The 72,089-nt window shown below is 45.4% G+C and overlaps 1 protein-coding gene and 10 pseudogenes across 1 annotated transcript; all 11 read right to left on the bottom strand.

Moving 5' to 3' along the window:
- Nucleotides 1–5,399: 5,399 nt before the first annotated feature.
- On the bottom strand, nt 5,400–6,543 carry LOC136524615 (probable glutathione S-transferase; annotated as a pseudogene).
- A 1,973-nt stretch (nt 6,544–8,516) lies between these two features.
- On the bottom strand, nt 8,517–9,332 carry LOC136519673 (probable glutathione S-transferase; annotated as a pseudogene).
- Nucleotides 9,333–11,627: 2,295 nt separating this feature from the next.
- Nucleotides 11,628–12,308, bottom strand: LOC136524614 (probable glutathione S-transferase pseudogene; annotated as a pseudogene).
- Nucleotides 12,309–25,760: 13,452 nt separating this feature from the next.
- LOC136524613 (probable glutathione S-transferase) lies at nt 25,761–26,511 on the bottom strand (annotated as a pseudogene).
- A 2,302-nt stretch (nt 26,512–28,813) lies between these two features.
- On the bottom strand, nt 28,814–29,568 carry LOC136524612 (probable glutathione S-transferase; annotated as a pseudogene).
- Nucleotides 29,569–32,176: 2,608 nt separating this feature from the next.
- On the bottom strand, nt 32,177–33,868 carry LOC136524611 (glutathione transferase GST 23-like). The gene is made up of 2 exons (XM_066517910.1): nt 33,808–33,868; nt 32,177–32,713 (listed from the first exon to the last, which is right to left on the bottom strand). The coding sequence occupies exons 1-2, from the start codon at nt 33,866–33,868 to the stop codon at nt 32,214–32,216; spliced, it is 561 nt and encodes a 186-aa protein (XP_066374007.1). The 3' UTR covers nt 32,177–32,213.
- A 1,205-nt stretch (nt 33,869–35,073) lies between these two features.
- Nucleotides 35,074–36,991, bottom strand: LOC136524610 (glutathione transferase GST 23-like; annotated as a pseudogene).
- A 1,205-nt stretch (nt 36,992–38,196) lies between these two features.
- On the bottom strand, nt 38,197–39,343 carry LOC136524609 (glutathione transferase GST 23-like; annotated as a pseudogene).
- A 1,978-nt stretch (nt 39,344–41,321) lies between these two features.
- LOC136522598 (probable glutathione S-transferase pseudogene) lies at nt 41,322–42,394 on the bottom strand (annotated as a pseudogene).
- Nucleotides 42,395–48,059: 5,665 nt separating this feature from the next.
- Nucleotides 48,060–48,607, bottom strand: LOC136524608 (probable glutathione S-transferase pseudogene; annotated as a pseudogene).
- A 7,801-nt stretch (nt 48,608–56,408) lies between these two features.
- On the bottom strand, nt 56,409–57,009 carry LOC136524607 (probable glutathione S-transferase pseudogene; annotated as a pseudogene).
- Nucleotides 57,010–72,089: the final 15,080 nt, after the last annotated feature.

The raw sequence follows: 72,089 nt of genomic DNA, 5'->3' as shown, positions 1-72,089 counted from the left end.
TGAACGGGCGACGAAATCGGGGAGGTTTCCCCCCGATCTAGCACAGTTAACCATGAGCCGATTTCGTTGGCCCACGCGCCCACATCTTCCTCATTAAATGCGAGAACTGTTACGTCCCATCCACCATGTCACGCTCGGCCACTATGGCAGCTGGCGTCGTTTTGCCTCCCCAGAAAACCGCCTCAAAAGGCGCGCCACCCGTTGCCGAGCTAACGGGGAAGATATTCCCCCTGGCCTATTCCTTTCATATGAAGGAACCAGGCTTCGAGCCTATTACGGTCCAGTGGTTCGAAGGCTGGGCCCCATGGGGTTTCAACAGCCGCCCTAGGATAACAAAGTCAGGGGCGACCGCGGGCGAGCCTATACGGGGCCAAGACCCAAGCAAGCGAAATACTTGGAATGCCCAAAGTCATGTCCGAGACCGGCAGGAAGGTCTCTGAATGGGATCCCACCGTAGGGAGGCACCGAGCCACCGAGGCCCAGCAAACGGCCTCGGCACCCACTAGAGAAATCCTCTAGTACTCTTGGAGTGTGTCTCTGGACCACTAGCCGTCCCCTAGCGAATGGGGTACGAGCCTCCACTCGGACTCACCCGATAACAGCTCACCGGAGGTGCCACCGCTCGTGCCCACTGAGGGTAGCGAGACACACTCCACCCCTCCTTCCGAGCGAAAAGGAAGCATGAGGGTCGTACAAAAAGTTAGGGGAACCCCTGACAGCCTTCTCGCTCTGTGCAGAGGCTAAGGGGCTCTTCCTGCAACCTTGCCAAGACCCAGCGACCCCGGCTCGCACTCGAAGGGCCTCGGCAAAACAAACCCTCCTTTTGAGCGAAAAGGAAGCGTGAGGGTCATACAAAAAGATAGGGGAGCTCCTGATGGCCCTCTCACCCTGTGCAGAGGCTAGGGGGCTCTTCCTGCAGATAAACCAAGACCCCATGACCCGGGCTTGCGCCCAAAGGGGCCTCGGCAAACAAACCCTCACGCGTGAGGGGTGTATAAAAAGCCAGGGGAACTCCCGATGGCCCTCTCACTCCGTGCAGAGGTTAGGGGCTCTTCCTGCAACCTTGCCGAGTCCAGCGGCTCCGGCTCGCACCAGAATGGGCTCAGCAAATAAAACCTCCATCCGAACGAAAAGGATGTGTGAGGGTCGGATGAAAAAGCCAGGGGACCCATGACCGCCCTCCTGCTCCTGGCGGAGGTTCGAGGGCTCCTCCTGCACCCAAGACAAAGACAAACGGTCTAAGTCCACGATGGAAGTTTCATTACAAATACGATAAAGGGCACCGAGCCTGTTACGGTCTAGGGGTTCGAAGGCTGGGCCTCTAGAGGTTTCGACAGCCGCCCCAGGGCAACAGAGTCAGGGACGACCTTGGGACGAGCCTGCGAATGGCCGAGGCCCAAGCGAACAATCGCTCAGGGCGTCCTAAGTCATGTCTGAGACCGGCAGGGAAGTCTCCGAATAGGATCCCACCATAGGGAGGCACCGAGCCACCGAGGCCCAGCGAACGGCCTCAGCACCCACTAGAGAAACCCTCCGGTACTCTTGGAGTGCGTCTCTGGACCACTAGCCGTCCCCTAGCGAATGGGGTATGGGCCTCCACTCGAACTCACCCGATAACAACTCACCGGAAGTGCCCACGCTCGTGCCCATCAAGGGTAGCATGGCACATTCCACCCCTTCTTTCGAGCAAAAAGGAAGCGTGAGGGTCATACCCAAAGTCAGGGGGACCCCTGACGGACCTCTCGCTCCGTGCGGAGGCTAGAGGGCTTTTCCTGCAGCCTCACCGAGACCCCCGCAACCTGAACTTGCGCTTATGGACTTGGCAAATGCGACAAAAACTACTCGCTCAAACACAAAAATGGAAAAAGCCCCTGGAGGAGTAACTCCACTCCTCTAGGGCCTCAGGGGCTACACCCGGCGAGTGCACTCGCGCGCACCCACCGGAACCTCAAGAAACAAAACCCAATTCCTATGGGAGCAGGTGTAAACCAAGCCTCAGCAAACCCTCAGGGAGAGTGCACGCACTCCCCCTGAGGCTCGAGGGCTACTGTCAGGTACCTTAGAATGGGGTACCCCGAGCAAACATCAAAGGGGTCACTTAAGTCCCATCAAAAAACAAAGCTAGAAGGTAAGTTGTGGGCCCCTCACCTACCACGCCTGAGCCCACTAGGCCCTCCGCCTCGCCTCGAGCCTAGCACAGGAGGTCTCGATGACCTGACGCAATCTCTGCCTCACACGAGGCTCTCCACGGAAGGCCTCGGCAAGGAGTCCGATCTCCATCTCACGTGAGGCTCCGCTCTTCATCTCGCGCAAGGCCTCATTCTCCGTATCGCGTGAGGCCAGCTTATCCATAGTCCGTTGCCCCCGCCTCTATCGGTCTCTCCGACAGCACGTCATGTCTCATTAATACTTCAACCACTCCCGCAATCTCAGCCGGACGAGGGCTCGACGCCATAGAATGGCCAACAGGACATGGGGTCGCATCAGTCCCATACCGGCTGAGACAGGGCACGGCGGGAATTACCGGTCACTGTATCCTGATGCTGTGCCCACGATCCGCGCCCACACTGCACTGTGCCCCACGATCCCCGCCTCAAAAACAACGCGACATGGATGGCCTGGCTCGGTTCATCACCGCCTCCAAGCTAGCACCCTGGATTAACCGCTCTCTCCGGGCCTCAGCACTGTGCACCAAAGTCTCGGCTACCTCAGGATTCATGTCTATCGAGACCCCCCACTGTGGTGCAGCCTCGGCACTGACCGAGCCTCGGCCTCACGCGCCGCCAACCCACAGCGATCCGTGTCCTGGCCGCCGCGCTTGCTCCGAGGTAGCCAAGGAGCTCCCATGACACACAGGTTCGGACGTGACCAGCATGTCGCTCCGGTGCTCCAAGGACGGACCACTCCGACGACCATGCCGCCACAGGAACCGGCCATAGGGCTCGAACACACCGCCCCTGTTGGCACGACGCTATATAGTCAGCACATGTACTGTCCTTGTACTCCCTTTAACTATAAAAGGAGAGGATTTGGGCCACTTAGAGGGGACGGGGGAGAACACCTGGTAACACACGCACGCACACATCCCAGCCGCCTGAGAGCAACGTCTCAAGCAGCCCACACGACACCTCGCTGAGACCTGGGATCAGCTCCCCCTCTCACCCAACTTGTAACCCCCTACTACAAGCACTTCGGTGCAAGGAATACAAGATCGATCTCTCAGACTGGACGTAGGGCATCGATTGCCTGAACCAGTATAAACCTTGTGTCTCTTTGCATCACCATCCAGGATTAGGGGCACGCAGTTCACATTTACTGGTTGGTTGAGGACCCCCCGGTCCGAAACACCGACAAGAGCGTCAAGTCTTACACCCTGCCCCTCGTCGCCTTTTCTTTCACACCACCCGTTGCTCCCTCTACTACTCATGGAAATTTCTTGAGCAATATGCAACACTGAGTACTGCCTCTGTCCAGGAAATAATGCAATTCTAGTATAGTATCGTGGTTTTATATCTTAAGTTCGATCAATTATAAATAAAAATGTATCAATATTTATGATATCAAATAAATATTATTAGATTAATTACAAAATATAATTTTTATAATAAATTATTTTGAAGCCGTAAATATAAATAGTATTTACTAGAAATGTAGTCAAATTTAAACTACTTTTGCTGGTACGCAATACGTAGTTGCATTCTTTTTTTAATATATGAAAATTTAAGACCTACACGACAAAGATGCGAATAGTGTTTTTGTTGCACATGGCAGGGTTAAATCTGATTTGACCACTCATAAATTTCCCAGAGAGAAGATAGAAATACGTGGTGGCTTGAAAAGAGAGAATGGGAAAGAACCAATGGCGTCTTGGTTCGGTGACTATAATTTTTCCCTTATCCAGAAACAATAGACAACCACAAAATAGATTTTGTCCCTGCTTGTTTTAGTTTTTTTTGAACTTTTAGATTCTAGCTTTGCAACCTTTCAAAAAACAAAAACTCCCGTGAGCCAAAAGCCTAAAAGTTTCCTTTGACAAGATGCTGGCTTTTGGTTTCGATGAGTTTTTTTTTTTGCTTTTTGATCTTGAAGGTTCCAAAGCTAACATCCAAAAGCTCCCACGAAGGTCCAAACAAACAGGCCCTTTGACCCATAATTTCTCTTAGGCCTTATTTGGATGCACTCGTATCCATCCCAATCCATGTGGATTGGATTGGATTGAGGTGAAAAATAGTTTAAGTTCCACCCCCAATCCACTTTAATTCTTGTGGATTAAGATGGATACGAGTACATCTAAACAAGCCTTTATAGTATATAGTCAATCTTATAGAATCAATACCACCTTAGAGCCACTTACACAAATCTATTGATGTATGTTTTATGCTGTAGACTTGCACATAATTAGTCATAATTTGATTAATTATTGGTCAAACTTTGTAAAATTTGAGTTTTTCTTTAGTCTAACATGCCTATCATTTCTTGACAGAGGGAGTACGCCGGATCAAAATTCATATGTGCTACTAGATAATACACCGCGCGTTGCTGCGGGAACTCTAAATGTTCCTTCAAAACTGGTTGTGGCTTTTCGATGGTTGTGCCATGGGTTGCTAAGGGGTTTTAAGTGAAACTGAAAACCTATCAATGTTATTGTGTGAAATCTAATAATAAAGTTGTATTTCATTTCTGGGCCAACATGATCTAGCAAGCCAATGCCAATGACGTATGTGTCCTGGATAAATTTCAAGAAGGTCAAAGAATTGAAGTCCACACTGGACCATGATATACGCCGAAAGCATCGATAGAGTTTTCAAATTGATTGACACCAGCTAGGTCCAATTATCTTGAAAGGATCGTCGCTTACACTGCTACCTCAAAGCAACAAATGTCAATAGGACGAACCTACGGAGTACAAAAGATTGAGAATATTTGACAATGACAAATTCACTTGAACTTATCAACACTACTTTTCAGCTAAAAGAACAGTACTTTTCGCTCACAACAAATCAGCATCTGCAGCAGCAGCCGAATTTCAGCGAGCCAAACAGGGCAAAATTTGAAAACATGTGCAGAGGTACTGAACATGCATGGTGCCAAATAATGTAAATAATTTGGAAAATTTTGCTGGAGGACATTGTTAAAATACATAATATGCTGATGGACACTGTAACGAACGATATTTACCCAGTACCATTACAAATTTGAGGTTTTTTTTGCCGTAACAAACCACAGCTAATATTTTTTTATTTCTTAGTTTCGTGGAGAAAGAGAGCAGGAGAAATATTTAAACTACCCTTGTCTTCGGTGTCCGTGGCAACTGCACTTCTGCATAATAACCGGTACTAAAAAATTAAAGCAAGTGTGCTTCTGTTTGGGAGAGATCTACAACTGCATTACGGCGATAACAATGATTATTAAACATACATTATTGACACGACAAGAGAACACATAATGACATGCATGATCGCACAGTGATGTGATGGAGCTGCTACGTACTACTCCTGCCTACTGCACTGCTGCGTTCACCATGGACCTGTACCTCCCTGGCTGGCAGCGAAGAAGGCGACGAGCTGGTCCCTGTCCGGCAGGGACCGCCTGACGACCTCGTGGGAGGTGTACTCCTCGGCCCACCGTCGCAGAGCCGGGTACTAGCCGTCCGCCACGAGGCGCACCCCGGCCACCTCCTCCAGCACGCCGAGCCAGTGCGCCAGCGTGCAGGCGGCGAGGTCGACGAAGCCGAGGTCGTCGCCGCCAAAGAACCTCGTCCGATGGCCTTGGAGCTTCGCGTCCAGCACCGCCAGGGTCGCCTTCGTCTCCGCGGCGAACCGCGCCCGCGCCTCGCCGTCGTCCGCCCACATCGACAGCCACAGTGGCTTCAATCACTTGGTGGCGATGAAGTCGGCCCAGAAGCGCGCGGTGGAGCGGGCGTAGGGGTTGGCCGGCAGGATCCTGACGTCGCCGTGGGAGGCGAAGGCCTCGTCGACGTACTCGACGATGAGGACGGGCTCGCAGACGGCGCGGCCGCCGTGGAGGAGGACCGGGACGGAGCGGTGCACGGGGCTGTGCGTGAGCAGGAGGTCGCTCTTGGCGGAGACGCACCCAACAGCATATCGGCTCCCCGGACGCCGATAGGAACATGTCGGCAATCCTATGGCCGACAAGTCCCTTCAGTCGGCCAGATCGGCCCAATATTCATATCGGCTCCCCGAAGGCCGATAGGCTCCCCCGGCTGACAGGCCCCACCCCGCCTGGTGCTCCAGGGACGCCGGCGCTCGGTGCTACAGGTACGTGTGTTTTTGTTAGTTTAATTTGATTTTGTTAGTTTAATTAGATTACTTAGGTTGTGTTTGGATGTAGACACTGAGGCTTAGGAATTGGTATTGGATAGCACCAAATCCCCGTGTTTGGATGGTTTAGAGTTTGGAACTGTCTCTACGCTTCGCAGTGCGCTCTGTAGGTATGCCAGTCCCGGTACAGAGCGTCAAGTCTTACATCCTGCCCCTCGTCGCCTTTTCTTTCACACCACCCGTTGCTCCCTCTACTACTCATGGAAATTTCTTGAGCAATATGCAACACTGAGTACCGCCTCTGTCCAGGAAATAATGCAATTCTAGTATAGTATCGTGGTTTTATATCTTAAGTTCGATCAATTATAAATAAAAATGTATCAATATTTATGATATCAAATAAATATTATTAGATTAATTACAAAATATAATTTTTATAATAAATTATTTTGAAGCCGTAAATATAAATAGTATTTACTAGAAATATAGTCAAATTTAAACTACTTTTGCTGGTACGCAATACGTAGTTGCATTCTTTTTTTTTAGATATATGAAAATTTAAGACCTACACGACAAAGATGCGAATAGTGTTTTTGTTGCACATGGCAGGGTTAAATCTGATTTGACCACTCATAAATTTCCCAGAGAAAAGATAGAAATACGTGGTGGCCTGAAAAGAGAGAAGGGGAAAGAACCGCAGACGTCTTGGTTCGGTGACTATAATTTTTTCCTTATCCAAAAATAATAGACGACCACAAAATAGATTTTGGCCCTGCTTGTTTTAGTTTTTTTTTTAACTTTTAGATTCTAGCTTTGCAACCTTTCAAAAAACAAAAACTCCCGTGAGCCAAAAGCCTAAAAGTTCCCTTTGACAAGATGCTGGCTTTTGGTTTCGATGAGTTTTTTTAGCTTTTTGATGTTGAAGGTCCCAAAGCTAACATCCAAAAGCTCCCACAAAGGCCCAAACAAACAGATCCTTTGACCCATAATTTCTCTTAGGCCTTATTTGGATGCACTCGTATCCATCCCAATCCATGTGGATTGGATTGGATTGAGGTGGAAAATAGTTTAAGTTTCACCCCCAATCCACTTTAATATTTGTGGATTAAGATGGATACGAGTACATCCAAACAAGCCTTTATAGTATATAGTCAATCTTATAAAATCAATACCACCTTAGAGCCACTTACACAAATCTATTGATGTATATTTTATGCTGTAGACTTGCACATAATTAGTCATAATTTGATTAATTATTGGTCAAACTTTGTAAAATTTGAGTTTTTCTTTAGTCTAACATGCCTATCATTTCTTGACAGAGGGAGTACGCCGGATCAAAATTCATATGTGCTACTAGATAATACACCGCGCGTTGCTGCGGGAACTCTAAATGTTCCTTCAAAACTGGTTGTGGCTTTTCGATGGTTGTGCCATGGGTTGCTAAGGGGTTTTAAGTGAAACTGAAAACCTATCAATGTAATTGTGTGAAATCTAATAATAAAGTTGTATTTCATTTCTGGGCCAACATGATCTAGCAAGCCAATGCCAATGACGTATGTGTCCTGGATAAATTTCAAGAAGGTCAAAGAATTGAAGTCCACACTGGACCATGATATACGCCGAAAGCATCGATAGAGTTTTCAAATTGATTGACACCAGCTAGGTCCAACTATCTTGAAAGGATCGTCGCTTACACTGCTACCTCAAAGCAACAAATGTCAATAGGACGAACCTACGGAGTACAAAAGATTGAGAATATTTGACAATGACAAATTCACTTGAACTTATCAACACTACTTTTCAGCTAAAAAAACAGTGCTTTTCGCTCACAACAAATCAGCATCTGCAGCAGCAGCCGAATTTCAGCGAGCCAAACAGGGCAAAATTTGAAAACATGTGCAGAGGTACTGAACATGCATGGTGCCAAATAATGTAAATAATTTGGAAAATTTTGCTGGAGGACATTGTTAAAATACATAATATGCTGATGGACACCGCAACGAACGATATTTGCCCAGTACCATTACAAATTTGAGGTTTTTTTTGCCGTAACAAACCACAGCTAATATTTTTTTATTTCTTAGTTCCGTGGAGAAAGAGAGCAGGAGAAATATTTAAACTACCCTTGTCCTCGGTGTCCGTGGCAACTGCACTTCTGCATAATAACCGGTACTAAAAAATTAAAGCAAGTGTGCTTCTGTTTGGGAGAGATCTACAACTGCATTACGGCGATAACAATGATTATTAAACATACATTATTGACACGACAAGAGAACACATAATGACATGCATGATCGCACAGTGATGTGATGGAGCTGCTACGTACTACTCCTGCCTACTGCACTGCTGCGTTCACCATGGACCTGTACCTCCCTGGCTGGCAGCGAAGAAGGCGACGAGCTGGTCCCTGTCCGGCAGGGACCGCCTGACGACCTCGTGGGAGGTGTACTCCTCGGCCCACCGTCGCAGAGCCGGGTACTAGCCGTCCGCCACGAGGCGCACCCCGGCCACCTCCTCCAGCACGCCGAGCCAGTGCGCCAGCGTGCAGGCGGCGAGGTCGACGAAGCCGAGGTCGTCGCCGCCAAAGAACCTCGTCCGATGGCCTTGGAGCTTCGCGTCCAGCACCGCCAGGGTCGCCTTCGTCTCCGCGGCGAACCGCGCCCGCGCCTCGCCGTCGTCCGCCCACATCGACAGCCACAGCGGCTTCAATCACTTGGTGGCGATGAAGTCGGCCCAGAAGCGCGCGGTGGAGCGGGCGTAGGGGTTGGCCGGCAGGATCCTGACGTCGCCGTGGGAGGCGAAGGCCTCGTCGACGTACTCGACGATGAGGACGGGCTCGCAGACGGCGCGGCCGCCGTGGAGGAGGACCGGGACGGAGCGGTGCACGGGGCTGTGCGTGAGCAGGAGGTCGCTCTTGGCGGAGACGCACCCAACAGCATATCGGCTCCCCGGAGGCCGATGGGTACATGTCGGCAATCCTATAGCCGACAGGTCCCCTTCAGTCGGCCAGATCGGCCCAATATTCATATCGGCTCCCCGAAGGCCGATAGGCTCCCCTGGCTGCCCCACCCCGCCTGGTGCTCCAGGGGCGCCGGCGCTCGGTGCTACAGGTACGTGTGTTTTTGTTAGTTTAATTTGATTTTGTTAGTTTAATTAGATTAATTAGGTTGTGTTTGGATGTAGACACTGAGGCTTAGAAATTGGTATTGGATAGCACCAAATCCCCGTGTTTTGATGGTTTAGAGTTTGGAACTGTCTCTACGCTTCGCAGTGCGCTCTGTAGGTGTGCCAGTCCCGGTACAGAGCGTCAAGTCTTACATCCGGCCTCTCGTCGCCTTTTCTTTCACACCACCCGTTGCTCCCTCTACTACTCATGGAAATTTCTTGAGCAATATGCAACACTGAGTACCGCCTCTGTCCAAGAAATAATGCAATTCTAGTATAGTATCGTGGTTTTATATCTTAAGTTCGATCAATTATAAATAAAAATGTATCAATATTTATGATATCAAATAAATATTATTAGATTAATTACAAAATATAATTTTTATAATAAATTATTTTGAAGCCGTAAATATAAATAGTATTTACTAGAAATATAGTCAAATTTAAACTACTTTTGCTGGTACGCAATACGTAGTTGCATTCTTTTTTTTAGATATATGAAAATTTAAGACCTACACGACAAAGATGCGAATAGTGTTTTGTTGCACATGGCAGGGTTAAATCTGATTTGACCACTCATAAATTTCCCAGAGAGAAGATAGAAATACGTGGTGGCTTGAAAAGAGAGAAGGGGAAAGAACCGCTCACGTCTTGGTTCGGTGACTATAATTTTTCCCTTATCCAAAAATAATAGACGACCACAAAATAGATTTTGGCCCTGCTTGTTTTAGTTTTTTTTTTAACTTTTAGATTCTAGCTTTGCAACCTTTCAAAAAACAAAAACTCCCGTGAGCCAAAAGCCTAAAAGTTCCCTTTGACAAGATGCTGGCTTTTGGTTTCGAGGAGTTTTTTTGGCTTTTTGATGTTGAAGGTCCCAAAGCTAACATCCAAAAGCTCCCACAAAGGCCCAAACAAACAGGTCCTTTGACCCATAATTTCTCTTAGGCCTTATTTGGATGCACTCGTATCCATCCCAATCCATGTGGATTGGAGTGGATTGAGATGGAAAATAGTTTAAGTTTCACCCACAATCCACTTTAATACTTGTGGATTAAGATGGATACGAGTACATCCAAACAAGCCTTTATAGTATATAGTCAATCTTATAGAATCAATACCACCTTAGAGCCACTTACACAAATCTATTGATGTATGTTTTATGCTGTAGACTTGCACATAATTAGTCATAATTTGATTAATTATTGGTCAAACTTTGTAAAATTTGAGTTTTTCTTTAGTCTAACATGCCTATCATTTCTTGACAGAGGGAGTACGCCGGATCAAAATTCATATGTGCTACTAGATAATACACCGCGCGTTGCTGCGGGAACTCTAAATGTTCCTTCAAAACTGGTTGTGGCTTTTCGATGGTTGTGCCATGGGTTGCTAAGGGGTTTTAAGTGAAACTGAAAACCTATCAATGTAATTGTGTGAAATCTAATAATAAAGTTGTATTTTATTTCTGGGCCAACATGATCTAGCAAGCCAATGCCAATGACGTATGTATCCTGGATAAATTTCAAGAAGGTCAAAGAATTGAAGTCCACACTAGACCATGATACACGCCGAAAGCATCGATAGAGTTTTCAAATTGATTGACACCAGCTAGGTCCAATTATCTTGAAAGGATCGTCGCTTACACTGCTACCTCAAAGCAACAAATGTCAATAGGACGAACCTACGGAGTACAAAAGATTGAGAATATTTGACAATGACAAATTCACTTGAACTTATCAACACTACTTTTCAGCTAAAAGAACAGTGATTTTCACTCACAACAAATCAGCATCTGCAGCAGCAGCCGAATTTCAGCGAGCCAAACAGGGCAAAATTTGAAAACATGTGCAGAGGTACTGAACATGCATGGTGCCAAATAATGTAAATAATTTGGAAAATTTTGCTGGAGGACATTGTTAAAATACATAATATGCTGATGGACACCGCAACGAACGATATTTGCCCAGTACCATTACAAATTTGAGGTTTTTTTTGCCGTAACAAACCACAGCTAATATTTTTTTATTTCTTAGTTTCGTGGAGAAAGAGAGCAGGAGAAATATTTAAACTACCCTTGTCTTCGGTGTCCGTGGCAACTGCACTTCTGCATAATAACCGGTACTAAAAAATTAAAGCAAGTGTGCTTCTGTTTGGGAGAGATCTACAACTGCATTACGGCGATAACAATGATTATTAAACATACATTATTGACACGACAAGAGAACACATAATGACATGCATGATCGCACAGTGATGTGATGGAGCTGCTACGTACTACTCCTGCCTACTGCACTGCTGCGTTCACCATGGACCTGTACCTCCCTGGCTGGCAGCGAAGAAGGCGACGAGCTGGTCCCTGTCCGGCAGGGACCGCCTGACGACCTCGTGGGAGGTGTACTCCTCGGCCCACCGTCGCAGAGCCGGGTACTAGCCGTCCGCCACGAGGCGCACCCCGGCCACCTCCTCCAGCACGCCGAGCCAGTGCGCCAGCGTGCAGGCGGCGAGGTCGACGAAGCCGAGGTCGTCGCCGCCAAAGAACCTCGTCCGATGGCCTTGGAGCTTCGCGTCCAGCACCGCCAGGGTCGCCTTCGTCTCCGCGGCGAACCGCGCCCGCGCCTCGCCGTCGTCCGCCCACATCGACAGCCACAGCGGCTTCAATCACTTGGTGGCGATGAAGTCGGCCCAGAAGCGCGCGGTGGAGCGGGCGTAGGGGTTGGCCGGCAGGATCCTGACGTCGCCGTGGGAGGCGAAGGCCTCGTCGACGTACTCGACGATGAGGACGGGCTCGCAGACGGCGCGGCCGCCGTGGAGGAGGACCGGGACGGAGCGGTGCACGGGGCTGTGCGTGAGCAGGAGGTCGCTCATGGGGGACACGCACCCAACAGCATATCGGCTCCCCGGAGGCCGATAGGTACATGTCGGCAATCCTATGGCCGACAGGTCCCCTTCAGTTGACCAGATTGGCCCAATATTCATATCGGCTCCCCGAAGGCCGATAGGCTCCCCTGGCTGACAGGCCCCACCCCGCCTGGTGCTCCAGGGACGCCGGCGCTCGGTGCTACAGGTACGTGTGTTTTTCTTAGTTTAATTTGATTTTGTTAGTTTAATTAGATTACTTAGGTTGTGTTTGGATGTAGACACTGAGGCTTAGAAATTGGTATTGGATAGCACCAAATTCCCGTGTTTGGATGGTTTAGAGTTTGGAACTGTCTCTACGCTTCGCAGTGCGCTCTGTAGGTGTGCCAGTCCCGGTACATAGCGTCAAGTCTTACACCCTGCCCCTCGTCGCCTTTTCTTTCACACCACCCGTTGCTCCCTCTACCACTCATGGAAATTTCTTGAGCAATATGCAACACTGAGTACCGCCTCTGTCCAGGAAATAATGCAATTCTAGTATAGTATCGTGGTTTTATATCTTAAGTTCGATCAATTATAAATAAAAATGTATCAATATTTATGATATCAAATAAATATTATTAGATTAATTACAAAATATAATTTTTATAATAAATTATTTTGAAGCCGTAAATATAAATAGTATTTACTAGAAATATAGTCAAATTTAAACTACTTTTGCTGGTACGCAATACGTAGTTGCATTCTTTTTTTTAGATATATGAAAATTTAAGACCTACACGACAAAGATGTGAATAGTGTTTTGTTGCACATGGCAGGGTTAAATCTGATTTGACCACTCATAAATTTCCCAGAGAGAAGATAGAAATACGTGGTGGCTTGAAAAGAGAGAAGGGGAAAGAACCGCTGACGTCTTGGTTTGGTGACTATAATTTTTCCCTTATCCAAAAATAATAGACGACCACAAAATAGATTTTGGCCCTGCTTGTTTTAGTTTTTTTTAACTTTTAGATTCTAGCTTTGCAACCTTTCAAAAAACAAAAACTCCCGTGAGCCAAAAGCCTAAAAGTTTCCTTTGACAAGATGCTGGCTTTTGGTTTCGAGGAGTTTTTTTTTGGCTTTTTGATGTTGAAGGTCCCAAAGCTAACATCCAAAAGCTCCCACAAAGGCCCAAACAAACAGGCCCTTTGACTCATAATTTCTCTTAGGCCTTATTTGAATGCACTCGTATCCATCCCAATCCATGTGGATTGGAGTGGATTGAGGTGGAAAATAGTTTAAGTTTCACCCACAATCCACTTTAATACTTGTGGATTAAGATGGATACGAGTACATCCAAACAAGCCTTTATAGTATATAGTCAATCTTATAGAATTAATACCACCTTAGAGCCACTTACACAAATCTATTGATGTATGTTTTATGCTCTAGACTTGCACATAATTACTCATAATTTGATTAATTATTGGGCAAACTTTGTAAAATTTGAGTTTTTCTTTAGTCTAACATGCCTATTATTTCTTGACAGAGGGAGTACGCCGGATCAAAATTCATATGTGCTACTAGATAATACACCGCGCGTTGCTGCGGGAACTCTAAATATTCCTTCAAAACTAGTTGTGGCATTTCGATGGTTGTGCCATGGGTTGCTAAGGGGTTTTAAGTGAAACTGAAAACCTATCAATGTAATTGTGTGAAATCTAATAATAAAGTTGCATTTCATTTTTGGGCCAACATGATCTTGCAAGCCAATGCCAATGACGTATGTATCCTGGATAAATTTCAAGAAGGTCAAAGAATTGAAGTCCACACTGGACCATGATACACGCCGAAAGCATCGATAGAGGTTGAAGGACCGGAAACGGCGACCAGAGGGGGGGTGAATGGGAGCCTCAAATTTCTTTCGAAATCTTCGACCACTGTCCCAATATCAATCCCCAAAAACCATACACGAAAGACTTGGTGACCACGACCCAAGAGAAAGGTGGATGCTCCCTCAGAACACAGCGGGTCACCACAGAGCAAACGGATCACAGATCGAGGCCCAAATGAGCAAACTCCCAAAATAAAACAGCACTGCTCCTGCAAATATCGGACACGTCCGGTATTATATCGGACACGTCCGGTATTTTCGGACACGTCCGGTATGATCTCGGACACGTCCGGGATTTTCAGCAGCAAACTAACCAAAAGAGAAAAATCCGAAACCCCATCAAACGGTGTCCAAAAATCATGAAATTTTAACCATAGCTCTTTAGACACCAAGGGAAGATCTCCACAAAATTTCAGCTCAAAACTCCAAAGTGAGAAATATCGGACACGTCCGGTATGATATCGGACACGTCCGGTATGAACGAGCAGTTTCTTGGGATAAATTAAATCAAGCCATAACTTGATCAAATCAACTCCAAATGACTTGAAACTTTGCACAAGAGTTCACAAGCGAGTAGAAAGGCAACCTCTAAAAGATCATAGCCCGAGACAAACTCTAACTCCGTGAATCGAAGGAATTGAAGAAAACCCCAAAAAATAGGTCAAGAACTAAAATTGCCCGGATCTGCGATCTCGTGAGGAATTAGTGGATTTCCTTCGGTGAAAAGCTTCTACTCATGTCACTGATCGATCCAAGGCAACAAGAACGAACCAAAACCATCCCAAATCGAAGAAACGAGAGGGGAAACAAGAAGGGACAAAAGGATCTCGTGAAGAACACTAAAATCACATCAAGAACATAACTAAATCATGAATCCCGGAGGGCATACGGTGGTTACGGCCACCGATTCCTTCAAAACCAAGTCATAATTTGAGTTGTGGACCTCTCTCATACATGGAAGCAAACTAGAGGAAGAAACCCTAAAGGAGAAAATGAAAATTGGAAAAGGTGAGGGAGATGGGGGCTCCCTCATCCTATTTAACAGGGCTATTACACATTCCTAGTTTTGCCCCTGGATACAAATGAGTTGAACCGCTAAGCCCAAAGGCGTTGTTGTCCAACCCGGTGTAATCTTGATCCGATGGCCACCGCGCCTTCTCATGGGTAGCTTCGCCTCGACGCGAACTCCCCGATGCCGCCACGTGCCGTCCGTCCCTCCTCGGAACCTCCGCCCGGGTTTTGAGGCCCAAACCCGTAAACCGTCCATCCGATGATTTTGAGGTCCAAACCATCAAACCGTCCGCGAGTAGCGTACTCCATACGCGTCCCCCGCCATCCGACGCGTGTCACCGCCGTCCTCGACCGGCCGGCCCACCAAGTCCTCCTGAGCCTCGCTCGACTCACGCGTCCGCCGTCTTGACCCGGTCAACACCATCACTCCATGTCTTCTTGCACTTGTCGATGTCCCAAGTGTCAGCCACCGTGGCTAGTCACTCGGCCTCTGGGTCCCTCGGTCCAAGCCTCACGTCCGTCCTTCACCGCTCCCGGTCTGTCGGCACGGCACGTCCTCCTTGACCTTCACCTCGCCGTCGACCACCGCATCCGAGCTCCACACCTGCACAGCACAAGCCAAAAGACATGTCGCACACATAGCTTTTGCCATGGTAGGGTTAGTCACCACTCAACCTACTTCGTGGATCACATTAACAATCACTCATCACAAAACGAACACACAAGGGTACTTGTCAACCTTGTGTTCGCAATCTCTCCCTTGATGAGTGCATTGTCAACACCAATACACGAACAGCTTGAGCAAAAGAAAAAGAAGAAGAAGAGAAAAGAAAGAACTCACCCAAATGACCAAAAGCCAAAGAAAAGCCAAAAACTGGGTCATTTGAAGGTAAGCAAAACTTGGTCCCCAAAGACATGGGCAACGGCTTGACGCAACCAAGTAAAACAAAACTAGCCCTCAAGAAGAGGCAACGGGCTCAACGCCACTAGCAAAGCTCGAAAAGCCGAAAAACTGCTAGACCCTCCAGAAGAGGCAAAGGCTCAACACATCTAGCAACACACCTCAAATGCAAAACTGCTAGACCCTCCAGAAGAGGCAAAGGCTCAACACATCTAGCAAAACACCTCAAATGCAACTCCCCCTGAACAAGTGCAATCTCTCTCAAATGAATGCATATCGCTCAACTTTAGGTGACATTGTGAGTGTGGAAACTTCTCCCCCTTGTTGACACATGCACTTATCAAGCTAGAGCCCAAAGATTGCATCTTCCCCTCAAATTATGCTATGAATGCAGAAATGCACAAATACAGAAGCTTCAAGATTATAGTAAGTAGATTAAAAAGAGGCTCTAGTTGATGCTGTCATGTATATATAGCAACACATACAAGTGCTAGCAAATGCTCAAAGTGACCAAATGAGACGAAATATGGCATTTAAGCAATTTTGATCAAGTTTGAGCAATTTTAAAAGAGGGTTCACCACCAAAGGAGCACATAGCAAAAATAGACAGGAGATCGACCTTGTGCTACACATGTATGCAAAGTGAACTACCCCAAACAAGGTTCACACATCATGTCATGAGACAAACTTGTGGTTTGATCAAATTTTAGACACCAATTGAAATTTATCAGAGTTATGCAGCTTATTACCAAAGTTTGTCAGACAAGTGTGTGCGGGAGGTTATCTGTGCCACCAAAACCTGACTTAGCGACCATGTCAAGCCTATGCCAAAAGCAATCAGAAGCTTAAGACAATGATCTCGGTATCCATTACAGAGCTCAAGTTCACCAATAAGTGCAATTTGGTGCTGTCTCGATACTCTGACATAGGATAGTACAGGCCCATCCCGATCTTTTCAATTCACTTAGTTCGATTTTCAAGTTTTAGCACAAATTCAAGTTTCTCAAGCAAGTGTGTAACTCAAAGTATGAGCCGTAGCAACTAAGCATATACATGAAGCAAGAAAAAGATCTCAACACATTCTACACATGCTAGTGCCACAAGTAGTGGTGAACACATTTTATGTTTCAACAAGTTTTAATCAAGTTCATAGTTTGGAAAATAAGCTTAGCTCATAACATGCATCAATTGATCAAGAGGAGCCTAAGCCAAAAGCACATCATGTATATCCATAACATCCCCAACAAGAGCATAGTGTCAATCTAGCTACTATAAGGATGAAGCTCAGGATGCAATATGATACATGATGATATGATATGCAAGTATGATATAAAAACAAAAACAAAGACTAATCTACAAAGAAAAGCAAAACTAGAATACAACAACCAAAGTTCCCCTCCTCTAAAAAGGGAAACAAACTCCAAGCTCCCCTCGCAAGCGAGCAAACTGGGCTTGGTCAAGTGGTTTGGTGAAGATATCTGCGAGCTGGTTTTGGGTATTAATGTGGTGCAGATCAATATCACCTTTCTCATAGTGGTCACGCAAGAAGTGAAAGCGAACTTCTATGTGCTTTGTCTTTGAGTGAAGGACTGGGTTTTTGGCTACACTTATGGCGCTGGTGCTGTCACAAAACAAAGGCACTCGCCTAAACTCTAACCCAAAGTCTCTCAGAGTAGCTATCATCCAAAGCAACTGGGAACAACAAGCAGCAGCAGCAACATACTCAGCTTCTGTGGTGGATTGGGCGACACTAGACTGCTTGCGAGAAGACCAAGACACAAGAGAAGATCCAAGAAACTGACAAGTCCCCGAAGTGGACTTCCTCTCAACACGACAACCAGCATAATCCGCATCAGAATACCCACAAAGAGAAAGAGAGGAGGAAGCTGAAAACCAAAGACCAAACTCGGGTGTGAAACGAAGGTACCTGAGGATCCGCTTGATGGCTTGACGATGAGACGTGCGCGGAGAAGACTGAAAACGCGCGCACAAGCAGACTGCGAATTGGATGTCCGGTCTCGTCGCCGTTAGGTACAGCAGGGACCCGATCATGCTTCGGTATTCCTTCTGGTCCACTGCTTCTCCCTCCTTGTCCTCATCCAGGGCTGTCGTGGTTGACATGGGCGTCGAAAGAGGCTTGGCCTCACCCATATCAAATTTCTTGAGCACGTCCTTGGTGTACTTGCCTTGGTGCACAAACGTCCCCTCACGAGTTTGCTTGATTTGTAGCCCAAGGAAGAAAGTTAATTCGCCCATCATGCTCATCTCAAATTCCCTGCTCATAGTATCTGAAAACTTGGCAACAAGAGCATGAGAAGAGCCACCAAAGATTATATCATCCACGTATATCTGAACCAAAAGGATGTCTGTGCCTTGCTTGAGGAGGAACAGAGTCTTATCTACGGAACCCATCCTAAAACCCTTATCAAGCAAGAAAGCTTTCAAACGCTCATACCAGGCTCTCGGGGCTTGTTTCAAACCATACAAGGCTTTGTGGAGTTTAAAAACATGGTTGGGGTACTTTGGATTTTCAAAGCCAGGGGGTTGCCTCACATAAACCTCTTCCTCTATGTACCCATTCAAGAAGGCACTCTTTACATCCATCTAATACAGCTTGAACCCTTTCGAAGCTGCAAATGCTAAAAGAATCCTAATGGCTTCTAGACGGGCAACAGGAGCAAAGGTTTCTTCATAGTCTATTCCCTCTTTTTGGCAAAAACCCTGAGCCACTAATCTCGCCTTGTTTCTCACCACTACCCCATCCTCACTCTGCTTGTTCTTGTAAACCCACTTTGTACCTATGGGGTGGCACTCTGGTGGAGGTGGAACTAAAACCCACACTTGGTTCCGCTCAAAGTCCTCTAACTCCTCGTGCATAGCATTAACCCAATCGGCATTAGATAGTGCGTGTCCAATATCTCGAGGCTCAAAAGAAGCTACGAAAGCAGAATGAGCGAAATGGGAAATATGATAAGACTTGGAACGTGTTACCCTTTCGTCGATGTCGCCAATCATGGTATGAGGAGGATGGCATCGCTGGATATGTCGAGGTGCACCTAAAGACGAAGTTGCCTCCCCCTCATCCACAGCTGGGGCCTCCTCAGTTGATTGAGGAAGCGGCTCGCACGGACCCCATGAAGTAGAGGTGGAGGGCTCGGGGCCGTGAGCCGAAGTGGTCGAAGCTGGCTCGATTGGGGTAGTCGGTTGAGATGGCTTGGGATCATCCCAATCGATGTCATCGTCATCCTCAACAAAAATGCTATCACCCATCTCTTCATCACCTGCACGTTCAAAGACCGAAATAGAAGAGGGCATAGTTTCGTCGAAGGTGACTTCACAAGTCTCCACGACACGGTTAGTCTCAAGATTAAGCACACGGTACGCATGTGAATGAGAAGCGTAACCGAGAAATATACCGTCCGAAGATCTAGATTCAAACTTGTCAAGATTACCTTGCTTAAGAATGAAGCACTTACAACCGAAGACTCGAAAATGACTCACCTTGGGTGGACGCCCAAACCGCAATTCGTAGGATGTCTTCTTTAAGAAAGCACGAAGAAAAATGCGGTTTGAAACATGGCAGGCGGTGTTGATGGCTTCGGCCCAGTAACGCCTAGGAGTCCTATGCTCATCGAGCATCGTCCTGGCCATTTCAACCAAAGTCTGATTTTTGCGCTCAACAACACCATTCTGCTGAGGGACATAGGGCGAAGAAAACTGATGTTCAAGACCCAAGGAAGCACAAAAAGTGTCAAACTGAGAGTTTTTGAACTCAGTGCCATTGTCACTACGGATAGCTCGTATGGCATTCTTTGGTAACTCAGTTTGCAACCTCAAGATCAAGTCACGAGCATGAGAAAACACTTCATCCTTGCCCTCCATGAAAAACACCCAAGAATAATGAGAAAAATCATCCACGATCACTAGAACGTACCACTTCCCTCCCTCTGACCGAACCCGAGCCGGACCAACAGTGTCCATATGGAGTAGCTCACCGGGTCTCGTGGTCATGACCTGAGTCACTGGAGGATGGGAAGCAGCCACCATCTTTCCGTGGCGACAGGGATGGCATACCAGATCCTTCTCAAACTTAAGTTTGGGCAATCCTCGGATCATGTCAAGAGAACTCAACCTCACTAGGAGATCGAAGCTCAAGTGACCAAGTCTCCTATGCCACTTCCACAAATCAGAAGAAGATCCGGCAACCAAACAGCGAGAAGAACCGAAAGACTGAGAGAAATCAGCTCTAAAAACTCGGCCAAAAGGAACGATCTGACAAACTAGATGTCCCTGAGAATCGAGCACACGAGAAAGTCCAGTCTTAAAGCGCACCTCAAACCCATCTTGAAGGAGTTGCGAAACAGAGAGCAAATTAAAATGCAGGCTTGAAACCAAAGCAACGTCCTTTAAGATAAAAGACTCATTGACCCGAATGGTCCCACGAGACAACACCTTACCTTTGCTATTGTCCCCAAATGTGATGTACTCCTTGTATTGCATGGGGTCGAGGCTGGAGAACCATTTGGAACTTCCGATCATGTGGCGCGAACAGCCGGAATCAATAAGCCACGTGTTCTCCAGGCCTCCACTCTGCATCAATAGAAAGATAGGGGGTGAGCAAATGGCACAACACTGGGGTTAGTGAAATGAGGAGAATACCAGTGTTGAGTCATTTGCCCTAGAAAAGTGTTAGGAAAAACACCATACATGCCATGTCCCATTGGAGAGAAGCGATCACCACGTGGGGGAAAACGTGGTCCGCTAGGAGTGTGGGACTGAAAGCCACCGTCACGAGGTCCAGAGTCATATAGATCATGACTTGGGCCACGCCGGGCATGACCACCACGTGGTCTCGCCACCTGAGGCCTAGCACCTTGAGGCATTGCACCTCTAGGCCTAACATTGTGCCTCTAAACAGGCGGTACATGTATGCCATGGGGAGGACGGTACATATTCCGGTTGTTCAACTCGTACTCGCGCCGCTCATCTCTCTTCCTCCTAAAGCAAAACTCAGCTAAATGACCATCTCTATGGCAATAGTCATAGTGGTACCTCACCTCTCTCTTGGATGGTGGTTGACTCACTCTCTTGTGGATGTGGTTCACTCTCTGAGGCTTTTTGGCTTTAGGAAGGGGTGCACTAGAGATGTTGGGTAAAGTATCGAGTGAGTTCTGAAAGTGGTTCAGTTTGGGAACCCAAACTTGCTTGGATGGTGGAGCTTTTGGTGGTTCTTCAAACACACCATCTTTGATCATAGGCTTGGTAGACTCTGGTGGAGGGATCTTGATCAATTTGGGAGTGTTGGTGGGTTTCTCACTTGGGTTCAAACCACTATGTTCACCAACCTTGCCATAGACATGCTCACCCTTCCCACCTATAGCAAAGCCTACTCCCGATGAGTCAGTTCCCCGCCTGAACTGGCTCACCATCATGCCCAACTGGGGCTCACTGCACGACACCCAGCTCAAGATGGACCGAAGTTGTGTGTTTTCTTCCTCGGTTCCCATCTTGTCGTGCCTGCAGGACTCAAGCTCCAACACCAAAGCTTCACATCGAACACATGTAGTGGTGATGCTATCTAAGTTGGCCTTCTCAAACTCAGCAAGTTTGGCAACCTTCTCTGCCAACTCAGATTGCAAGCCTGAGCAGGACTTGCACGCACCAAGCAACCCAGAACGAGACTTCAACTCATCACATTCATCAAGCAAAACAGCATACTTGGATTGCAAGTCAGAGGTTAGACATGTGTATAGCGCACTCATCGCACTCCTCCTCCTCTAACACCACTACACCACTCTTGGCAAGCTCCAACTCCTTCAAAGCAACCTCTAGCTGGTCCTTAAACTCTTTCCTCTCGCAGGCAGCACGCTTAAGCAACTTATCTTGGCTCATCAATGTATCATTCATAGTATCAAGCTCAAGCATAAGTGAGTCAAGTGTGGGTGGTACCTCATTTTCGTCGTCGTCGATGTCGACGTCCTTTTTGAGCTTTGCTCCACCGTCAACCGCCATAGTGCAAAACCCACCACGGTTTGCACCGGCGACAAAGCAGAGACCGTTGAGCTTGTCCTCGCGCTTCTTCTCGGACTCATCGTCGGTCGAGGGACAAGAAGAGTGATCATCATCGGAGTCATCGTCAAGGTCGCTGAGAGAGGCGAGGAAGGCGCGTTCTTGAGCTTTGGCCTTCCTGCGGTACGCCTTCTTGATCGCCTCCTTGTCGAAACCGCCCTTGGCCTTGTGCTTGCCAGAGGTGTAGTCGCGCTTATCCTTGCGCTTGCCGGAGTCGTACTTGTTGATGAAGGGCTTCTTCTTGGGGCAGTGCGCGACGAAGTGGTCCAGATCTCCACATCCATAGCATCCCTCCTTCGGGCCACCACTACGTCGGCGATTCAAACGGTTGTTGTGAAACCGAGAGAACCGATTGATGACGAGTGCCAACTCATCATCCCCAAGAGACTCCAGCTGCTCCTCTGTGACTGACATCAAGCACGACAAAGAGAAAGAAGCTTGTGAAGGGTCAGTCAATGAACTTGAACCACTACCTGAGACCAAAGCCATGGTTGGTGCAGAGGGATTCTTGAGCTTGGCTTGGGTTTGGTAGTCGATCTCTGTGGACTTGAGCTTGCTGAAAAGCTCGTCAACGGTGAGGGTGTCGTAGTTGGCGGACTCGATGATCGCCGACACCTTCACATCCCATACCTTTCGATCAAGGGCATAGAAAAGCTTGAGCGCCCTCTCATGATCACTATAAGGTAGGTTGGCCTTGTTCGCTTTCATTTTGTTGACGATAGTCTGAAAGCGGGAAAACATGGCATCGATGGACTCGCCATCAAGCTGAGAGAAGTTCTCGTACTCGCGCTTGTACGTCTCGTAGAGTCTGGTCTTGACCTATGCGGTCCCCTCGTGATAGCTCTGAAGCCTCACCCAGATCTCTCGAGCTGTAGTACAATCGGAGACACGCTCGAACTCAGAAAGCGAAAGACTCGAGAAAAGCACACTGCGAGCTTTGCTATTTGCGTTGTGCCGATCCTTGTGATCCTGGGTGGTACGGGCCGCGGTAGGGAGCACAACGTAAGTAGCATCCTCGTAAATTTCCCAGACGAGCCAATCAATCCCCTGGAGATGCGTAGACATGCGGATCTTCCAATAAGGATAGTTTGACCCATCGAAGTGCGGTGGTTTGCCAGAACCACGCTCCATGTCGCCTTCGTGGATCACGGACCGATTAAGGTGGAATGATCCTTAACCGGCTCTGATACCAATTGAAGGACCGGAAACGGCGACCAGAGGGGGGGTGAATGGGAGCCTCAAATTTCTTTCGAAATCTTCGACCACTGTCCCAATATCAATCCCCAAAAATCATACACGAAAGACTTGGTGACCACGACCCAAGAGAAAGATGGATGCTCCCTCAGAACACAGCGGGTCACCACAGAGCAAACGGATCACAGATCGAGGCCCAAACGAGCAAACTCCCAAAATAAAACAACACTGCTCCTGCAAATATCGGACACGTCTGGTATTATATCGGACACGTCCGGTATGATCTCGGACACGTCCGGGATTTTCAGCAGCAAGCTGACCAAAAGAGAAAAATCCGAAACCCCATCAAACGGTGTCCAAAAATCATGAAATTTTAACCATAGCTCTTTAGACACCAAGGGAAGATCTCCACAAAATTTCAGCTCAAAACTCCAAAGTGAGAAATATCGGACACGTCCGGTATGATATCGGACACGTCCGGTATGAACGAGCAGTTTCTCAGGAAAAATTAAATCAAGCCATAACTTGATCAAATCAACTCCAAATGACTTGAAACTTTGCACAAGAGTTCACAAGCGAGTAGAAAGGCAACCTCTAAAAGATCATAGCCCGAGACAAACTCTAACTCCGTGAATCGAAGGAATTGAAGAAAACCCCAAAAAATAGGTCAAGAACTAAAATTGCCCGGATCTGCGATCTCGTGAGGAATTAGTGGATTTCCTTCGGTGGAAAGCTTCTACTCATGTCACTGATCGATCCAAGGCAACAAGAACGAACCAAAACCATCCCAAATCGAAGAAACGAGAGGGGAAACAAGAAGGGACAAAAGGATCTCGTGAAGAACACCAAAATCACATCAAGAACACAACTAAATCATGAATCCCGGAGGGCATACGGTGGTTACGGCCACCGATTCCTTCAAAACCAAGTCATAATTTGAGTTGTGGACCTCTCTCATACATGGAAGCAAACTAGAGGAAGAAACCCTAAAGGAGAAAATGAAAACTGGAGGAGGTGAGGGAGATGGGGGCTCCCTCATCCTATTTAACAGGGCTATTACACATTCCCAGTTTTGCCCCTGGATACAAATGAGTTGAACCGCTAAGCCCAAGGGCGTTGTTGTCCAACCCGGTGTAATCTTGATCCGACGGCCACCGCGCCTTCTCACGGGTAGCTTCGCCTCGACGCGAACTCCCCGATGCCGCCACGTGCCGTCCGTCCCTCCTCGGAACCTCCGCCCGGGTTTTGAGGCCCAAACCCGTAAACCGTCCATCCGATGATTTTGAGGTCCAAACCATCAAACCGTCCGCGAGTAGCGTACTCCATACGCGTCCCCCGCCATCCGACGCGTGTCACCGCCGTCCTCGACCGGCCGGCCCGCCTAGTCCTCCTGAGCCTCGCTCGACTCACGCGTCCGCCGTCTTTACCCGATCAACACCGTCACTCCATGTCTTCTTACACTTGTCGATGTCCCAAGTGTCAGCCACCGTGGCTAGTCACCCGGCCTCTGGGTCCCTCGGTCTAAGCCTCACGTCCGTCCTTCACCGCTCCCGGTCTGTCGGCACGGCACGTCCTCCTTGACCTTCACCTCGCCGTCGACCACCGCATCCGAGCTCCACACCTGCACAACACAAGCCAAAAGACATGTCGCACACATAGCTTTCGCCATGGTAGGGTTAGTCACCACTCAACCTACTTCGTAGATCATATTGACAATTACTCATCATAAAACGAACACACAAGGGTACTTGTCAACCTTGTGTTCGCAGAGTTTTCAAATTGATTGACACCAGCTAGGTCCAATTATCTTGAAAGGATCGTCGCTTACACTGCTACCTCAATAGCAACAAATGTCAATAGGACGAACCTACGGAGTACAAAAGATTGAGAATATTTGACAATAACAAATTCACTTGAACTTATCAACGCTATTTTTCAGCTAAAGAACAGTGCTTTTCGCTCACAACAAATCAGCATCTGCAGCAGCAGCCGAATTTCAGCGAGCCAAACAGGGCAAAATTTGAAAACATGTGCAGAGGTATTGAACATGCATGGTGCCAAATAATGTAAATAATTTAGAAAATTTTGCTGCAGGACATTGTTAAAATACATAATATGCTGATGGACACCGCAACGAACGATATTTGTTCAGTACCATTACAAATTTGAGGTTCTTTGCCGTAACAAACCACAGCCAATATTTTTTTTATTTATCAGTTTCGTGGAGAAAGTGAGTAGGAGAAATATTTAAACTACCCTTGTCTTCTGTGTCCGTGGCAACTGCACTTCTGCATAATAACCGGTACTAAAAAATTAAAGCAAGCTAGTGTGCTTCTGTTTGAGAGAGATCTACAACTGCATTACGGCGATAACAATGATTATTCAACATACATTATTGACACGACAAGAGAACACATAATGACATGCATGATCGCACAGTGATGTGATGGAGCTGCTACGTACTACTCCTGCCTACTGCACTGCTGCGTTCACCATGGACCTGTACCTCCCTGGCTGGCAGCGAAGAAGGCGACGAGCTGGTCCCTGTCCGGCAGGGACCGCCTGACGACCTCGTGGGAGGTGTACTCCTCGGCCCACCGTCGCAGAGCCGGGTACTAGCCGTCCGCCACGAGGCGCACCCCGGCCACCTCCTCCAGCACGCCGAGCCAGTGCGCCAGCGTGCAGGCGGCGAGGTCGACGAAGCCGAGGTCGTCGCCGCCAAAGAACCTCGTCCGATGGCCTTGGAGCTTCGCGTCCAGCACCGCCAGGGTCGCCTTCGTCTCCGCGGCGAACCGCGCCCGCGGCTCGCCGTCGTCCGCCCACATCGACAGCCACAGCGGCTTCAATCACTTGGTGGCGATGAAGTCGGCCCAGAAGCGCGCGGTGGAGCGGGCGTAGGGGTTGGCCGGCAGGATCCTGACGTCGCCGTGGGAGGCAAAGGCCTCGTCGACGTACTCGACGATGAGGACGGGCTCGCAGACGGCGCGGCCGCCGTGGAGGAGGACCGGGACGGAGCGGTGCACGGGGCTGTGCGTGAGCAGGAGGTCGCTCTTGGCGGACACGCACCCAACAGCATATCGGCTCCCCGGGGGCCGATAGGTACATGTCGGCAATCCTATGGCCGACAGGTCCCCTTCAGACGGCCAGATCGGCCCAATATTCATATCGGCTCCCCGAAAGCCGATAGGCTCCCCTGGCTGACAGGCCCCACCCCGCCTGGTGCTCCAGGGACGCCGGCGCTCTGTGCTACAGGTACGTGTGTTTTTCTTAGTTTAATTTGATTTTGTTAGTTTAATTAGATTATTTAGGTTGTGTTTGGATGTAGACACTGAGGCTTAGGAATTGGTATTGGATAGTACCAAATCTCCGTGTTTGGATGGTTTAGAGTTTGGAACTGTCTCTACGCTTCGCAGTGCGCTCTGTAGGTGTGCCAGTCCCGGTACAGAGCGTCAAGTCTTACACCCTGCCCCTCGTCGCCTTTTCTTTCACACCACCCGTTGCTCCCTCTACTACTCATGGAAATTTCTTGAGCAATATGCAACACTGAGTACCGCCTCTGTCCAGGAAATAATGCAATTCTAGTATAGTATCGTGGTTTTATATCTTAAGTTCGATCAATTATAAATAAAAATATATCAATATTTATGATATCAAATAAATATTATTAGATTAATTACAAAATATAATTTTTATAATAAATTATTTTGAAGCCGTAAATATAAATAGTATTTACTAGAAATGTAGTCAAATTTAAACTACTTTTGCTGGTACGCAATACGTAGTTGCATTCTTTTTTTAGATATATGAAAATTTAAGACCTACACGACAAAGATGCAAATAGTGTTTTTGTTGCACATGGCAGGGTTAAATCTGATTTGACCACTCATAAATTTCCCAGAGAGAAGATAGAAATACGTGGTGGCTTGAAAAGAGAGAAGGGGGAAAGAACCGCTGACGTTTTGGTTCGGTGACTATAATTTTTCCCTTATCCAAAAATAATAGACGACCACAAAATAGATTTTGGCCCTGCTTGTTTTAGTTTTTTTTTAACTTTTAGATTCTAGCTTTGCAACCTTTCAAAAAAACTCCCGTGAGCCAAAAGCCTAAAAGTTCCCTTTGACAAGATGCTGCCTTTTGGTTTCGAGGAGTTTTTTTTTTTGCTTTTTGATCTTGAAGGTTCCAAAGCTAACATCCAAAAGCTCCCACGAAGGTCCAAACAAACAGGCCCTTTGACCCATAATTTGTCTTAGGCCTTATTTGGATGCACTCGTATCCATCCCAATCCATATGGATTGGATTGGATTGAGGTGGAAAATAGTTTAAGTTCCACCCACAATCCACTTTAACTCTTGTGGATTAAGATGGATACGAGTACATCTAAACAAGCCTTTATAGTATATAGTCAATCTTATAGAATCAATACCACCTTAGAGCCACTTACACAAATCTATTGATGTATGTTTTATGCTCTAGACTTGCACATAATTACTCATAATTTGATTAATTATTGGTCAAACTTTGTAAAATTTGAGTTTTTCTTTAGTCTAACATGCCTATCATTTCTTGACAGAGGGAGTACGCCGGATCAAAATTCATATGTGCTACTAGATAATACACCGCGCGTTGCTGCGGGAACTCTAAATGTTCCTTCAAAACTGGTTGTGGCTTTTCGATGGTTGTGCCATGGGTTGCTAAGGGGTTTTAAGTGAAACTGAAAACCTATCAATGTAATTGTGTGAAATCTAATAATAAAGTTGTATTTCATTTCTGGGCCAACATGATCTAGCAAGCCAATGCCAATGACGTATGTATCCTGGATAAATTTTAAGAAGGTCAAAGAATTGAAGTCCACACTGGACCATGATACACGCCGAAAGCATCGATAGAGTTTTCAAATTGATTGACACCAGCTAGGTCCAATTATCTTGAAAGGATCGTCGCTTACACCGCTACCTCAAAGCAACAAATGTCAATAGGACGAACCTACGGAGTACAAAAGATTGAGAATATTTGACAATGACAAATTCACTTGAACTTATCAACACTACTTTTCAGCTAAAAGAACAGTGCTTTTCACTCACAACAAATCAGCATCTGCAGCAGCAGCCGAATTTCAGCGAGCCAAACAGGGCAAAATTTGAAAACATGTGCAGAGGTACTGAACATGCATGGTGCCAAATAATGTAAATAATTTAGAAAATTTTGCTGGAGGACATTGTTAAAATACATAATATGCTGATGGACACCGCAACGAACGATATTTGTCCAGTACTATTACAAATTTGAGGTTCTTTGCCGTAACAAACCACAGCCAATATTTTTTTTATTTATCAGTTTCGTGGAGAAAGTGAGTAGGAGAAATATTTAAACTACCCTTGTCTTCTGTGTCCGTGGCAACTGCACTTCTGCATAATAACCGGTCCTAAAAAATTAAAGCAAGCTAGTGTGCTTCTGTTTGAGAGAGATCTACAACTGCATTACGGCGATAACAATGATTATTCAACATACATTATTGACACGACAAGAGAACACATAATGACATGCATGATCGCACAGTGATGTGATGGAGCTGCTACGTACTACTCCTGCCAACTGCACTGCTGCGTTCACCATGGACCTGTACCTCCCAGGCTGGCAGCGAAGAAGGCGACGAGCTGGTCCCTGTCCGGCAGGGACCGCCTGACGACCTCGTGGGAGGTGTACTCCTCGGCCCACCGTCGCAGAGCCGGGTACTAGCCGTCCGCCACGAGGCGCACCCCGGCCACCTCCTCCAGCACGCCGAGCCAGTGCGCCAGCGTGCAGGCGGCGAGGTCGACGAAGCCGAGGTCGTCGCCGCCAAAGAACCTCGTCCGATGGCCTTGGAGCTTCGCGTCCAGCACCGCCAGGGTCGCCTTCGTCTCCGCGGCGAACTGCGCCCGCGGCTCGCCGTCGTCCGCCCACATCGACAGCCACAGCGGCTTCAATCACTTGGTGGCGATGAAGTCGGCCCAGAAGCGCGCGGTGGAGCGGGTGTAGGGGTTGGCCGGCAGGATCCTGACGTCGCCGTGGGAGGCGAAGGCCTCGTCGACGTACTCGACGATGAGGACGGGCTCGCAGACGGCGCGGCCGCCGTGGAGGAGGACCGGGACGGAGCGGTGCACGGGGCTGTGGTGAGCAGGAGGTCGCTCTTGGCGGACACGCACCCAACAGCATATCGGCTGCCCGGAGGCCGATAGGTACATGTCGGCAATCCTATGGCCGACAGGTCCCCTTCAGTCGGCCAGATAGGCCCAATATTCATATCGGCTCCCCGAAGGCCGATAGGCTCCCCTAGCTGACAGGCCCCACCCCGCCTGGTGCTCCAGGGACGCCGGCGCTCGGTGCTACAGGTACGTGTGTTTTTCTTAGTTTAATTTGATTTTGTTAGTTTAATTAGATTACTTAGGTTGTGTTTGGATGTAGACACTGAGGCTTAGGAATTGGTTTTGGATAGCACCAAATCTCCGTGTTTGGATGGTTTAGAGTTTGGAACTGGCTATACGCTTCGCAGTGCGCTTTGTAGGTGTGTCAGTCCCGGTACAGAGCGTCAAGTCTTACACCCTGCCGCTCGTCGCCTTTTCTTTCACACCACCCGTTGCTCCCTCTACTACTCATGGAAATTTCTTGAGCAATATGCAACACTGAGTACCGCCTCTGTCCAGGAATTAATGCAATTCTAGTATAGTATCGTGGTTTTATATCTTAAGTTCGATCAATTATAAATAAAAATATATCAATATTTATGATATCAAATAAATATTATTAGATTAATTACAAAATATAATTTTTATAATAAATTATTTTGAAGCCGTAAATATAAATAGTATTTACTAGAAATATAGTCAAATTTAAACTACTTTTGCTGGTACGCAATACGTAGTTGCATTCTTTTTTTAGATATATAAAAATTTAAGACCTACACGACAAAGATGCGAATAATGTTTTTGTTGCACATGGCAGGGTTAAATCTGATTTGACCACTCATAAATTTCCCAGAGAGAAGATAGAAATACGTGGTGGCAAGAGAGAAGGGGAAAGAACCGCTGACGTCTTGGTTCGGTGACTATAATTTTTCCCTTATCCAAAAATAATAGACGGCCACAAAATAGATTTTGGCCCTGCTTATTTTAGTTTTTTTTTAACTTTTAGATTCTAGCTTTGCAACCTTTCAAAAAACAAAAACTTCCGTGAGCCAAAAGCCTAAAAGTTCCCTTTGACAAGATGCTGCCTTTTGGTTTCGAGGAGTTTTTTTGGCTTTTTGATGTTGAAGGTCCCAAAGCTAACATCCAAAAGCTCCCACAAAGGCCCAAACAAACAGGCCCTTTGACCCATAATTTCTCTTAGGCCTTATTTGGATGCACTCGTATCCATCCCAATCCATGTGGATTGGAGTGGATTGAGGTGGAAAATAGTTTAAGTTTCACCCACAATCCACTTTAATACTTGTGGATTAAGATGGATACGAGTACATCCAAACAAGCCTTTATAGTATATAGTCAATCTTATAGAATCAATACCACCTTAGAGCCACTTACACAAATCTATTGATGTATGTTTTATGCTCTAGACTTGCACATAATTACTCATAATTTGATTAATTATTGGGCAAACTTTGTAAAATTTGAGTTTTTCTTTAGTCTAACATGCCTATTATTTCTTGACGGAGGGAGTACGCCGGATCAAAATTCATATGTGCTACTAGATAATACACCGCGCGTTGCTGCGGGAACTCTAAATGTTCCTTCAAAACTAGTTGTGGCATTTCGATGGTTGTGCCATGGGTTGCTAAGGGGTTTTAAGTGAAACTGAAAACCTATCAATGTAATTGTGTGAAATCTAATAATAAAGTTGCATTTCATTTCTGGGCCAACATGATCTAGCAAGCCAATGCCAATGACGTATGTATCCTGGATTAATTTCAAGAAGGTCAAAGAATTGAAGTCCACCCTGGACCATGATACACGCCGAAAGCATCGATAGAGTTTTCAAATTGATTGACACCAGCTAGGTCCAATTATCTTGAAAGGATCGTCGCTTACACTGCTACCTCAATAGCAACAAATGTCAATAGGACGAACCTACGGAGTACAAAAGATTGAGAATATTTGACAATAACAAATTCACTTGAACTTATCAACGCTACTTTTCAGCTAAAGAACAGTGCTTTTCGCTCGCAACAAATCAGCATCTGCAGCAACAGCCGAATTTCAGCGAGCCAAACAGGGCAAAATTTGAAAACATGTGCAGAGGTATTGAACGTGCATGGTGCCAAATAATGTAAATAATTTAGAAAATTTTGCTGCAGGACATTGTTAAAATACATAATATGCTGATGGACACCGCAACGAACGATATTTGTCCAGTACCATTACAAATTTGAGGTTCTTTGCCGTAACAAACCACAGCCAATATTTTTTTTATTTATCAGTTTCGTGGAGTAAGTGAGTAGGAGAAATATTTAAACTACCCTTGTCTTCTGTGTCCGTGGCAACTGCACTTGTGCATAATAACAGGTACTAAAAAATTAAAGCAAGCTTGTGTGCTTCTGTTTGAGAGAGATCTACAACTGCATTACGGCGATAACAATGATTATTAAACAGGTTGTACTACAGAGCTACAGAGCGATCCAAAACTCCAAAAGTACATTATTTCCACGACAAGACAACACATAATGACATGCATGATCGCACAATGATGTGATGGAGCTGCTACGTACGTACTACTCCTGCCTACTGCACTGCTGCGTTCACCATGGACCTGTACCTCCCTGGTTGGCAGCGAAGAAGGCGACGAGCTGGTCCCTGTCCGGCAGGGACCGCCTGACGGCCCACCGTCGCAGATCCGGGTACTAGCCGTCCGCCACGAGGCGCACCCCGGCCACCTCCTCCAGCACGCCGAGCCAGTGCGCCAGCGTGCAGGCGGCGAGGTCGACGAAGCCGAGGTCGTCGCCGCCAAAGAACCTCGTCCGATGGCCTTGGAGCTCCGCGTCCAGCACCGCCAGGCTCGCCTTCGTCTCCGCGGCGAACCGCGCCCGCGCCTCGCCGTCGTCCGCCCACATCGACAGCCACAGCGGCTTCAGGCACTTGGTGGCGATGAAGTCGGCCCAGAAGCGCGCGGTGGAGCGGGCGTAGGGCTCGGCCGGCAGGATCCTGACGTCGCCGTGGGAGGCGAAGGCCTCGTCGACGTACTTGACGATGAGGACGGACTCGCAGACGGCGCGGCCGCCGTGGAGGAGGACCGGGACGGAGCGGTGCACGGGGTTGTGCGTGAGCAGGAGGTCGCTCTTGGCGGACAGGCACCCAACAGCATATCGGCTCCCCGGAGGCCGATAGGTACATGTCGGCAATCCTATGGCCGACAGGTCCCCTTAGTCGGCCAGATTGGCCCAATATTTATATCGGCTCCCCGAAGGCCGATAGGCTCCCCTGGCTGACAGGCCCCACCCCGCCTGGTGCTCCAGGGACGCCGGCGCTCGGTGCTACAGGTACGTGTGTTTTTCTTAGTTTAATTTGATTTTGTTAGTTTAATTGTTTGGATGTAGACACTGAGGCTTAGGAATTGGTATTGGATAGCACCAAATCCCCGTGTTTGAATGGTTTAGAGTTTGGAACTGTCTGTACGCTTCGCAGTGCGCTCTGTAGGTGTGCCAGTCCCGGTACAGAGCGTCAAGTCTTACACCCTGCCCCTCGTCGCCTTTTCTTTCACACCACCCGTTGCTCCCTCTACTACTCATGGAAATTTCTTGAGCAATATGCAACACTGAGTACCGCCTCTGTCTAGGAAATAGTGCAATTCTAGTATAGTATCGTGGTTTTATATCTTAAGTTCGATCAATTATAAATAAAAATGTATCAATATTTATGATATCAAATAAATATTATTAGATTAATTACAAAATATAATTTTTATAATAAATTATTTTGAAGCCGTAAATATAAATAGTATTTACTAGAAATATAGTCAAATTTAAACTACTTTTGCTGGTACGCAATACGTAGTTGCATTCTTTTTTTAGATGTATGAAAATTTAAGACCTACACGACAAAGATGTGAATAGTGTTTTTGTTGCACATGGCAGGGTTAAATCTGATTTGACCACTCATAAATTTCCCAGAGAGAAGATAGAAATACGTGGTGGCTTGAAAAGAGAGAAGGGGAAAGAACCGCTGACGTCTTGGTTCGGTGACTATAATTTTTCCCTTATCCAAAAATAATAGACGGCCACAAAATAGATTTTGGCCCTGCTTGTTTTAGTTTTTTTTTAACTTTTAGATTCTAGCTTTGCAACCTTTCAAAAAACAAAAACTTCCGTGAGCCAAAAGCCTAAAAGTTCCCTTTGACAAGATGCTGCCTTTTGGTTTCGAGGAGTTTTTTGGCTTTTTGATGTTGAAGGTTCCAAAGCTAACATCCAAAAGCTCCCACGAAGGTCCAAACAAACAGACCATTTGACCCATAATTTCTCTTAGGCCTTATTTGGATACACTCGTATCCATCCCAATCCATGTGGATTGGATTGGATTGAGGTAGAAAATAGTTTAAGTTCCACCCCCAATCCACTTTAATTCTTGTGGATTAAGATGGATACGAGTACATCCAAACAGGCCTTTATAGTATATAGTCAATCTTATAGAATCAATACCACCTTAGAGCCACTTACACAAATCTATTGATGTATGTTTTATGCTGTAGACTTGCACATAATTAGTCATAATTTGATTAATTATTGGTCAAACTTTGTAAAATTTGAGTTTTTCTTTAGTCTAACATGCCTATCATTTCTTGACAGAGGGAGTACGCCGGATCAAAATTCATATGTGCTACTAGATAATACACCGCGCGTTGCTGCGGGAACTCTAAATGTTCCTTCAAAACTAGTTGTGGCATTTCGATGGTTGTGCCATGGGTTGCTAAGGGGTTTTAAGTAAAACTGAAAACCTATCAATGTAATTGTGTGAAATCTAATAATAAAGTTGCATTTCATTTCTGGGCCAACATGATCTAGCAAGCCAATGCCAATGACGTATGTATCCTGGATTAATTTCAAGAAGGTCAAAGAATTGAAGTCCACACTGGACCATGGTACACGCCGAAAGCATCGATAGAGTTTTCAAATTGATTGACACCAGCTAGGTCCAATTATCTTGAAAGGATCGTCGCTTACACTGCTACCTCAATAGCAACAAATGTCAATAGGACGAACCTACGGAGTACAAAAGATTGAGAATATTTGACAATAACAAATTCACTTGAACTTATCAACGCTACTTTTCAGCTAAAGAACAGTGCTTTTCGCTCGCAACAAATCAGCATCTGCAGCAACAGCCGAATTTCAGCGAGCCAAACAGGGCAAAATTTGAAAACATGTGCAGAGGTATTGAACGTGCATGGTGCCAAATAATGTAAATAATTTAGAAAATTTTGCTGCAGGACATTGTTAAAATACATAATATGCTGATGGACACCGCAACGAACGATATTTGTCCAGTACCATTACAAATTTGAGGTTCTTTGCCGTAACAAACCACAGCCAATATTTTTTTTATTTATCAGTTTCGTGGAGTAAGTGAGTAGGAGAAATATTTAAACTACCCTTGTCTTCTGTGTCCGTGGCAACTGCACTTCTGCATAATAACAGGTACTAAAAAATTAAAGCAAGCTTGTGTGCTTCTGTTTGAGAGAGATCTACAACTGCATTACGGCGATAACAATGATTATTAAACAGGTTGTACTACAGAGCTACAGAGCGATCCAAAACTCCAAAAGTACATTATTTCCACGACAAGACAACACATAATGACATGCATGATCGCACAGTGATGTGATGGAGCTGCTACGTACGTACTACTCCTGCCTACTGCACTGCTGCGTTCACCATGGACCTGTACCTCCCTGGTTGGCAGCGAAGAAGGCGACGAGCTGGTCCCTGTCCGGCAGGGACCGCCTGACGGCCCACCGTCGCAGATCCGGGTACTAGCCGTCCGCCACGAGGCGCACCCCGGCCACCTCCTCCAGCACGCCGAGCCAGTGCGCCAGCGTGCAGGCGGCGAGGTCGACGAAGCCGAGGTCGTCGCCGCCAAAGAACCTCGTCCGATGGCCTTGGAGCTCCGCGTCCAGCACCGCCAGGCTCGCCTTCGTCTCCGCGGCGAACCGCGCCCGCGCCTCGCCGTCGTCCGCCCACATCGACAGCCACAGCGGCTTCAGGCACTTGGTGGCGATGAAGTCGGCCCAGAAGCGCGCGGTGGAGCGGGCGTAGGGCTCGGCCGGCAGGATCCTGACGTCGCCGTGGGAGGCGAAGGCCTCGTCGACGTACTTGACGATGAGGACGGACTCGCAGACGGCGCGGCCGCCGTGGAGGAGGACCGGGACGGAGCGGTGCACGGGGTTGTGCGTGAGCAGGAGGTCGCTCTTGGCGGACAGGCACCCAACAGCATATCGGCTCCCCGGAGGCCGATAGGTACATGTCGGCAATCCTATGGCCGACAGGTCCCCTTAGTCGGCCAGATTGGCCCAATATTTATATCGGCTCCCCGAAGGCCGATAGGCTCCCCTGGCTGACAGGCCCCACCCCGCCTGGTGCTCCAGGGACGCCGGCGCTCGGTGCTACAGGTACGTGTGTTTTTCTTAGTTTAATTTGATTTTGTTAGTTTAATTGTTTGGATGTAGACACTGAGGCTTAGGAATTGGTATTGGATAGCACCAAATCCCCGTGTTTGAATGGTTTAGAGTTTGGAACTGTCTGTACGCTTCGCAGTGCGCTCTGTAGGTGTGCCAGTCCCGGTACAGAGCGTCAAGTCTTACACCCTGCCCCTCGTCGCCTTTTCTTTCACACCACCCGTTGCTCCCTCTACTACTCATGGAAATTTCTTGAGCAATATGCAACACTGAGTACCGCCTCTGTCCAGGAAATAGTGCAATTCTAGTATAGTATCGTGGTTTTATATCTTAAGTTCGATCAATTATAAATAAAAATGTATCAATATTTATGATATCAAATAAATATTATTAGATTAATTACAAAATATAATTTTTATAATAAATTATTTTGAAGCCGTAAATATAAATAGTATTTACTAGAAATATAGTCAAATTTAAACTACTTTTGCTGGTACGCAATACGTAGTTGCATTCTTTTTTTAGATGTATGAAAATTTAAGACCTACACGACAAAGATGTGAATAGTGTTTTTGTTGCACATGGCAGGGTTAAATCTGATTTGACCACTCATAAATTTCCCAGAGAGAAGATAGAAATACGTGGTGGCTTGAAAAGAGAGAAGGGAAAAGAACCGCTGACGTCTTGGTTCGGTGACTATAATTTTTCCCTTATCCAAAAATAATAGACGGCCACAAAATAGATTTTGGCCCTGCTTGTTTTAGTTTTTTTTTTAACTTTTAGATTCTAGCTTTGCAACCTTTCAAAAAACAAAAACTTCCGTGAGCCAAAAGCCTAAAAGTTCCCTTTGACAAGATGCTGCCTTTTGGTTTCGAGGAGTTTTTTGGCTTTTTGATGTTGAAGGTCCCAAAGCTAACATCCAAAAGCTCCCACAAAGGTCCAAACAAACAGGCCCTTTGACCCATAATTTCTCTTAGGCCTTATTTGGATGCACTCGTATCCATCCCAATCCATGTGGATTGGAGTGGATTGAGGTGGAAAATAGTTTAAGTTTCACCCACAATCCACTTTAATACTTGTGGATTAAGATGGATACGAGTACATCCAAACAAGCTTTTATAGTATATAGTCAATCTTATAGAATTAATACCACCTTAGAGCCACTTACACAAATCTATTGATGTATGTTTTATGCTCTAGACTTACACATAATTAGTCATAATTTGATTAATTATTGGTCAAACTTTGTAAACTTTGAGTTTTTCTTTAGTCTAACATGCCTATCATTTCTTGACAGAGGGAGTACGCCGGATCAAAATTCATATGTGCTACTAGATAATACACCGCGCGTTGCTGCGGGAACTCTAAATGTTCCTTCAAAACTAGTTGTGGCATTTCGATGGTTGTGCCATGGGTTGCTAAGGGGTTTTAAGTGAAACTGAAAACCTATCAATGTAATTGTGTGAAATCTAATAATAAAGTTGCATTTCATTTCTGGGCCAACATGATCTAGCAAGCCAATGCCAATGACGTATGTATCCTGGATTAATTTCAAGAAGGTCAAAGAATTGAAGTCCACACTGGACCATGATACACGCCGAAAGCATCGATAGAGTTTTCAAATTGATTGACACCAGCTAGGTCCAATTATCTTGAAAGGATCGTCGCTTACACTGCTACCTCAATAGCAACAAATGTCAATAGGACGAACCTACGGAGTACAAAAGATTGAGAATATTTGACAATAACAAATTCACTTGAACTTATCAACGCTACTTTTCAGCTAAAGAACAGTGCTTTTCGCTCGCAACAAATCAGCATCTGCAGCAACAGCCGAATTTCAGCGAGCCAAACAGGGCAAAATTTGAAAACATGTGCAGAGGTATTGAACGTGCATGGTGCCAAATAATGTAAATAATTTAGAAAATTTTGCTGCAGGACATTGTTAAAATACATAATATGCTGATGGACACCGCAACGAATGATATTTGTCCAGTACCATTACAAATTTGAGGTTCTTTGCCGTAACAAACCACAGCCAATATTTTTTTTATTTATCAGTTTCGTGGAGTAAGTGAGTAGGAGAAATATTTAAACTACCCTTGTCTTCTGTGTCCGTGGCAACTGCACTTCTGCATAATAACAGGTACTAAAAAATTAAAGCAAGCTTGTGTGCTTCTGTTTGAGAGAGATCTACAACTGCATTACGGCGATAACAATGATTATTAAACAGGTTGTACTACAGAGCTACAGAGCGATCCAAAACTCCAAAAGTACATTATTTCCACGACAAGACAACACATAATGACATGCATGATCGCACAGTGATGTGATGGAGCTGCTACGTACGTACTACTCCTGCCTACTGCACTGCTGCGTTCACCATGGACCTGTACCTCCCTGGTTGGCAGCGAAGAAGGCGACGAGCTGGTCCCTGTCCGGCAGGGACCGCCTGACGGCCCACCGTCGCAGATCCGGGTACTAGCCGTCCGCCACGAGGCGCACCCCGGCCACCTCCTCCAGCACGCCGAGCCAGTGCGCCAGCGTGCAGGCGGCGAGGTCGACGAAGCCGAGGTCGTCGCCGCCAAAGAACCTCGTCCGATGGCCTTGGAGCTCCGCGTCCAGCACCGCCAGGCTCGCCTTCGTCTCCGCGGCGAACCGCGCCCGCGCCTCGCCGTCGTCCGCCCACATCGACAGCCACAGCGGCTTCAGGCACTTGGTGGCGATGAAGTCGGCCCAGAAGCGCGCGGTGGAGCGGGCGTAGGGCTCGGCCGGCAGGATCCTGACGTCGCCGTGGGAGGCGAAGGCCTCGTCGACGTACTTGACGATGAGGACGGACTCGCAGACGGCGCGGCCGCCGTGGAGGAGGACCGGGACGGAGCGGTGCACGGGGTTGTGCGTGAGCAGGAGGTCGCTCTTGGCGGACAGGCACCCAACAGCATATCGGCTCCCCGGAGGCCGATAGGTACATGTCGGCAATCCTATGGCCGACAGGTCCCCTTAGTCGGCCAGATTGGCCCAATATTTATATCGGCTCCCCGAAGGCCGATAGGCTCCCCTGGCTGACAGGCCCCACCCCGCCTGGTGCTCCAGGGACGCCGGCGCTCGGTGCTACAGGTACGTGTGTTTTTCTTAGTTTAATTTGATTTTGTTAGTTTAATTGTTTGGATGTAGACACTGAGGCTTAGGAATTGGTATTGGATAGCACCAAATCCCCGTGTTTGAATGGTTTAGAGTTTGGAACTGTCTGTACGCTTCGCAGTGCGCTCTGTAGGTGTGCCAGTCCCGGTACAGAGCGTCAAGTCTTACACCCTGCCCCTCGTCGCCTTTTCTTTCACACCACCCGTTGCTCCCTCTACTACTCATGGAAATTTCTTGAGCAATATGCAACACTGAGTACCGCCTCTGTCTAGGAAATAGTGCAATTCTAGTATAGTATCGTGGTTTTATATCTTAAGTTCGATCAATTATAAATAAAAATGTATCAATATTTATGATATCAAATAAATATTATTAGATTAATTACAAAATATAATTTTTATAATAAATTATTTTGAAGCCGTAAATATAAATAGTATTTACTAGAAATATAGTCAAATTTAAACTACTTTTGCTGGTACGCAATACGTAGTTGCATTCTTTTTTTAGATGTATGAAAATTTAAGACCTACACGACAAAGATGTGAATAGTGTTTTTGTTGCACATGGCAGGGTTAAATCTGATTTGACCACTCATAAATTTCCCAGAGAGAAGATAGAAATACGTGGTGGCTTGAAAAGAGAGAAGGGGAAAGAACCGCTGACGTCTTGGTTCGGTGACTATAATTTTTCCCTTATCCGAAAATAATAGACGACCACAAAATAGATTTTGGCCCTGCTTGTTTTAGTTTTTTTTTTAACTTTTAGATTCTAGCTTTGCAACCTTTCAAAAAACAAAAACTTCCGTGAGCCAAAAGCCTAAAAGTTCCCTTTGACAAGATGCTACCTTTTGGTTTCGAGGAGTTTTTTTTGGCTTTTTGATGTTGAAGGTCCCAAAGCTAACATCCAAAAGCTCCCACAAAGGCCCAAACAAGCAGGCCCTTTGACCCATAATTTCTCTTAGGCCTTATTTGGATGCACTCGTATCCATCCCAATCCATGTGGATTGGAGTGGATTGAGGTGGAAAATAGTTTAAGTTTCACCCACAATCCACTTTAATACTTGTGGATTAAGATGGATACGAGTACATCCAAACAAGCCTTTATATTATATAGTCAATCTTATAGAATCAATACCACCTTAGAGCCACTTACACAAATCTATTGATGTATGTTTTATGCTCTAGACTTGCACATAATTACTCATAATTTGATTAATTATTGGGCAAACTTTGTAAAATTTGAGTTTTTCTTTAGTCTAACATGCCTATTATTTCTTGACAGAGGGAGTACGCCGGATCAAAATTCATATGTGCTACTAGATAATACACCGCGCGTTGCTGCAGGAACTCTAAATGTTCCTTCAAAACTAGTTGTGGCATTTCGATGGTTGTGCCATGGGTTGCTAAGGGGTTTTAAGTGAAACTGAAAACCTATCAATGTAATTGTGTGAAATCTAATAATAAAGTTGCATTTCATTTCTGGGCCAACATGATCTAGCAAGCCAATGCCAATGACGTATGTATCCTGGATAAATTTCAAGAAGGTCAAAGAATTGAAGTCCACACTGGACCATGGTACACGCCGAAAGCATCGATAGAGTTTTCAAATTGATTGACACCAGCTAGGTCCAATTATCTTGAAAGGATCGTCGCTTACACTGCTACCTCAATAGCAACAAATGTCAATAGGACGAACCTACGGAGTACAAAAGATTGAGAATATTTGACAATAACAAATTCACTTGAACTTATCAACGCTACTTTTCAGCTGAAGAACAGTGCTTTTCGCTCACAACAAATCAGCATCTGCAGCAGCAGCCGAATTTCAGCGAGCCAAACAGGGCAAAATTTGAAAACATGTGCAGAGGTATTGAACATGCATGGTGCCAAATAATGTAAATAATTTAGAAAATTTTGCTGCAGGACATTGTTAAAATACATAATATGCTGATGGACACCGCAACGAACGATATTTGTCCAGTACCATTACAAATTTGAGGTTCTTTGCCGTAACACACCACAGCCAATATTTTTTTTATTTATCAGTTTCGTGGAGAAAGTGAGTAGGAGAAATATTTAAACTACCCTTGTCTTCTGTGTCCGTGGCAACTGCACTTCTGCATAATAACCGGTACTAAAAAATTAAAGCAAGCTAGTGTGCTTCTGTTTGAGAGAGATCTACAACTGCATTACGGCGATAACAATGATTATTAAACAGGTTGTACTACAGAGCTACAGAGCGATCCAAAACTCCAAAAGTACATTATTTCCACGACAAGACAACACATAATGACATGCATGATCGCACAGTGATGTGATGGAGCTGCTACGTACGTACTACTCCTGCCTACTGCACTGCTGCGTTCACCATGGACCTGTACCTCCCTGGTTGGCAGCGAAGAAGGCGACGAGCTGGTCCCTGTCCGGCAGGGACCGCCTGACGGCCCACCGTCGCAGATCCGGGTACTCGCCGTCCGCCACGAGGCGCACCCCGGCCACCTCCTCCAGCACGCCGAGCCAGTGCGCCAGCGTGCAGGCGGCGAGGTCGACGAAGCCGAGGTCGTCGCCGCCAAAGAACCTCGTCCGATGGCCTTGGAGCTCCGCGTCCAGCACCGCGCCTTCGTCTCCGCGGCGAACCGCGCCCGCGCCTCGCCGTCGTCCGCCCACATCGACAGCCACAGCGGCTTCAGGCACTTGGTGGCGATGAAGTCGGCCCAGAAGCGCGCGGTGGCGCGGGCGTAGGGGTCGGCCGGCAGGATCCTGACGTCGCCGTGGGAGGCGAAGGCCTCGTCGACGTACTCGACGATGAGGAGGGACTCGCAGACGGCGCGGTCGCCCCGGAGGAGGACCGGGACGGAGCGGTGCACGGGGTTGTGCGTGAGCAGGAGGTCGCTCTTGGCGGATAGGTCCTCCACGGCTCCACCAGCACCTCGTACGGCACCCCCTTGAGCGCCAGCGCCACCTCCACGCGGTGCGCGAACGGGCTGCCGAACGCCGTGATCAGCTTCACCGCCTCCGGCTGCTGCTGCTGCGGCTGCGACATCTCCTGAGTCCTGACAGATGACGGACTACTAGTGGCTGAATTCGCTGCCGTCTTGATCGATCGCCGTCGCCCGTAGGTGATTAGCTACACTTGCTGTGCGTGATGATCGAGCTGCGTGATGATCGATCGTCGGCGTGTGCGTGCGCGCGCACGGCCAGGCCACGAGGCAATAAGTTCAGAGAGCAGAGTAGCTCTGGCTTGCAGGTTGCAAAGCGCTGGTTGTGTTGTGCAGGGTGGTTACTGGTCAGAGATGGTGGACTGCTTCTTCTGAAAGGGAATGAAGGGACGAGGTTATCTAATGTCTCTGTCAGATCGGTATCGTTTGAGTTCATACCAGTCACTCACTCATTGGTCTGGCTCTGCTGACATAGGCCACGACGACAGCGCAAGCGTTACGGCATAGTACAGCAAACAAGTTCGATCAGATTAATTAGTAGAAGGTAACCGACGAGACAGAGCCTTGCTCCACGTAATTAATCTAGCTAGGGCCGGGTCGGCGGCTCAGCTCAGATTGATTTGCCTAGGAGATGGGATAGATAATGCATGGAATCAATAGATGACTAGATGAGCTAGTCAAGCAGATTACAGTAATATATACTATTGTATAGTAAGAAGTTAATGAATGCATATACACCTGTCATAACTCATAAGCAATGACCTCACACTCTCACAGCATACATAGGGTCAGGAGGCATTTTCTTTTTTTGGATGACAAAACATTTTTTTTTGAGACGAAAGAAGAATTATATTAGACTAGCAAAAATACCCATGCGTTGCAACGGGACGCATGATTTATTGTATGATTCTCGGACATCACTATCTATCTTTATCGAATTTATTAATTGGGCTTAATCCAACCTTAAGTGAATCAAATAAAATTTTAAGACCTGCCGCCCTCAGATTGCATGTTTGGTTGGTGTAGATGCACGGAGAAGAGAGGCGAGTCTGTCCACTCAAATTACGAAAACTATACATATTGCCCAGCTGCTAAACAATTCCTTCACGGGAGAATAAATTATTCAAGCTTGTGTGGTTATTCGTTTCCTATAAATCAAAGGAATCAATGTGTGTAAATGTTATCGAGAGAGAGAAACATATTAGGAAACTGTAAAAAAGTATAAACAAACTAATTTAGTCATGCACCCAAATATTTGAATTTTAATTATTTGGTACCTGTACTTTTTTGTTTTTTAATTTAAAATTATGTATTTGTGCAAGCAAAAAGATACACTAAGATAAATCTGTAATACAGAGAAAAAGCATTGTTGTTGCCTGAAGCACTGTAATCTGCTCACCAAAATCAAACATTTGTGACCACTACTCCCTGCATGACTTCCTGGCGTATAAGATATTCTGCGCCTGGTGTGTTCATGGGAAGTTTCCATGTCCAGTATGTAAGGAAGGTCTGAGGTTCATTTGGTTGCAGAAGGGTGGTAAGTATTCATCGTTCGACAAACATCGGCAATTCCTTCCTCTTGACCATGCATTCAGACGAGACATCAAGAACTTTACGAAAGGTGTCGTAGTGACAGACCCTGCACCACCCATAATGACTGGTGCCGCGGTTCGGGAACAGATAGATGGTCTCGTGGTCAATCCAGAAGGTGGTTTTGTGGGATATGGAGAGCAGCATATGTGGACTCATAAGTCGGGCTTGACTCGGCTCCCCTATTCTGATGACCTTCTCCTTTCACACAACATTGATGTAATGCACACTGAAAAAAATGTCGCCGAGGCACTTTGGGCAACGATCATGGACATTCCTAACAAGTCAAAGGAGAACGTTAAGGCTAGAGTGGATCTGGCAACGTTATGCGATAGACCAAACCAACATATGAAGACTCCTAGTCGCGGCAAGACATGGAGAAGGCCTAAGGCCGATTTTGTCTTGAGCAAGCCCCAAAGGAGGGAAGTACTAGAATGGATGCAGACGTTAATGTTCCTTGATGGGTATGCAGCTAATCTGAGGAGGGGAGTAAACTTATCTACTATGCGAGTCTTAGGGATGAAGAGTCATGACTACCACATATGGATTGAGTGGCTTCTTCCGGCGATGGTTCGAGGCTATGTCCCTGAGCATGTCTGGCTAGTGCTGGCAGAGTTGAGCTATTTCTTTCGCCAGCTTTGTGCCAAGGAGTTATCTCCGACCGTGATTGCTGACTTGGAAAGAATGGCACATGTGTTGTTCTATAAGTTGGAGAAGATCTTTTCACTCGACTTCTTCAATCCGATGTAGCATTTGATTTTGCACCTCCCGTATGAGGCACGAATGGGGGGACCCGTGTAGGGCCGTTGGTGCTATCCAATCGAGAGATGTCTAAAGGTTCTTCGAAAGAAATGTAGAAATAAATGCAAAATCAAGACTTCCATTGCAGAGGCATACATTCTGGAGGAGATGGCGAACTTCACAACAACATACTATGGTGACAACCTCCCTAGCGTGCATAATCCATCCCCTCGTTACAATGCTGCCGAAAATGAATCGAACCTCAGCCTTTTCCGAGGGCAACTCGGAAGCGCAAGTGCATCGACCCCAAGACCTTGAATCATGAAGAGTGGCGCCATATCATGCTATACATGTTGACCAACCTTGATGAAGTGGTGCCGTACATGCAGTAAGTTCTCAACGAACTTGTTAAATACGTCGTCACTATTCTGCATCCAACCCCCTTGTTTCTCGTTGGTACAGGAAATTTCTTCATGAATTCTGGCGTCAATCAAGGGATCCTACCCCGCAGCAGGTAGATACCCTTCTTAGACAGAGTGCGGGAAATGGAATGCCCGATTTCATTTCTTGGTTCAAACAGAAGGTACCGTCCAGTTTAGCTCGTACTTAGTTTGACATTCCAAGTTAATCGTACGTGCGAATAATATAACAATGTATCCTTCTTGAGCTTGCAGGGCTAGAGGGATGCGTCTATGCGTGCTGAGTTGAGACAGGTTGCCAATGGCTTTGCCTATAGGCTCTGGTCATTTTCTGGTTATGACGTGAATGGATATCGCTTTCGCACAACAAGCTACGAGCAGAGTCGGCCCAATCGAAGAACCACAAGTTCTGGAGTTTTTACGTCCGACGTTGATGAGGTCGAGTATTATGGAAGAATTGAAGAAATATACGAAGTCAAGTTTCATGGTTCCAAACCTTTTAATCCCATCATATTCAAATACCATTGGTTTGATCCTAAAGTAACGAGACAAACATATTCTAATCTTGGGCTAGTCAAAATTCGACAGGATTCCGTCTTACCAGGAGACGATGTCTATATTGTGGCCCAACAAGCCACGTAAGTTTATTATCTCCCATATGCATGTCAAACCATAAGACATCTTAAGGGTTGGGATATTGTGCATAGATTATCACCACACGGTAAAGTGCCTGTCCCAAACGATGAAGATTACAACTTAGACCCAAACACATATGACAGAGAGTTCTTTTAAGAAGAGGGACTAGAAGGGAGGTTTGAGATAGACTTAACCAAAGCGATCGGAATGGAAGTAGACAATAAAACGGTTATTGAAGAGGGCGCTGGAGATGAGGTGCAAAATGTGAAGAACTTACAAATGCTTGAGCGATTACATTTAGACAATGACAATGACAACATTGCTCATTCGGATAGTGTTGATTATTTCAACATGAATGATAGTGATGATGAGACTTATGATCTAGCTAATCCCGATCATGAAGATTATTTCTAATACATGTAATACTATGTTATTTTGTAATTACGTTTTGTTTATTTTGCATCTATTTCTAAGTACTTCTTGTTTATCTGTGCTTATTGGTTTACTCTTTTTAATTGTAGGTGATTGAACAAAGATGGTGGGCGGTGGGATGCAGAAGCTAACATCCTTGTACCGAAGGACAAGGACCGCTGCACCGGGGGAGAGTAGGAGGAGGAGCAGTCGTAGGAGGGAGTCATCGCCTGCCGCCCCATCGCGTGAGGAGGAGGAGGAGGAGCTGGTGCCCCAGGAGGACGCCGATGAGGTGCAGGAGGACGCGCAGGAGGACGATGAGGACGAGGCGACAGCTGGGGGTTCCGCTTCCTCTAGTTCGTCGAGCGTCTACTTGCGAGGTCCCGCAAGCCTCCCTCAGCGAACGATACCTCGTGAGAGACGCCCACTGATTTGACCCGAGGGAGAAAAGTAAGTAACTTTAGATGTTATCACTACTTTATATGATATGTTGAAAATCAAAATAGAAATTAATAATTTTTCTTAATCACTTGGGTAGGAACTAGATGATTATGGCGAGTGGAGGTGGTCACACACGCCAAGTCAATGGCATCCTTGGTCTTCTGTGCAAGGAGCACTTCCCTGGCCTAGTTGAGTACGCCGGAGTGACGGGGCCAGCCTACTCATTTGACCACTACGCCGCCGCCCCCGATGCTGCAGATCAGGCCTGCAGGGTATTCAACAACAAGGCGGAGAGGGTGAAGCAAGAGCTGTGGGTAAGTCTTCCTCGCACTACATTGCTCAATACATTCTTGAAATAATGAATAGATACATCGTGAGTATAAATGTTTTAGTTTGTATGTTCATGCTTATGGTCAAACCTAGTGGAGTATGAAAGTTTTATTCATGTATGGTATATATTTATCTTGTCTCACACATGTAATCTCTTCTCCTTTGTGCAGAATGAATCGGCGGCATCAAACGATCCTCATGCTTTAGCGAATCTTTCACCAAATCAGTGATGATACTTGTGGTTGTTAATGATACTTCTATTTGCAATTGTGGTTGAAGATGATGGAGCACTTGGATTACTTGTGAACTTATTTGTGATATATTGTGAGACATGAGATGTTTGTGATATATATGTGACGTTTGTGATATATATGTGGTGTTGGTGATATATATGTGCTGTTGATGATATATATGTGATATTGGTGATGTTTGTTATATATATCTTCTACTTGTTTGGATGAGATGTAAAAAACATATAAAAAAGGCTATTTTTAGTCACTTTGCCGAGTGCAATGGCCATGACACTAGGCAAAGTGACCACCTGGGAACTATTTGGGAACCTGCTTTGCCGAGTGCAAAGGCCGTTGCACTCGGCAAACATCAGAGATTTGCCGAGTGCCATGGGACAGGCACTCGGCAAACATTACATAATTTGCCGTGTGTCTTGCCGGCGGCACTCGGCAAAGTGACCACGTTTGCCGAGTGTCTAAGTCAACAACACTCGGCAAAGCGAGGACCTTTGCCGAGTGCTTGACCTTGGCACTCGGCAAAGCCGCCGTCACGGTGGCGCTCGCCATCACGGTCACTTTCCTTTGCCGAGTGTCGGATTGGCACTTGACAAAGTTTTTGCCGAGTGCCCGATAAAGTGCACTCGACAAAGAGTTCTTTGTCGATAAACTGTTTACCGAGCGCCCTTTGTCGAGTGTAACACTCGACAAAGAATTTGCCGAGTGTATATCGGCCTTTACCGAGTGCTTGAGGCACTCGACAAAGAAGCTGTCTCCGGTAGTGTACGGCATAGTTGCAGCAAACAAGTTCGATCAGATTAATTAGTAGAAGGTAACCGACGAGACACAGAGCCTTGCTCCACGTAATTAATCTAGCTAGGGCCGGGTCGGCGGCTCAGCTCAGATTGATTAGCCTAGGAGATGGGATAGATAATTCATGGAATCAATAGATGACTAGATGAGCTAGTCAAGCAGATTACAGTAATATATACTACTGTATAGTAAGAAGTTGATGAATGCATATACACCTGTCATAACTCATAAGCAATGACCTCACACTCTCACAGCATACATAGGGTCAGGAGGCATTTTCTTTTTTTTGGATGACAAAACACTTTTTTAGACCAAAAAAGAATTATATTAGACTAGCAAAAATGTCCATGCATTGCAACGAGACGCATGATTTATTGTATGATTCTCGGACATCACTATCTATCTTTAGGCACTTGATTTATTGTATGATTTATTGTAACCTTCGTCTCCGCGGCGAACCGCGACCGCGCCTCGCCGTCGTCCGCCCACATCGACAGCCACAGCGGCTTCAGGCACTTGGTGACGATGAAGTCGGCCCAGAAGCGCGCGGTGGCGCGGGCGTAGGGGTCGGCCGGCAGGATCCTGACGTCGCCGTGGTGGGAGGCGAAGGCCTCGTCGACGTACTCGATGAGGAGGAGGGACTCGCAGATGGCGCGGTCGCCGTGGAGGTGGACCGGGACGGAGCGGTGCACGGGGTTGTGCGCGAGCAGGAGGTCGCTCTTGGCGGATAGGTTCTCCACCAGCAGCTCGTACGGCACCCCCTTGAGCGCCAGCGCCACCTCCACGCGGTGCGCGAACGGGCTGCCGAACGCCGTGATCAGCTTCACCCCCTCCGGCTGCTGCTGCTGCGGCTGCGACATCTCCTACTAGTGGCTGAATTCGCTGCCGTCTTGATCGATCGCCGTCGCCCGTAGGTGATTAGCGACACTTGCTGTGAGTGATGATCGAGCTGCGCGCACGGCAGGCCACGAGGCAACAAGTTCAGAGAGCAGAGTAGCTCAGGCTTGCAGGTTGAAGAGCGCTGGTTGTGTTGTGCAGGGTGGTTACTGGTCAGAGATGGTGGACTGCTTCTTCTGCAAGGGAATGAAGGGACGAGGTTACCTAATGTCTCTGTCAGATCGGTATCGTTTGATTTCATACCAGTCACTCACTCATTGGTCTGGCTCTTCTGACATAGGCCACGACGACAGCGCAAGCGTTACGGCATAGTTGCACAAGTTCGATCAGATTAATTAGTAGAAGGTAACCAACGAGACAGAGACTTGCTCCACGTAATTAATCTAGCTAGGGCCGGGTCGGCGGCTCAGCTCAGATTGATTAGCCTAGGAGATGGGATAGATAATTCATGGAATCAATAGATGACTAGATGAGCTAGTCAAGCAGATTACAGTAATATATACTGCTGTATAGTAAGAAGTTGATGAATGCATATACACCCGTCATAACTCATAAGCAATGACCTCACACTCTCACAGCATACATAGGGTCAGGAGGCATTTTCTTTTTTTGATGACAAAACACTTTTTTATGAGACGAAAGAAGAATTATATTAGACTAGCAAAAATACCCATGCGTTGCAACGAGACGCATGATTTATTGTATGATTCTCGGACATCACTATCTATCTTTATCGAATTTATTAATTGGGCTTAATCCAACCTTAAGTGAATTAAATAAATTTTTAAGACCTGCCGCCCTCAGATTGCATGTTTGGTTGGTGTAGATGCACGGAGAAGAGAGGCGAGTCTGTCCACTCAAATTACGAAAACTATACATATTGCCCAGCTGCTAAACAATTCCTTCACGGGAGAATAAATTATTCAAGCTTGTGTGGTTATTGGTTTCCTATAAATCAAAGGAATCAATGTGTGTAAATGTTATCGAGAGAGAAACATATTAGGAAACTGGTAAAAAAAGTATAAACAAACTAATTTAGTCATGCACCCAAATATTTGAATTTTAATTATTTGGTACCTGTACTTTTTTGTTTTTTAATTAAAAATTATGTATTTGTGCAAGCGAAAAGATAAACTAAGATAAATCTGTAATACAGAGAAAAAAGCATTGTTGTTGCCTGAAGCACCGTAATCTGCTCACAAAAATCAAACATTAAATCTTTTTGGAAATGTTTTTGTACTGAAAACTGATTTGTAGTGTCATCTAAAGTAATTATGAAATTAGTAGTATTTTTTTTGTGAAAACAAAATATTTAGAACATTATTTTGAAGTAGTCTTTAATCTGGTGAGGGTCTATTTGTAGTCCATTAGCAGAGGTAGCTGGCTAGTTCTATCAGACTCAAAGAATAGCTTAGTACGTGCATATAGAATAAAGGTAGGGGCTAGATTGACAAATGGGCAAGCACTATGATGCGTACCTAGTCCACGGACTGTGGACCAGCAGCGGGATGAGGGTGTGGTCCACCACGGATCGTGTCCACCTCGAAGGGTTATTGGTTCTTTTAATCGTGGCCATAGATTTTAGGATGGACGGCCAAAGACGCCTTTATTTATATTTGTATTTAGATGGTATATCTTGATTTATTTTTCTACAAAGAAAAATAGACTTATTTAGGTGTGACGTAAACATGATGTCATCAAGCTGATAAGGACCATTGGAGCAAGGCACACACGGGCTGCTTGCTTCGCTTGCTCTCGTGTTGTCGCTGCGCTCGTGCAATGGGCGGGGGCGGGCCCCTTGTTAGATAATGAGACATTTTCATGGTCAATTTAATCCAGAAATATAACATCAGCAGGTTTGTGATGGCATATATGTGCATGTGTATATCTGTAACGAACGCTACATCGTGCAAACATGACAAACAGATGGATACAGTAAGAACGCAAAGTACGGTAATCATAGAGATAAGATTGTACCCAGCGGAGGGTCCTATGCCGAGGGCATCAGAGGCTCCATTCGCACTAGTCGACATAGTGCGTTGCTCGAAGTTGTGGACCACAGTCGATGCAGGACAGTGTTTGTAGTGCAGTCCCACGAACGGATCACCAGGAAAAAGACGGGTTCTGCGAGCGATCACCAGGAAGAAGACGGGTTCCGCAAGGAAGAAGATGTCGAACGAGCAGTCACGGAATCGCTCCCCAAAAACCTAATCGCCGCACACCTCGTGTAAGGTTCGTAGGCGAACGAGGGTTCCGGAGGAACCTGCTCTCCTGCTTCTCCATGCGCGTAGAGGTACGGGACGGGGAATCCAAAGGGCTAATGAGATGTGGTCTCTCTTAGAAGCGAAGCCGGAGATCTAGACTGACGGGGACTGCGGATTTATGGCTATGACGGGAAGGGAGAAAGGCTGTGGAGAATCCTAGGAGACGGAGAGCGGAAGTGATGGTAACTGGTGCAATCAGTTCGCCTCCACCATAAAGGAGAGAAACTCATGTGATTATGTGGATTAAGTGGCAAAACCTAGCCACGCTCGCCCGCTCGCTCGCTGCCTGCCTCGCCATGCCACGCCACACGCCCACACCCACGGCCCGGCCAGCGGCGCGCGCGCGTGTGGCACTCCTTTGTCCTTTTCTCGGCTTCTCAATTAAGATAGATAATTTCCAACCATATAAGCTGAGTAAACATTCAGTCAAAATCCCATATGGTATTAAACCATACGACGCTTAATGTTACGTATCATAGATTTTTATTTGATTTATTAAATATTATATGGGCCAAGCCCATAATATATCCAATAATCCCCACCAAACTCTAGGGTTTGTAACAAAGTAGTCTCAGAATCATATTTCTTTTATATACTAATGTTTCGATGGAGACTGTTAGATTAAACATCTATCTAGAGCAATAGTTTCACTCAGTCACAACTGAACAATGGACTAAGCCTTGAATTGACAGTTTTGTGTGAGGTGAATGTCACTAAAGTCCTTAGCTGATACTAGGCTGCAAAAGCCATCCCCTCTATTTGAAGCATATAAGTCATACTGTAGTACCTTTCATGAGTATTTAGAGATCACCCAAATCTCATAAACTGTGACCAGCAGTCTGACTCATATAGGTGTATTCCTCAAAATATGTTCTGTAGGACATCTTTGCTTTAGCAAGCCACTTGGAACACATTAAGATAAAAACCATCCTGCCTTATAGAAAGGAAAGATATGCATCAGAAATGAGTCTTAGTAAGGATCTTTCCTCACAATTTACTACTAGCTTGTTTTACCATCCTACTTCACGGGATCTTCGATCACATAGAACATGTTACCACTATAGTAAATTTTATGTGGGTCTCAAACCTATCTCTCTCGATGCACTTTCTATCACATTGCGTGACAGACCCTTAGTGAATTGATCTGCCAGATTGTTAGACATGTGAACATAGTCCAATGCTATTACTCCAGAGTTTCTCAATTTTCTGATAGATTTTAGTCGTCTCTTAACATGCCTTGTAGACTTTATGTTATCCTTAGAACTGTTAACCTTCGTAATCACAGTCTGGTTATCGCAGTTCATAGAAATAGCCTGTATGGGTCTTTCAACAACCGGTAAATCCATAAGGAGATCACGAAGCCACTCGGCCTCAGAGCCAGCGGTGTCTAATGCTGTGAGTTCTGCTTCCATTGTAGACTTCGTTAAGATAGTCTGCTTGCAAGACTTCCAGGAAACAACACTACCTCTATGCGAAAACACATATCCACTTGTGGCATAAAGCACATCAGCATCAGAGATCCAGTTTGCATCACAATAGCCTTCCAACACCTTTGGGTGTCCGGTATAAAGAATACCATAGCTCATAGTGCCCTTTAGATAGCGCATCACTCTCTCAAGAGCATGCCAGTGATCATCTCCCGAATTTGACATAAACCGGCTCAGCTTGCACCAACAAATGAGATGTCAGGCCTTGTTGCACTAGCAAGATACATGAGGGAACCAATGATCTAGGAATATCTCAACTGATCCCTTGCTATTCTCCGATTTTTCCTCAATAGCACACTCGGGTCATAAGGTGTAGGAGGAGGTGCACAGTCACTAAACCCAAAGCGACTCAGCATCTTTTCCACATAGTGGGATTGTAACAGAGTTACCCCACCACCACCTTCTCTTAGAAGCTTGATATTAAGAATAACATCAGCTTCTGCCAAATCTTTCATCTCAAAATTATTAGATAAAAGTTCCTTCACCTCCTCAATCACTTTGAGGCTGTATCCAAAGATCAGTATGTCATCAACATATAAGCACAAAATAACTCCTTCACCCCCACCATACCGATAGTATACATATTTGTCAGCTTCATTTACAACAAAGCTAGCAGATGTTAGAGTTCTGTCGAACTTCTCATGCCACTGCTTAGGAGCTTGTTTTAGGCCATATAATGACTTTAATAATTTACACACCTTGCCTTCTTGACCATTTGCTACAAACCCATCCGGCCGATCCATATAGATCTCCTCCTCTAACTCTCCATTTAGGAAAGCTGTCTTAACGTCCATTTGATGAACGATAAGACCATAAGAGGCTACGAGGGAAAGCAAAACTCGAATTGTGGTCAATCGGGCAACCGATGAATAAGTATCAAAGAAATCCTCACCTTCCTTTTAAGTATAACCCTTGGCCATAAGTCTTGCCTTGTACCTCTCGATAGTACCATCAGGCCTAAGCTTTTTCTTGAACACCCATTTGCACCCTATAGGCTTGCACCCATAAGGACGATCAATAATTTCCCAAGTTCGATTAGATATAATAGAATCTATCTCACTCCATACTGCTTCCTTCCATAAGTCAGCATCAGGAGAGGAATATTCCTCTTCAATGGTCATTGTTGTGTCATCCACAAGATACACAATATAGTCATCACCAAAAGACTTTGTAGTCCTCTGTCTCTTACTTTTTCTAGTGACTATAGTGTCATCCTCCTTAGGATTTTGCATATAGGGTTCCTCAATTTGTTCTATCGGAGTAAAATTTTCATGCTCATGGGAAATTATAAATTCATGACCAGTCGTGCTAGGTGCATTTTTCATGAGAAACTCATTCTCAAAAAATGTAGCGTCTCTAGATTCCATGATTGTATCAACAACCATATCAGGAACACTAGAATTTATAATTAAAAATCTATAACCCACGTTGTGAATAGCATAACCAAGAAAAATACAATCAACAGTCTTTGGTCTAAGCTTTCGCTTTTTGTTTATTGGCACATTTACCTTTGCTAAACAACCCCAAGTTCGTAGGTAAGAGAGATTTAATCTCTTCTCCCATTCCTCGAATGGTGTAATTTATTTGTTCTTTATGGGCACTCTATTCAGGACATAATACGCTGTCAATATAGCCTCACCCTACCATTTCTTAGATAGTCCCACAGTCTCTAATATGACATTAACCAAATCAGTTATAGTACGGTTATGTCTCTCTGCAATCCCATTGGACTATGGTGAGTATGGTGGCATCCTCTCATGAACAATTCCATGTACCACGCAAAACTCAAAAAAATCATTTGAGAAATATTCTCCCCCGCGATCGGACCGTAAACGCTTGATTTTCTTCTCAAGTTGATTTTCTACCTCAGCTTTGTAGACTTTAAAATAATGCAACGCTTCATCTTTAGTTTTCAATAAATATACGTAGCAAAATCTAGTACAATCATCTATAAATGTCATGAAGTATCGTCTACCGTCTTTAGTCAATTCGCCATTCATTTCGCATAAATCAGAATGAACGAGTTCTAATGGTGCCAAGTTCCTCGCCTCAACAGCCTTGTGAGGCTTGCGCGGTTGCTTCGATTGCACACACACCTGGCACTTAGAATCTTTGACTAAGTTAAATTTTAGGATTAAATTTAGATTTGCAAGCCACGTCAGACAGCCAAAATTAATGTGACAAAGTCGTGAATGCCATATATTTGACTCATCCGAAACATTAACATTGTTCACTACTTTATTACACATATCATCAAGCAAAGATAAGCGGAATAAGCCTCCGCAATCATAACCTTTTCCAACAAATGTACCATGTCTCGACACAACACATTTATTGGACTCAAGCATAATTTTAAAGCCACCGTGACACATTAGAGAACCCCTGACAAGATTCTTCTTGATGGAGGGGACATGCTGCACGTTCTTTAATAGCACCGTCTTTCCTAAAGTAAACTTCAGAATGACCTGTACCAGCACCAAGAACACGCGCATGCGAACCTGTTTCTCATCAACAAGGCTCCAGTCCTGCCGGCCTGATAGGAAGTAAACAAAGAAACATCAGCACACACATGAATATTAGCACCACTATCTATCCACCACTCAGGTGAAAGACAAATTGAAAGAATAAAAGGTAAAGAATTACCATACCCAGATGTTCCTCCTTTAGTCTCGCTAATCACCACGTTTGCTGATTTCTTTTCTTGCTTATATTTGCGGTTTGGGCATAGTACTTGCCCAATGCTCATTACTCCCGCAAACAAAATAATCTCCACCTTTCTTGTTATTTTTCTTCTTAAACTAAGCAGTCTGCTTAGGCTTTGTATTGTTGTTCTCTTGCATGTTCTTCTTCTTTTTATTACGGGATGCAAATAAGTTTTCTTCTGCACCATATTGGCAGTGGAAGACTCAACTCCTTTTCCACGGTTGTCTTTTGCTCTCGCCCTCTCCTCAACATTAAGATATCTAATAAGTTTAGCCACGCTAAACTCTTGTCTCTTGTGTTTTAGAGAAGTAGCAAAATCCCTCCAAGAAGCTGGCAGCTTAGCGATTATACCGCTGGCCACAAACTTATCGGGCAACAGGTATGGAAAATGTTCTAGTTCCTTAGCTAGCACCTGTATCTCATGAGCCTGTTCCACTACAGAACGATTTTCAACCATTTTGTAGTCATACAGCTGCTCCATAAGGTACAGCTCACTGTCAGCATCAGAAACTCCAAACTTTGCCTCGAGAGCATCCCATAACTCTTTGCCTGATGTGCAAGATATGTAGTTTTTCTCATACTTAGGATGAAGTGCACTAATCACGGTGCCTCAAAACAGATTATCAGCAGCCAAGAACTTTTGCTCCTCCTCAAGAGTAAACTGTTCAGGCTTCCCTAGTGCGGCGTGATAGCAGTTCATCGCAGTTAACCACAATACCATCCTGGCATGCCATATCATGAAAATCTTGCCATCAACATTATTTGGCTTCAAAGCAGCAGCAACACCACTGACAGAAAATTGCCTAACATTAGGTTTTTAGATTGTTAGATAATTAGATATTTTCATGGTTAATTTAATCTAGAAATATAACATCAGCAGGTTTGTGACGGCATATATGTGCATGAGTCTATCTCTAACGAATGCTACAACATGTAGACATGACATATAGATGGATACAGTAAGAATGCAAAGTACGATAATCATAGAGATAAGATTGTACCCAGCCGAGGGTCCCATGCCGAGGGCATCGGAGGCTCCATTCGCACTAGTCGACATAGTGCGTTGCTCGAAGTCGTGGACCACAGTTGATACAGGACAGTGTTCGCAGTGCAGTCCTACGAATGGATCACCAGGAAGAAGACGGGTTTCGCCAGCGATCACCAGGAAGAAGACGGGTTCCGCGAGGAAGAAGATGTCAAACGAGCAGTCATGGAATCGCTCCCCAAAAACCTAATCGCCGCACACCCCGTGCAAGGTTCGTAGGTGGACGAGGGTTCCGGAGGCACCTGCTCTCCCGCTTCTCCATGCGCGTAGAGGTACGGGACGGGGAAGCCAAAGGGGTCTCTCTCGGAAGCGAAGCCGGAGATCTAGACTGAAGGGAGGACTGCGAATTTATGGCTGCGACAGAAAATGAGAAAGGCAGCGGAGAATCCTAGGAGACGGAGAGCGGAAGAGATGGTAACTAGCACAATCAGTTCCCTTCGTCTCCGCGGCGAACCGCGACCGCGCCTCGCCGTCGTCCGCCCACATCGACAGCCACAGCGGCTTCAGGCACTTGGTGGCGATGAAGTCGGCCCAGAAGCGCGCGGTGGCGCGGGCGTAGGGGTCGGCCGGCAGGATCCTGACGTCGCCGTGGTGGGAGGCGAAGGCCTCGTCGACGTACTCGATGAGGAGGAGGGACTCGCAGATGGCGCGGTCGCCGTGGAGGTGGACCGGGACGGAGCGGTGCACGGGGTTGTGCGTGAGCAGGAGGTCGCTCTTGGCGGATAGGTTCTCCACCAGCAGCTCGTACGGCACCCCCTTGAGCGCCAGCGCCACCTCCACGCGGTGCGCGAACGGGCTGCCGAACGCCGTGATCAGCTTCACCCCCTCCGGCTGCTGCTGCTGCGGCTGCGACATCTCCTGAGTCCTGACAGATGACGGACTACTAGTGGCTGAATTCGCTGCCGTCTTGATCGATCGCCGTCGCCCGTAGGTGATTAGCGACACTTGCTGTGAGTGATGATCGAGCTGCGCGCACGGCAGGCCACGAGGCAACAAGTTCAGAGAGCAGAGTAGCTCTGGCTTGCAGGTTGAAGAGCGCTGGTTGTGTTGTGCAGGGTGGTTACTGGTCAGAGATGGTGGACTGCTTCTTCTGCAAGGGAATGAAGGGACGAGGTTACCTAATGTCTCTGTCAGATCGGTATCGTTTGATTTCATACCAGTCACTCACTCATTGGTCTGGCTCTTCTGACATAGGCCACGACGACAGCGCAAGCGTTACGGCATAGTTGCACAAGTTCGATCAGATTAATTAGTAGAAGGTAACCAACGAGACAGAGACTTGCTCCACGTAATTAATCTAGCTAGGGCCGGGTCGGCGGCTCAGCTCAGATTGATTAGCCTAGGAGATGGGATAGATAATTCATGGAATCAATAGATGACTAGATGAGCTAGTCAAGCAGATTACACAGTAATATATACTACTGTATAGTAAGAAGTTGATGAATGCATATACACCCGTCATAACTCATAAGCAATGACCTCACACTCTCACAGCATACATAGGGTCAGGAGGCATTTTCTTTTTTTGGATGACAAAACACTTTTTTATGAGACGAAAGAAGAATTATATTAGACTAGCAAAAATACCCATGCGTTGCAACGAGACGCATGATTTATTGTATGATTCTCGGACATCACTATCTATCTTTATCGAATTTATTAATTGGGCTTAATCCAACCTTAAGTGAATTAAATAAATTTTTAAGACCTGCCGCCCTCAGATTGCATGTTTGGTTGGTGTAGATGCACGGAGAAGAGAGGCGAGTCTGTCCACTCAAATTACGAAAACTATACATATTGCCCAGCTGCTAAACAATTCCTTCACGGGAGAATAAATTATTCAAGCTTGTGTGGTTATTGGTTTCCTATAAATCAAAGGAATCAATGTGTGTAAATGTTATCGAGAGAGAAACATATTAGGAAACTGGTAAAAAAGTATAAACAAACTAATTTAGTCATGCACCCAAATATTTGAATTTTAATTATTTGGTACCTGTACTTTTTTGTTTTTTAATTAAAAATTATGTATTTGTGCAAGCGAAAAGATAAACTAAGATAAATCTGTAATACAGAGAAAAAAGCATTGTTGTTGCCTGAAGCACCGTAATCTGCTCACAAAAATCAAACATTAAATCTTTTTGGAAATGTTTTTGTACTGAAAACTGATTTGTATTGTCATCTAAAGTAATTATGAAATTAGTAGTATTTTTTTTGTGAAAACAAAATATTTAGAACATTATTTTGAAGTAGACATTAATCTGGTGAGGGTCTATTTGTAGTCCATTAGCAGAGGTAGCTGGCTAGTTCTATCAGACTCAGAGAATAGCTTAGTACGTGCATATAGAATAAAGGTAGGGGCTAGATTGACAAATGGGCAAGCACTATGATGCGTACCTAGTCCACGGGCTGTGGACCAGCAGCGGGATGAGGGTGTGGTCCACCACGGATCGTGTCCACCTCGAAGGGTTATTGGTTCTTTTAATCGTGGCCATAGATTTTAGGATGGACGGCCAAAGACGCCTTTATTTATATTTGTATTTAGATGGTATATCTTGATTTATTTTTCTACAAAGAAAAATAGACTTATTTAGGTGTGACGTAAACATGATGTCATCAAGCAGATAAGGACCATTGGAGCAAGGCACACACGGGCTGCTTGCTTCGCTTGCTCTCGTGTTGTCGCTGCGCGCGTGCAATGGGCGGGGGCGGGCCCCTTGTTAGATAATGAGACATTTTCATGGTCAATTTAATCCAGAAATATAACATCAGCAGGTTTGTGACGGCATATATGTGCATGTGTATATCTGTAACGAACGCTACATCGTGCAAACATGACAAACAGATGGATACAGTAAGAACGCAAAGTACGGTAATCATAGAGATAAGATTGTACCCAGCGGAGGGTCCTATGCCGAGGGCATCAGAGGCTCCATTCGCACTAGTCGACATAGTGCGTTGCTCGAAGTTGTGGACCACAGTCGATGCAGGACAGTGTTTGTAGTGCAGTCCCACGAACGGATCACCAGGAAAAAGACGGGTTCTGCGAGCGATCACCAGGAAGAAGATGTCGAACGAGCAGTCACGGAATCGCTCCCCAAAAACCTAATCGCCGCACACCTCGTGTAAGGTTCGTAGGCGGACGAGGGTTCTGGAGGCACCTGCTCTCCTGCTTCTCCATGCGCGTAGAGGTACGGGACGGGGAATCCAAAGAGCTACTGAGATGTGGTCTCTCTTAGAAGCGAAGCCGGAGATCTAGACTGACGGAGGACTGCGGATTTATGGCTATGACGGGAAGGGAGAAAGGCTGTGGAGAATCCTAGGAGACGGAGAGCGGAAGTGATGGTAACTGGTGCAATCAGTTCGCCTCCACCATAAAGGAGAGAAACTCATGTGATTATGTGGATTAAGTGGCAAAACCTAGCCACGCCTGCCCGCTCGCTCGCTGCCTGCCTCGCCATGCCACGCCACACGCCCGCACCCACGGCCCGACCAGCGGCGCGCGCGCGTGTGGCACTCCTTTGTCCTTTTCTCGGCTTCTCAATTAAGATAGATAATTTCCATCCATATAAGCTGAGTAAACATTCAGTCAAAATTCCATATGGTATTAAACCATACAATGCTTAATATTACGTATCATAGATTTTTATTTGATTTATTAAATATTATACGGGCCAAGCCCATAATATATCCAATAATCCCCACCAAACTCTAGGGTTTGTAACAAAGTAGTCTCAGAACCATATTTCTTTTATATACTAATGTTTCGATGGAGACTGTTAGATTAAACATCCGTCTAGAGCAATAGTTTCACTCAGTCACAACTGAACAATGGACTAAGCCTTGAATTGATAGTTTTGTGTGAGGTGAATGTCACTAAAGTCCTTAGCTGATACTAGGCTGCAAAAGCCATCCCCTCTATTTGAAGCATATAAGTCATACTGTAGTGCCTTTCATGAGTATTTAGAGATCACCCAAATCTCATAAACTGTGACCAGCAGTCTGACTCATATAGGTGTATTCCTCAAAATATGTTCTGTAGGACATCTTTGCTTTAGCAAGCCACTTGGAACACATTAAGATAAAAACCATCCTGCCTTATAGAAAGGAAAGATATGCATCAGAAATGAGTCTTAGTAAGGATCTTTCCTCACAATTTACTACTAGCTTGTTTCACCATCCTACTTCACGGGATCTTCGATCACATAAAACATGTTACCACTATAGTAAATTTTATGTGGGTCTCAAACCTATCTCTCTCGATGCACTTTCTATCACATTGCGTGACACACCCTTAGTGAATTGATCTGCCAGATTGTTAGACATGTGAACATAGTTCAACGCTATTACTCCAGAGTTTCTCAATTTTCTGATAGATTTTAGTCGTCTCTTAACATGCCTTGTAGACTTCATGTTATCCTTAGAACTGTTAACCTTCGTAATCACAGTCTGGTTATCGCAGTTCATAGAAATAGCCTGTATGGGTCTTTCAACAACCGGTAAATCCATAAGGAGATCACGAAGCCACTCGGCCTCAGAGCCAGCGGTGTCTAATGCTATGAGTTCTGCTTCCATTGTAGACTTCGTTAAGATAGTCTGCTTGCAAGACTTCCAGGAAACAACACTACCTCTATGTGAAAACACATATCCACTTGTGGCATAAAGCACATCAGCATCAGAGATCCAGTTGGCATCACAATAGCCTTCCAACACCTTTGGGTGTCCGGTATAAAGAATACCATAGCTCATAGTGCCCTTTAGATAGCGCATCACTCTCTCAAGAGCACGCTAGTGATCATCTCCCGGGTTTGACATAAACCGGCTCAGCTTGCACCAACAAATGAGATGTCAGGCCTTGTTGCACTAGCAAGATACATGAGGGAACCAATGATCTAGGAATATCTCAACTGATCCCTTGCTATTCTCCGATTTTTCCTCAATAGCACACTCGGGTCATAAGGTGTAGGAGGAGGTGCACAGTCACTAAACCCAAAGCGACTCAGCATCTTTTCCACATAGTGGGATTGTAACAGAGTTACCCCACCACCACCTTCTCTTAGAAGCTTGATATTAAGAATAACATCAGCTTCTGCCAAATCTTTCATCTCAAAATTATTAGATAAAAGTTCCTTCACCTCCTCAATCACTTTGAGGCTGGATCCAAAGATCAGTATGTCATCAACATATAAGCACAAAATAACTCCTTCACCCCCACCATACCGATAGTATACATATTTGTCAGCTTCATTTACAACAAAGCTAGCAGATGTTAGAGTTCTGTCGAACTTCTCATGCCACTGCTTAGGAGCTTGTTTTAGGCCATATAATGACTTTAATAATTTACACACCTTGCCTTCTTGACCATTTGCTACAAACCCATCCGACCGATCCATATAGATCTCCTCATCTAACTCTTCATTTAGGAAAGCTGTCTTAACGTCCATTTGATGAACGATAAGACCATAAGAGGCTACGAGGGAAAGCAAAACTCGAATTGTGGTCAATCGGGCAACCGATGAATAAGTATCAAAGAAATCCTCACATTCCTTTTAAGTATAACCCTTGGCCATAAGTCTTGCCTTGTACCTCTCGATAGTACCATCAGGCCTAAGCTTTTTCTTGAACACCCATTTGCACCCTATAGGCTTGCACCCATAAGGACGATCAATAATTTCCCAAGTTCGATTAGACATAATAGAATCTATCTCACTCCATACTGCTTCCTTCCATAAGTCAGCATCAGGAGAGGAATATGCCTCTTCAATGGTCATTGTTGTGTCATCCACAAGATACACAATATAGTCATCACCAAAAGACTTTGCAGTCCTCTGTCTCTTACTTTTTCTAGTGACTATAGTGTCATCCTCCTTAGGATTTTGCATATAGGGTTCCTCAATTTGTTCTATCGGAGTAAAATTTTCATGCTCATAGGAAATTATAAATTCATGACCAGTCGTGCTAGGTGCATTTTTCATGGGAAACTCATTCTCAAAAAATGTAACGTCTCTAGATTCCATGATTGTATCAACAACCATATCAGGAACACTAGAATTTATAATTAAAAATCTATAACCCACGTTGTGAATAGCATAACCAAGAAAAATACAATCAACAGTCTTTGGTCTAAGCTTTCGCTTTTTGTTTATTGGCACATTTACCTTTGCTAAACAACCCCAAGTTCGTAGGTAAGAGAGATTTAATCTCTTCTCCCATTCCTCGAATGGTGTAATTTATTTGTTTTTTATGGGCACTCTATTCAGGACATAATACGCTGTCAATATAGCCTCATCCCACCATTTCTTAGATAGTCCCATAGTCTCTAACATGGCATTAACCAAATCAGTTATAGTACGGTTCTTTCTCTCTGCAATCCCATTGGACTATGGTGAGTATGGTGGCATCCTCTCATGAACAATTCCATGTACCACGCAAAACTCAAAAAAATCATTTGAGAAATATTCTCCCCCGCGATCGGACCGTAAACGCTTGATTTTCTTCTCAAGTTGATTTTCTACCTCAGCTTTGTAGACTTTAAAATAATGCAACGCTTCATCTTTAGTTTTCAATAAATATACGTAGCAAAATCTAGTACAATCATCTATAAATATCATGAAGTATCGTCTACCGCCTTTAGTCAATTCGCCATTCATTTCGCATAAATCAGAATGAACGAGTTCTAATGGTGCCAAGTTCCTCGCCTCAACAGCCTTGTGAGGCTTGCGCGGTTGCTTCGATTGCACACACACCTGGCACTTAGAATCTTTGACTAAGTTAAATTTTAGGATTAAATTTAGATTTGCAAGCCACGTCAGACAGCCAAAATTAATGTGACAAAGTCGTGAATGCCATATATTTGACTCATCCGAAACATTAACATTGTTCACTACTTTATTACACATATCATCAAGCAAAGATAAGCGGAATAAGCCTCCGCAATCATAACCTTTTCCAACAAATGTATCATGTCTCGACACAACACATTTATTGGACTCAAGCATAATTTTAAAGCCACCGTGACACATTAGAGAACCCCTGACAAGATTCTTCTTGATGGAGGGGACATGCTGCACGTTCTTTAATAGCACCGTCTTTTCTAAAGTAAACTTCAGAATGACTGTACCAGCACCAAGAACACGCGCATGCGAACCGTTTCCCATCAACAAGGCTCCAGTCCTGCCGGCCTGATAGGAAGTAAACAAAGAAACATCAGCACACACATGAATATTAGCACCACTATCTATCCACCACTCAGGTGAAAGACAAACTGAAAGAATAAAAGGTAAAGAATTACCATACCCAGATGTTCCTCCTTTAGTCTCGCTAATCACCACGTTTGCTGATTTCTTTTCTTGCTTATATTTGCGGTTTGGGCATATACTTGCCCAATGCTCATTACTCCCGCAAACAAAATAATCTCCACCTTTCTTGTTATTTTTCTTCTTAAACTAAGCAGTCTGCTTAGGCTTTGTATTGTTGTTCTCTTGCATGTTCTTCTTCTTTTTATTACGGGATGCAAATAAGTTTTCTTCTGCACCATATTGGCAGTGGAAGACTCAACTCCTTTTCCACGGTTGTCTTTTGCTCTCGCCCTCTCCTCAACATCAAGATATCTAATAAGTTTAGCCACGCTAAACTCTTGTCTCTTGTGTTTTAGAGAAGTAGCAAAATCCCTCCAAGAAGCTGGCAGCTTAGCGATTATACCGCTGGCCACAAACTTATCGGGCAACAGGTATGGAAAATGTTCTAGTTCCTTAGCTAGCACCTGTATCTCATGAGCCTGTTCCACTACAGAACGGTTTTCAACCATTTTGTAGTCATACAGCTGCTCCATAAGGTACAGCTCACTGTCAGCATCAGAAACTCCAAACTTTGCCTCGAGAGCATCCCATAACTCTTTGCCTGATGTGCAAGACATGTAGTTTTTCTCATACTTAGGATGAAGTGCACTAATCACGGTGCCTCGAAACAGGTTATCAGCAGCCAAGAACTTTTGCTCCTCCTCAAGAGTAAACTGTTCAGGCTTCCCCAGTGCGACGTGATAGCAGTTCATCGCAGTTAACCACAATACCATCCTGGCATGCCATATCATGAAAATCTTGCCATCAACATTATTTGGCTTCAAAGCAGCAGCAACACCACTGACAGAAAATTGCCTAACATTAGGTTTTTAGATTGTTAGATAATTAGATATTTTCATGGTTAATTTAATCTAGAAATATAACATCAGCAGGTTTGTGACGGCATATATGTGCATGAGTATATCTCTAACGAATGCTACAACATGTAGACATGACATATAGATGGATACAGTAAGAATGCAAAGTACGATAATCATAGAGATAAGATTGTACCCAGCCGAGGGTCCCATGCCGAGGGCATCGGAGGCTCCATTCGCACTAGTCGACATAGTGCGTTGCTCGAAGTCGTGGACCACAGTTGATACAGGACAGTGTTCGCAGTGCAGTCCTACGAATGGATCACCAGGAAGAAGACGGGTTTCGCCAGCGATCACCAGGAAGAAGACGGGTTCCGCGAGGAAGAAGATGTCAAACGAGCAGTCGTGGAATCGCTCCCCAAAAACCTAATCGCCGCACACCCCGTGCAAGGTTCGTAGGCGGACGAGGGTTCCGGAGGCACCTGCTCTCCCGCTTCTCCATGCGCGCAGAGGTACGGGACGGGGAAGCCAAAGGGGTCTCTCTCGGAAGCGAAGCCAGAGATCTAGACTGAAGGGAGGACTGCGAATTTATGGCTGCGACAGAAAATGAGAAAGGCAGCGGAGAATCCTAGGAGACGGAGAGCGGAAGAGATGGTAACTAGCACAATCAGTTCGCCTTCACCATAAAGGAGAGAAACTCCCGTGATTATGTGGATTAAGTGGCAAAACCTGGCCACACCCGCCCGCTCACCTGCCTCACCTCACCTTGCCCATGGCCACGGCCTCGGCCCGCGCCCACGCCTGTGGCCCTACAGGCGACGTCGCGCGCGCTTGTGGCACTCCTTTGTCCTTTTCTCGGCTTCTCAATTAAGATGGATAATTTCCAACCATATAAGCTGAGTAAATGTTCAGTCAAAATCCCATACGGTATTAAACTATACAACGCTTAATGTTATGTACCATAGAGTTTTATTTGATTTATTAAATATTATATGGGTCAAGCCCATAATATATCCAACACCCCTGCCCATGCCTACGAGTGGGCCGGATTTCTCGCACGAAGAGAGGCGGATGGGCCAATGCAAATATGGGAAGGAAGAAAAAATATACAAAAAGAAAGAAAACTATAAGGATACGCTGGACAAAAACCAGAATTTGAATAGAGATCAGAGTTGGACGAAAAAATTTGTGGCAAGAAATTTTGCATCTTCATTAATACTAGCAAAAGTGCCCGTGCGTTGCAACGGGGAGAAAGGTATAGCGTCATCCAAAGTTTTAACGTCTATGTCTTGTGTTGTCTTGAAAGCAATAATTTTTCATTTACATCATTATATTTTTATTGCACTTGACATTATGCTTAAAAACATATATATAAATAATTTTGACTCAATATGTTTTCTTCTACTTAAGTAATCAACTGCATCTATGCCATAGCGCAGGGACTCTCTTACAAACTCGAAGGGACAAGGCGCGCACATTTTCACTTCCACTTCCAATTATAGCATCAAAGAATCAACAAATGTAATGGGACATATACATAGTGTATAAACACTTCATCGTGCAATTTTTATTAAAGTCGAGACCAATAGCACACAATTAATCAATGAGGAATATCACCAGTGAAGCTTCTTTTTTTTTACTTCAGCTCCACGAGTGATGGAGATAAAGCTATTTTGGAGAAATATTTGGTTAAACAGCTCCTTATGGTAGTTGAAAACTGTAAAATATTCATACTACTCTATCTTTTATTTTCTTTCTGTTTTCTCTTCTTTCTTTTTATTTTTTTTTCTCTTCTTTCTCATCCTGATTTCCTAGCTTGTACTCGGAGGCACGAGAGGCCTCGTCCCCTCGCACCGAGTCCTCCAAGGCACTTCGTCTGCCTGAAGCCTTGGCAAGGTGACCATGGAGCACTGACAGGCTGATGGTCACAACACCCCATCGACCACACGGAGCCCCGACGCAACCACGCCCCGGCAGCTCCACGAGACAGCGTCCTCGCAGCCTGGCAAGTCCATGCGACGGAGCCCCGGCAGCCACACACTCCAACAACTTGGCAGCCTCGCCCGCGTCGCCGTCTCCTTTCTCCATGACCTTGCCTCCTCGCCTCGGTCTCGCTCACGTCATCGTCTCATTAGGTTGCCCCTCCATTGCCCGACCTTGCCGTCGTCTCCGCGCCTCGCGCCATCGTCTTTCTAGCCTCAGCATCTTTTCGTGCCACTTCGCCAGCGCTGATGTGGTGCCTTGCTTATATGGTTTAATAATTGGTGTTCAATTTAACCCAATTTGTATTCAATTTATTTATTGAGTCGCTGTATTGTATTTCTTCTATTGGATTAGTATGAGAGTCCATCACGTTAGAGGTGGGGACACAAACCAAGAAACGGAAAATTACTAAAGATAGAATGATGCACGTCTGTTGCAACGGGAAAAAATAATAACTCTCGTCTTGTCTGACTCAGGACGTTGTTGCATGCCCTCCGTGCACAATGGTTATTTACGCCGGCACCGATGCCGGCATTACTTGATCTGGCTAGCGTTGATGTCGCCGCCCAACGTGAGTGCTAGGGGCGAACAGGCATGGCTGGCCTTGCGTGCATCCTCTTGGCTTCGGCCGCCTTGACATACTGATCATGGTATTTTGCTAATTTTTAGCTAGCTAACAATTAGTTGTTAGTATCAGCGGGCCTTCAGTTTAGTTTGTGTGATTTTTTATGTGTAGATTTTTTTGCTTTTCTGAATTTTTATATATTAGTTATTTAAAGAAAAGATTTTAATTAGAGTTTTAGTTTTCTTTAAAAAGACTTTTTCTTCTTTACGCACGGTTTTCAACTTCTGGTCCGCTCCTTGATTTTTTTTTTACCGTCTGGGGCACGGTTCCGAGATATGTTTTAGGTATAGATAGATAGAGACAAGATCTAAACTGAACGGGACTTTGAAAAGATGATTACCGAACAAAAAAACCAGAATCCAAATAGCTATCAGAGTTGGACGAAAAAAATTACGCCAAAAATTTTGTCTCTTTATTATTAGGTATAGACTAGTAAATATGACCGTGCATTGCAACGGGAGAAAAACACACTAATATGTCTAAGTCCGATAAGCAATTGGACATCTTTTTATAAGCAATAAACAATTAAACATGATCTGAGACTTTTTTTAAAAAATTAGTCTTCATTGTTGGTCAATGATCTCTATTTGCATATACAATCTATGTTCACAATATTCACGTGTAGACAATCAAGTAAAATGTGTGAACGAAACCATATAATCATCAATGCTTTATTATATAAATACTTTGTAACCTGTAAATTTAATCTATTCTGTTTTATGATATAAATAAATCCTTTTGGAAATAATCATCAATGTCTTGTTAAATATGTTAAATATTTGCAAAAGTAAGGCTAGGCGATGCGAACTCAAACATTGAAATAAGTTATGCACAAACACTATATAAGAACTAATTTTATTGGAACATATAACAGCCCAAAAAAAGAGTCACCGTTTATTTGTGCTTCACCTCAAGGTAAAAGCAAGCGTCTAACTAAATCAATTGTTCTTCTGGGTTGGTTTGTATTTTAACCATCAATGAAAAATATATGAGTTAGCCAGAGCCGAAGTACCAAATAAAAATTATTGGAGATGACCCAACTACCAAAAATATGTTCCAGAGGACGTCAAATTTCTTTTTCTATTTCCGAACCTTAACTATCCTTTCGCTTCGGACTTCCTATGTGCTCTATCCGGAGCATACTTGTCAATTCCATTCCGGTGACCACTCCGGTTTAGCGTTTGGAATGAGATGTTTCGGTACTGGTGTATTCCGGCGTACCATTCTAGATTTATTATTTTAGATTTATTTAATATATTGTAGCCTTTTACTTATCTATCTATACTATAAAAGAGCGAAAGAATTGAAAAATATGGTGTACCCAAAAATTTCATACCCACCTAATATCTAAACCGTGGATGGATTAATCTCTTTTAATCCAATGGTTCCTGTTAATATGGCGGTGTCCTAGCTTTTTTCTCTAGAGAGTTTTCTACCCGCCCACCTGTACCCTCCCGCCTCACACTGCGATCGCCCACGCCGCCATATAGCGCAACTTCGCGGCGTTTTTTTTCATGGCGCCGTATCCCACCCGAATTCTGTAACCTGTCCCCTCCCACCGCGATCTAAGCCCTCGCTGACCACACCCGCAGCGCGCTTGCCGCCTCTCAACAACCGCCTCTCCCTACGCACATCCACGACTCTACGAGGTCGGTGGTCGGCGCCGAGTCCCTCGGCGCTACGGCAGGCCTCCGTTTCCTCGATGCCGGCTGCGGTGGACCAGCCCACCATCACTACACATCGCCAACGTCCTCCTCCATCCCCATCCCGTGCATTCGGTGCTAACGCCAGGCATGGCCGGGATCGGTCGGTTGGTACTTTTTCCTCTCTCTCGATTGGGGGGGGGGGGGGGTCTATCTTCGGGGTTTCGATTTGATCCGTTTTGCAGCCCAGCTGGATGTGCTGTTCGGTTGATGGAATTCGATCGCTAGGGTTTCGTTCTTTTTGAGGAAGAGTCATCTCTTATTCTGGTGTTTTTTCTTATTTGTTATTAGTTCGTTTTCTCTGATTCTGCTTGATATGTGTTTGGCTGCAGACAACGCTAGGCGGCATCCAGTGGCACATCCCTCAACACCGAGCGCCCGCGTGAGCGTCGAGGTCGCCGTGGTCTGGTCGCCGGACTCAGGCGAGTTCATCACGAGAAGATCTAGGGGATGAGACACACCCAAGCCATGCGGTCCATGGCGTCCATGAGGACTGGGGCCACAGGTTAAGAGGTTTAGTTTTCATTTTTTATGTTGATCTTCTGTTATTCTAAGTCTGGAAGCAACGTAGCAGAGAGATTCAAATTTTTTGACTTCACATTGTATATGATTTTAGTTCTAACGGTTAAGCAATAAAGTTAATGGATCTTAAAAAAATAAGCAAATTGATTGAATGGCGTAAAAGCCCATGATAATTATTACTCCGTTCCAAATTATAAGACGTTTTGGCTTTTCTAGATTAATTACTTTTGTTACCCACTTAGATATACACCACTACGGGATACAGTAGGTTTGCCGAGTGCCAGGGAGCACTCGGCAAAGGCTAAAAAACACTCGGCAAAGGCTTTGCCGAGTGTAACACTCGGCATAGAGAACACGACATCTACAGTATCGGCAAACAGCTATTTGTCGAGTGTTTTTTATCGTGCACTCGACAAATAGTTTGCAGAGTGTCAATAAACACTCGGCAAAAATAAACTCTCGGCAAAAAAAGTTAATGGGATGGCATGGTGATGGCGCTTTTGCCGAGTGCACAACGGAAAAAGCACTCGGCAAAGTTTCTCAACTTTGCCGAGTATCAAGCCCCAAACACTCGGCAAAGTTTCTAAAGTTTGCCGAGTGTTCCAACCCGAAAACACTCGGTAAAGTTTAGACACTTTGCCGAGTGTCACGCCCAAAACACTCAGCAAACACTTGCTCAACGACTAGATTTTATGGTCACTTTGCCGAGTGTCCATTAGAATACACTCAGGTAAAACCAAAACACTCGGCAAAGAAGGTTCCCAGAATAACAGAAAATGGCCTCTTCGCCGAGTGTTTTGCCTTGACACTCGGCAACTCCGCTCTTTGCCGAGTGTTACACTCGGCAAAGCGACCAATACCCCCTTTTTACTAATCTGTCACGTATAACGGACCCCTCTTAATTCACAATAAACCATCATAATTCACAACAAATCATCATCACAGGTATAATTATATGTCACAGGCATAATAAACCATCATCACAATTCACAATAAACCATCTTCACAATTCACAATAAACCATCATCACAATTCACAATAAACCATCATCACAAGTCACAACTAAGTCACAATAAGCCACAAATGCAAATGCAATCACTGTGAAGGCCCTTGGAACCACTGCGACAAATCCGGGTCTTGAAACTGATTATTTGATGCCGCCGATTGATTATGCACAAAAGAGAAGTATTTGAAACAGTGTTAGCTTCCTTTTTAAGTTGCAGAAAAATAATATATAGGTTAGTACTAACAACTCTAGCAATGTTTACTGACAATAAAACATATATATTTTTGTTAAATTCAACATGATAATAGATTCAATTTGACCCATACTTTAGCTTCATCTAGTGTCCGGGTCAACTATAAATATAAAAGCTATAAACAGAATGTGAAACATGTTTTAATTGTCAGCTTTGTTTCACTATCAAACAAAGACAACTAGCTGCTGGCCAATTATTTTTGCTAACTGTGTATTCAAAACCAGTTTTGTCCATTTGTCCACTAGACTGACAAAGGACAGTCGTCCACGCGTAGGTGGTCAATGACAACAGTATTTAGACTATTTCTGATGTTCTTGTTGATAATAATCTTTTAAATTACTTGACAGAATGGAGCAAGAAATTCGCAAGTTATGTTCAAAAACAAAATAAAAGTTGCAGGAGGTAGCCATGGCTTGCTATCTTCATTCTGTAAGTAGCTCTAACGTTGCTTTCAACCAAAATAGGCTGCTATGACATTGATTCACTGCACTATCTCTTAAAGCGATTTGCTGTCACGTACATAGTCATGGACCATCAGCTACCCTTAGCTGCCAGTGACAGAACCGTATATATTTGTAATAAGGTTTGGTATGACTGCGGGGAATTTCATTAATTAGCTTAATTTCTAACCGCAGATAAAAAAAGTCAAAATCTAGAAAGTCAGCTTCTAAGCGAAAAGCAAAAAAACTGCAGATAAAAACCAAATAGGCTCTCAAATGTGTCGCATCAACAGGGAGCACTAAATTAACACGCTACACAGTTAATTAATTATGGACCTACGTGTTTAATTTACATTTTTTCAGTCTGCCAATAACATTAGTAGTAGCAGAAGGCTTCATCTAGTGTCTCTCCTGCTGAATCATTTTCCCCTAACATCTAAAGTTCTCTAAGTCAAAGTATTCAATCTGCAGTATAAGGTGTCAAGTGACTCACAGGAGTAGTTGTGGGTAGCTGAGGTGGAGGGAATAGCATCGGTGGCAGGTGGGAAAGGTTGACCCATACTCGATGCAAAACTATGCATGTATTGGAACATTTGGTCCATCCTCAACCGATTTTCTTTCTCCATCCTCTGCCGCTTGGCCTCTATCCTCTGCTGAATCATCTCCTCCATCCTCACCTCCATCTCCTTCCGTTGCTTCGTTTCTGCTTCCACCCGGGCCTATAACATTTCATCCCAATGTTACAATGCAAAGCTAAAGTATGTAACAATCAACGAACGATGAATAAAACATAAATAACCTGGAGAGTCTCCATCTGGAACTGTGTAGCGGTTGGCCGTGGGCGTATCGCCGGGCTCGAGCACGTGCTCCTTGCTCGGATCTGGGAGAGAGTGGGAGTAGATGCCGTGTCGATTGTACTGTCGCCAATCTAGTACCGGCCATGCTTCTTGCCTCCTCCCACCCTCATCACTGATTTCTCCATCAAGATCCTGGGTGCTCGGATCGAACTGTAGCCCATGAACCTGCCTTGCCATCGCTGTGTACTCACTGACGCGGCTGTGGATGCTGGGATCGCTGTACGCCTCTAGCGGGTCCTCTAGGTTGAAGTCGATGTTTGCCGTCGCCTTTCCCTTTTTGGATAGAACCCATGCCTTGAACTGGGAGCAAGGTTGGCCATCATGTGACGACGACTGCGGCAAAAATGCAAAATGATTAGAAATTATGTAGAATTGAGCGTTAGAATAAAGAAATGAATTCTGGTACCCATTTTTCCCTATATTCGTCGAGGCTCAGGCTGCCTTGATGGTGTGATGCACGTGGCATCAGCAAACGCCGGTCCCGGCAA

This window comes from Miscanthus floridulus, chromosome 18 (genome assembly GCF_019320115.1).
Source record: "Miscanthus floridulus cultivar M001 chromosome 18, ASM1932011v1, whole genome shotgun sequence".
In the NCBI taxonomy this organism is placed as follows: domain Eukaryota; kingdom Viridiplantae; phylum Streptophyta; class Magnoliopsida; order Poales; family Poaceae; genus Miscanthus; species Miscanthus floridulus.
The sequence above is the reverse complement of the archived record's forward strand: the minus strand, read 5'-3'. Positions and strand labels throughout refer to the sequence as shown.

Coding starts and splice junctions, on each gene's coding strand:
- LOC136524611 (XM_066517910.1), bottom strand. CDS start 33,868: ATGGATTGGGATGGATACGAGTGTATCCAAATAAGGCCTAAGAGAAAT. Junction 32,714..33,807: donor GAGAAATTATGGGTCAAATG/GTCTGTTTGTTT, acceptor TGTCGGCCATAG/GATTGCCGACATGTACCTAT.